This window comes from Drosophila miranda (assembly GCF_003369915.1).
Source record: "Drosophila miranda strain MSH22 chromosome Y unlocalized genomic scaffold, D.miranda_PacBio2.1 Contig_Y1_pilon, whole genome shotgun sequence".
Taxonomy (NCBI): Eukaryota; Metazoa; Arthropoda; class Insecta; order Diptera; family Drosophilidae; genus Drosophila; species Drosophila miranda.
The window spans coordinates 17,129,667-17,201,755 of record NW_022881603.1 but is presented as its reverse complement, the minus strand read 5'-3'; the positions used below and the strand labels follow the sequence as shown (position 1 = coordinate 17,201,755).

Genomic DNA, 72,089 nt, shown 5'->3' with positions numbered 1-72,089 from the left:
CTGAAAAAGCCGAAATGGAAACGAGTAGAAAAAAGATGTTTCTTTTTTTTGAACACCAAACGCTGGCACGGCCCTGTTCGATGCGATTCGGCTCTGATTGGTTCCGCTTCAGCTTGAGATCGGTCTGATTTGGCCAACTGATTAGGGGAAGCAGTAAAGCGCTCCCGATTTGCAATAACAACTAGTAATACACGCATATATACGGCATGATATATATGTAGGCAATGGTAAACGAAAGACAACTAGTATTCCCTGGGGGTTGGTGGTGTGGTTGTGTTGCGCCCATGTCGAGCAATCGGAACCCAGATAGGACTGGGCTGAGTTGCTTCGCTGAGGTATGTGTGTGTGATGTGGTGTGGTGCTGGTTTTTGTACGAACATATTTGCTTTCTAACTTATGTCCCAAATTTATTTTGATATTCCTAAATTCCGGGATCCTAACTGAATCCCTCTCTCCACGTCAAGGTCCCTCAAGTGTGCTGCTGTAGGTGTCTATGTATGTGTTCCAGGTGAAATGTGTTGACATGTGTGAGTGTGTGCGTGTGGGATGGGCTACCACTGCGCCGTTTCTATGTCCGGACTACGAACGCCGCGCAGTAGACAATGAGCAGGTTGTTCTCATTGAAGCCGGCGGAGTGTCCGGCGTTGCGTACAATGAAACAGGATCCATCGAAGTGCATGCGCTTCTCATTGCGACTACAAAGGACAGAACAAAACGGAAGTTAGCAGAGCAGGATGACGGTCGAGGGGGAGGGGGAGGGGGAGGTTGAGAGCATCGGTTTGACACTCACCGAACAAACAGATGCGAGGTCTTGCCCAGAGAGGCAGTGCAATGGATGCCAGGTGTGGTCAAAGTGGCCGATCCATTGCCGGGACTGGTGCGAATCAAGCACTTGTTGTCCACACGAGTGACCTTCACCAGGCCATCGGCTGCCTGGGTGATGCGAAATCCGTTTATGTCATAGATCTCAGTGCCATCCTCGGTACAGGTGTAAGCTGAATTGGCAATCACGTCATGGGCTTCAGCCATATAAGAGGGACCATGGCGCGAGTCGCTGCGAGAAGTTCGGGAATTAAATCGAAATTATCCAAATAAGAAGCGATGCAATTGGCCGGGGGGACTCACTCATAGAACACTGCCAGGGTGTAGTCCTTGGTCAGATCGGTGAAAGTGTCGGTTGTGGTGCGCGTCCCGGCTGTGTCCACCAGGTAGATGAGAGCGCACGCTTCGCTGGTGAAGCTCACACCCTTGTACCACATCATTGTACATTCAAAGGATTCAAAAGATGCCACGTTGGGGTAAGGGCCATTCCCACTCACACAAAGTTATTGCCCTTCATGCCGTCGTAGGTGACTATTTCGACTTTAGCGCCGCTCTGCAAGATGCGTCCATTGGGGTGGATCAAAGCCGAGTTGCTGCAGTTGCGTGATATAGCAACTGCCACCATGCTGCGCTGATTGAGCACGCGCACCGCCTTGTCCAGAGTCATGTCAATGCTGCCCCATGCAAAGAAAGGTATTAACATTAGGGGTCGGTCTTAAAGAAGAGCCAAGGGGCTGGGGGCGTCCACACTCACCGCACGCCATCGCGGAGGCGCAACTGGATGGTTCCGTTCGTCATGGCAATGGGTCCAGAGCCGGGACATGCCGGCGGTGTGTGGTTCTCGAGCTCGAAGTTGCGTGTGCTGCTTACGCGTGCCAAGGCGTATGGTGGAGGGGCATTGGAGACGGCAACTGTTGGGAATTCTGAGATTGAGCATAGAATCGGCTAGATTTACAGATATGCAGGAGCCCCTTACCAGGCAGTAGTTCTGCTCGTTGTCGAAGCCATAGGTGGGCGTGGCATGGTAGCGCCCTGTGAGTGCCTTGCCGTTGTGCGCCATTTTGCCAGCGTCTATTTCCTGCATATTCCCTGGCCCGTACTGGGGAGGGTTGGAAATGTGTATGCCCGGCAGTTGGACGTATGGACGGGCCGACTGACTGCCGACGGGGTAATTGGCGCACTCCTTGGAAATGCCGCTGGTGATGGTGTTGGTGCCAACGGTAGCGCTGCTAGCGAGACTGGAGCTGCTGCCGCGATCCATGTGGCCCACGGAGTCCGTGCCGGAGGACAGCGAGATGTTGCTCATGCGTTGGGACAGCTGCCCCCCAGTCATGCCGACACGCAAGCTTTCTTGCTAAGGGAGGGGGATGAGAAGGCGAGAGGTAGTAGCGGAAGTTAGATCCGGAAGGAAATGAAGAGGTGAGGAAGTGAAAGTGCCAGAAAATAATTGAATACCGGCAGGAGAGAAAACGACAGATACGAGAGAAAGTGTCAGCAGCGCAGAAATCGAATGACTTTGCAACTGTTGCTAACATTCTGTCGACATTCTGTTAACGCATGCAAGTTAACGTACCCAATTCTATTGAGCTCTTATACGAGTTGTAAACAATCTTTGGCTTTCCAAAACGAAAACAATTTCAATCTTGGGCCTCCGCCTAATTGATTTCTAAGATGTACAATCTCAAGGGCTCCCGCCGCAATCCCAATCTTTTACACTCGCCTAAATGGAAAACCAATGTTTGCCCACACCCGGCTTCTCATAAACAATCTCACTCCCGGCTTTGTGCAGATCCTGCACTTTAGGCATTTTACAGTTCTCTCTTTGGATGACGAAATCCAATACTCGGGATGGCGAAATCAATTGAAATGTTTATAGAAAAACTATTCCCGAAAGGGATCAACGATGCAAAGATCAGAAAGTTCAAGTCAGTCTTGATCCAGAAGCGACACCGCAAAGTCGAGCTAAAAATTAAGATCGCGCAAACCCTTTGTCCGGAATCCTTTGTGACCCTCTACTTAAATCTATATCAGTGAAGTTAGAAGTAAAATAAAAACTTTTTAAAAACAAAATCCTCTACCGCAGTTATTTAATTGGCGCCCAACGTGGGGCGACGTTGTATAAAAAGCACCGAATAATAAAAGTGTTGCGTCGTGCCGAAACCCGAAGGACAATTAATTAATGGAATAAATCCTTCAGATATAAAAACGCGGAGTGACTGTGAGATATAAGATAAGAAAAAGTGAGATAAAAAGGAAACAAACCGGAGCTTAGGGTGTGCAAAAATAAATACAATATACAATACAAATACAAATACAAATACAAGACAATTCAAAAATACAAAAAAACCAAAAAAACCAAAGTTTTTAAACAAAACCAAAGAAGGAAGACCCCCAGAAGACCCAGTTAAACAAAGAAATTTAAGAAGGAAGACCCGTTCGAAGACCTGTCAGCCAAATCAAGAAGGAAGACCCGTTCGAAGATCTGTCAGCCAAACTAAGAAGGACGACCCCTACCGGATAGTTCGTGAGCAAAAGTTGTATTAATAAATATATATGTTCAATTAGGTTATATTAGATTATAAAAACAAACATATAAGAAAAATTTAAGGTGGATCAACTAACTTTAGATTTTGAAAAACTAAAAATGATTAACTCACAAACAAGGACCGATCTCACTGCAGGTCTGGTCAAACAATTGATAGCACTTCAAATTTCACAAGTACAGGAGCAAATTGTAAATTCAAAACAACAAATAGAAACTAAATCCGATCAGGTATCAGATTATCAGGCAGAAACAATAGACGAGACAATAAAAGATGACACCACATTAAAGGTAATAGAATCCCTACCAATTTTCAATGGTGGATTAAACCAATACGTAGGATGGAGGGAAGCTGCAGAAACTGCAGTGAAGTTATATAAGAAAGGAAGTAAGCAATATTATATTGCCTTAACAATTTTGAGAAACAAAATAACAGGACCAGCACATGACGCACTGACCAACCACGGGACAGTTTTAAATTTTGATGCCATACTTTCACGACTTGACTTTGTTTACAGTGACAAGAGACCAATTTACATAATAGAACAGGAGTTAAGCGTTCTCCGACAAGGGAACCTCTCAATAATAGATTTCTATAACAAGGTTAACAATAAAATGACCTTGTTAATAAATAAGACAATAATGACTTACGGAAAGGACAGTGAAATCACGAAAGAATCAAATAAGAAAATTAGAGACAATGCCTTACGCATTTTTGTCACTGGCCTAAACGGCGGCATTGCAGAAATCCTATTTTCATTGAATCCCCCAGATTTACCGAATGCCTTGGCAAAGGTACAGGAATTGCAATCAAATAACATTCGGGCCCAATTTGCCTACCAATTCAGTGGCCCCAGAAATTCAGGGAATAATAACTACAATACATTAAGATTCAACCAACGACAACCAAGGACTAATAGTTCACCATTCGACCAAAAAAGGGATCTTCAGAGGAATAACATGTCATGGGGACAACCCTATTTCTTGGGTAATAGACAACAAAATCAGGCCTCAGAACCAATGGATGTAGACGAATCGATACAAATCAAGAACCGACAGAACAGCAATCAATTCAGGGGAAATAATAATAAAAGAAATTATCGGGAGAATACTAACGGTTATTATAGGAGAAATAATAACAATTATAACCAAGCTCAGCATTTTAGGGCAAACGTAGTACCGAATAATCAGTCTAACGAAAATCAGGCGCAGAAACGAAAGCCAAACGAAATGTCGGAACAACCGGCTAATAAAGCAATGCGGATAAATAACATTGAGGAGGACCATTTTTTAGATCAGCCCCCGAAGTAGGTCTGCCCTACTTAAAAAGAGTAGATAAAAAAATAAACAGAGAATTAAAAGTTTTGATAGATACGGGAGCAACTTCCTGTTATATAAAAAAGGGAATTTACGAAAATAAAAAAGAATTATCAATTTATAAGAAAGTTGCTACAGTGAATGGGTTTTCAATAATTAAATATTTCCATAATATAACTATTTTCAACACAAAACAAGTGTTTTATGAAATAGATGGAATGGAGGCAGATTTACTAATAGGATTTATCCTATTAAGGAAAATCGGAGCTGTTATTGATACAGGAAAGGGGACTTTAAGTTATAAAGACAATGAGGAGAAACTAATATATGACGAGGTCCTTTCTTTAAACAAATTAACCTTTATAGAAGGAAAAACCATCCTTCCGTTGAAGGAATATATGTAGTAGTTTAAGTTGCTTGATGGCAACGAGTAACATTTATTTGATAAGTATGTTGGACTTAAAATTATAACAGCTCCAAGTTTTACAAGTATGTTTGTGAATAATTATATGCGTGTACGTCTGATGCGTGGCTGAACTGACAACTGACTGATCTCTCTCTCTTGCTATCGGCTCTCTCAGAGCCGATTACTGCTCTATCCCGACGACACGACGAAAACACGACCGCTTCGTGTCTCTCTCTTTCCTTCGTTTCCTACATTCGGCTGTCCTGACGGACCATTCGCCTCGGATGGGTCTAGCCAAGGTTTCATATATTCTGAAACTGTAGAGGTCTTATAGGGACCCTCAGTATCCCCAATCTTCTCGACTTCGTACCTTCCATGATTCTTTACCCTAACCACCTTATAAGGCCCTAGATACTTTCCTTTTAGCTTTAATCCAGTACCATACTGAGTACGCTTGATAGCTACTAGCTCATTAACCTCATACTGTCTATCTAGTTTCCTTTTTAAGTCAAAACTCTTCTTGTTTTCCTGCTGTAACCGTGCAATGTTTTCAACTACTTCCTTTCTAATTTTTTCGCGGTCCTTGTTCAACTCTTCGATAAGTGATTCTTCCAATATTTCTTTTATTTTTGGATCCATTCCTATCCGCATGTCTACCCCAGTCAATATCTTGAAAGGTGTTACCTTGGTACTTCGCGGCTCAACACTGTTGATCATTTGCTGTACTTTTCCTAGATGCTTATACCAACTACCGGAATTACCCTGACACAATTTCGACAACATAGGCACCACTATCTTGTGCATCCTTTCGACTTGACCATTCCCACGTGGAACGCCTGTGGCAATCATTAAATGCTGTATTTTCTCTCTCTCACAATATTCACGAAACAAATTGGACATAAACGCTGCACCCCTATCCGTCACTATTCTGTTCGGATTACCAAAACTAGTCCCCTGAATTTCCAAACACTTAACGACCTCTTCAACACCTGTACTACGTGTAGAATATAACCAAACAAACTTAGAAAATCCATCAACGACAACCAGTATATAATTGTACTGTTTTTTAGTCATTTCCATTGGTCCAACGTGATCAATGTGATACGTTTGTAACGGCCTATCACCCTTGTCTATTGGTTGCAAATAACCCTCACGTTTTCCTGTCTTTTCATTGACAATGATACACTCGACACAACTATTTATTACGCGCCATACTTTGTCTTTTAACTTCGGAATATAATACGACTTTTCAATGATATCTTGTGTCTTTTTAACTGAAAAATGTCCTTGCTTATGTGCTATTGATATAATCTCATTTTCCAACTGAGCTGGTACTACGATGAGCTCCTTATCCGGATCCTTAAACAAAATCTGATTCTGAATATAATAATCCTCATATTCCTTGTCCTCCACAATACTTTTAACGGCCTTAACCCAATTGTCGGTTAGCTGAGCTTCTTTCAAACGATGAGCTATACTTTCGGTCACCATAAAACAAGATACACGACTCAACGCGTCAACGTGCCTCATCTTCGTTCCTGAGCGATGTTCTATAACATAATTAAAATCTTGTAGGTACATGGCCCAACGTGCTACTCTCAAAGGAACGTCTTTCTTTTTGATCGTCATTGTAAATGCATTACAATCTGTGACAATTTTGAACTTTATACCCAAAACGTATACACGCCATTTCGCTAAAGCTTCGATAATTGCCAGAACCTCAAGGTCATAAGCAGGATATTTCTCTTCACATGGCTTAGTCCTACGGCTCATATATTGAACTGGATGGAATTGGCTGTCTTCCAAACTCTTTTGCAGTAACACGGCTCCATACCCCCATTTTGATGCATCAGTATGGATTTCTGTCTCCAACTTCGGGTTGTACATTTCTAAAACAGGTCTACTAATCAATGCTACCTTTAGTTGTTCAAACGCAACCTGATGTATCTCCTTAAATTCAAATTTAACATCCTTCCGCAGCAGATCTGTCAATGGTTTTGCAATAACAGCATAACCCTCAATAAACTTTCGGAAATAAGAAGTCAATCCTATGAAACGCTGCACTGTTTTTTTATCAACTGGCACTGGGAACTTTTCGACTGCCCTCGTCTTCTCATCACTTGGTCTTATCGTGTTCTTTTCTATTATATACCCCAGAAAATTAACCTTTTGTCGTAACAGCTGACACTTTCTCCAATTTATACGTAGCCCATTCATTTCCGCTATCTTCAGTACTTTTCTCAACTTTAACAAACCCTCTTCTATATCTTGACTACAAATAATAACGTCATCCATATAGACTGCTGCTTCATTATTCTTTACCAAATCTCTCAACACAGCCATTATAAATCTGGTAAACACCGCTGGAGAATTTGAAATTCCAAATGGTACATATAAAAATTCGAACTGACCATTCTGAGTCACAAAAGACGTATATTTTTGAGACTCGACTTCTACAGGCACATGGAAAAAACCATTCGTTAAATCCAACGTGGTGAAATACTTTGCACCCTGCAGTTTCTCCAACACTGTATCCATATGTGACATTGGAAAGTTATCGCGAACTATTTTCTCATTCAGCTTTCGGTAATCACAGCATAGTCTCTTGCTACCGTTCTTTTTCGGTACCAACACTACTGGTGATGCATACTCCGATGTACTTGGCTTTATAATCTTCTGAGCCAGCCACTCTTCCACTTGCTTGTCCACGATTTCCTGTTCACACAACGGTAATCGTCTCGGATGCTGGAAAACTGGTATCTCATCCACTAACACAATTTTCATTTTTATCGGCGCATCTACATTTCTCTGAGGTTGGTACTTTCCTACCATACCCCTAACCTCTCTAGCATGTACTTCACTGAGATGACCAACATCAATTGAAAACTCCTTCTCAACTTCGTCAATACTTGACATGCAAATGCCTTTATATTCATTAAACAATTCCACGCATGAGGACGATGCTACCTGATCAAGTTTCTTATCTTTATCCTCGCCACAAACTCTACGAACAAATCTTGTTCCTGTCTTAGAAACTTGCATGTCCACATGATCCAGAATAGTCCTTCCTAAAATGGCTTCAAAACCAATATCTTCGTCTGGAATGACATGAAATTCTACCTCCATTCCAATCTCATCGATTTTCACTGGTATCGAAAAGCTACCAAAAGTTACAACTTGACTATCTCCAATACCTGTTAAACATTTCTCCTGGCCGATCAGTTCAAGATTTCCAAATTTCAAAAATACCCTCCTGCGAATTAAACACAAATCTGCTCCAGTATCAATCAAACCTTGGAATACCAAATTCGCGTACTTAATATCCTTTAATTCCAAACCTGATGGAGTGAAAATACCTGACGGCTTATTGACGACTTCCTTATCTCGAATAATGTTCGTATTCGATCTCTTTTCTTGTCTGGTTTCGACCTTGACATTACAGCTTGCAGCACGGTGTCCTGGTTGGCCACATTTGAAACAACAAAAATCATTTTTGGGACAATCTTTCCTCAAATGCGATTTGTCTCCACACTTAAAACATTTCCTAAAATTCTCTGCCATCGACCCTTTCACCGAACTCTCACTTTTATTACTCAGCGGCCAATTCTTACTCATCGACTTGGATCCGCCTCTAGCTTTCTGGTAAACATCGATCTGAAATTTAAGCTCCTTTAAGTTTCTAGCTTGGTACAGCATTGCCTTACTTGCCCTAGCGTCTGGTATACCATCCACAAAATATTCGATTAAACTCTCATCATCTAGTTTAATTGGCTTGGCTATCTCCATTAACGCATTCAAAAACTCATGCAACGACTCTCCTTTTTTCTGCTGGCGCTTTTGCAACATTCTATGTACTTCTACGGACGACAGTTTAACACTAAACTCATCCAACAGAGCTGCCTTCAACGAATTCCAGTTACGAATATCACGCAAACTACGAACGAAAGATTTTGCTGCACCAACTAACAACTGCTTGGCATAAATGAATAATTGTAATTGACTCCATTGAACAGTAGCTGCGCATTCTTCTAATTCCTCTATCCATTGATTGATGTCGGGGTTATTAGAACCAGAAAATTGTGACACACTACCTTCCACGTCTTTTAGCGTAAACCAAGATTTATACTCTGCCTGTCGCGTACCTGGTTGAACTGCTACGGTATCATCCTCTGCTGTTACTACGGACTCATCCTCTGACTCTTCTTCATCCTCAACTGGAAAGCCGTGATGTATTAATAGTCTATCTTGCAAATCGCGCTTTCGTCCCGTCGTCTGCAACGCAAGCTCTCTTAACTTCTCTCGCAAATCTGCGACTCTCAGTGTCATTATCTCTTCAACTTGCATCGTGACGATTTAAATACAAAATAATTGATATTAGCTTATATCTAAGAAAATGTAATTAAATCAACTTAAACAACCTTATTACTGCTGGCCTGTTAACAATTTTCCAGTTAACATCGATTTCGAAAACGCCTTTAAAGTCGTCACTGTTAACGATCGCTTCTCTGTTAACGCTCACCTTACTATGGGTTTACCCTTGTTAACTCTCGCTTCTGCGCAGAACTTTCCAGACTCCAAATTTGACGCACACACACCACCACATCCAGGTCTCGCTTGCCTGTCGATGTCGCTGTTGCCGTCCTCTCTTTGTTGCCTTGCCTTGCTCTCGCCGTTCGCCGATAACTCGTTGTCGCTTCCCGAATCGTCGCTGCTTCTGCTGTTACAAAATGAACTGCTGCTTGTCTTTTCTTGTAGTTGTAGTCTCCGTCCGACGCAGTGCAACACAACAACAATCAATGTTCTTTGATTCTTGCTGTTTGCTGCCGTCGTTTTGTCGCTTCTGCTTCCTTTGGAACGAACGCACTCAGATTGTCGTCTCTGTGCCGCTTGTCTCCTTGTAGCTCTAGCCTCTCAGACGCAATGCACAACAACAACAACGAAGGTTTTGATTCTTGCTGTGTTTGCTGCCGTCTGCCGTCGTTTTGTCGCTTCTGCTCTCTTTGGAACGAACGCGCTCAGATTGTCGTCTCTGTGCCGCTTGGCTCCTTGGAGCTCTAGCCTCTCAGACGCAAGGACCAACAACAACAACGAAGGTTTTGATTCTTGCTGTGTTTGCTGCCGTCTGCCGTAGTTTTGTCGCTTCTGCTCTCTTTGGAACGAACGCGCTCAGATTGTCGTCTCTGTGCCGCTTGTCTCCTTGTAGCTCTAGCCTCTCAGACGCAATGCACAACAACAACAACGAAGGTTTTGATTCTTGCTGTGTTTGCTGCCGTCTGCCGTCGTTTTGTCGCTTCTGCTCTCTTTGGAACGAACGCGCTCAGATTGTCGTCTCTGTGCCGCTTGTCTCCTTGTAGCTCTAGCCTCGTGTTCGCCAAAATTTCCAAATACACGCACAAATCTCACTTGCAAATGTTGTTGTCTTGGGCTTATTTTCGGACGAGCCCCCAATTTGTAGTAGTTTAAGTTGCTTGATGGCAACGAGTAACATTTATTTGATAAGTATGTTGGACTTAAAATTATAACAGCTCCAAGTTTTACAAGTATGTTTGTGAATAATTATATGCGTGTACGTCTGATGCGTGGCTGAACTGACAACTGACTGATCTCTCTCTCTTGCTATCGGCTCTCTCAGAGCCGATTACTGCTCTATCCCGACGACACGACGAAAACACGACCGCTTCGTGTCTCTCTCTTTCCTTCGTTTCCTACATATATAATAAAAAAATATTTTGAAGAAGAAAAAGAAATGAAATGTGATTCAGTAAAGGTAGAAGGAAGTTTATATAGCTTGGGATCAAAAAATCCTGAGCACGCCGACGAAGAATTATCCGTCAATAGTTTGGGATTCAAATATCCTGAACCCGCCGTCGTTGAATTATCCGACATCCAAAGTTTTAATAGTTTGGGATTAAAATATCCTGAGCACGCCGTCGTAGAATTATCCGACACTAAAAGTTCGAATAGTTTGGGATTAAAGAATCCTGAACACGCCGTCGTTGAATTATCCGACAATGAACAATTTAAAAGTTTGGGATGCATAAATCCTGAACGCGCCGTCGTAGAAATATCCGACATTCAAAATTATGCAAATTCTGAATTGAAAAAAATGAAATTGTATAACACAATAACCTACAAAGAGGACAATTTAGAAAATCTCAGAGAGAAAATGGTATCTATCATAGAAGAAGACCATGCCAATATAAATTTACAGTTACCGTTCAGAACGGATATAAAAGGAGAGATTAACACTGAACATGATAGACCGGTATATGGCAAGCAGTATCCATACGCTTATTCGGTTAACGATTTCGTTAATAACGAAAAAAGTAAAATGTTAGATGAAGGTATAATCAGACCTAGTAAAGCCCATATAATTCACCGGTAATAGTAGTACCAAAGAAGGGAGTAAATGAGGACGGAACTCCTAAACATAGATTAGTAATAGACTTTAAGAAACTTAATGAAAACACCAGACCGGATAGATACCCTATGCAAGATCCTTCAGTAATCCTTGCCAATTTAGGTAAGGCAAAGTATTTCTCGGCCATTGATTTAGAGTCAGGTTTCTATCAGATTTTAATGAGGGAATCAGATATTGAAAAAACATCTTTTTCCATAAATAACGGCAAATATGAATTTCTAAGAATGCCTATGGGATTGACGAACGCTCCCAGAATTTTCCAAAGGGCAATGGACGATATACTTAGAGAACAAGTTGGGAAAACTTGTCACGTCTATGTGGACGATATAATAATATTTTCAAAAACTATAGAACAACATTATAAAGATCTAATTCATATAATACAGATATTGCAAAACGCTAACATGAAAATTTCCCTAGAAAAGTCTAAATTCTTTCAATTGGAAACCAAATTTCTGGGATACATTGTTTCCCAAAATATCATTAAAACAGATCCAGACAAAATCTCCACAATACAAAACTATCCAATTCCTAAAAATATCAGAGAGCTACGTAGCTTCTTAGGACTAACAGGGTATTACAGAAAATTTGTCCGAAATTATGCTACAATTGCCAAACCATTAACAAAATATCTGAGTGGAGTAAATGGGAAAGTTTCACGAAGGGCATCCAAGAAAACATTAATACAGCTGGATGAACCAGCAATGGGAGCATTTAATAATTTAAAGGACAGTTTAATAGCACATATTGAATTAGTACAACCAGATTACAATAAAAAATTCACATTAACCACAGATGTATCGGACATAGCAATAGGTGCAGTTTTGTCGCAAGATGGGAATCCCATAACATTTATTTCTAAAACTTTAAGTAAAACCGAGCAGTTATATGCTACTAATAAAAAGGAATTACAAGCTATTGTATGGGCATTAAAAAATTTGCGAAATTATTTATACGGAGTGAGTGGAATTGAAATACATACAGATCACCAACCTTTGTCCTTTGCAATGTCGCAAAAAAATCCAAATGTTGAAATGAAACGTTGATATTACTTCATAGAAAGTTTCACACCAAAAATCATTTATAAGCCAGGCTCAACTAACGTAGTAGCGGACGCTTTATCTCGGATTAAAATAAATCATATGACAGATAGTGATGTCGCAGAGAGTAGTTTTGAAAACGTCATTCAAGAGACTAGCAAGCCTCTAAACCAATTTAAACAGCAGCTACTATTAGCGCAAGGGAGATTCACAGTTCATGAGTTAGTAAGAGTTTATGAAAATACCCGACATATTATTGAATTTGATACGGTAGACAATCTGCTAATCATTTTAAAAGAATTTATTCAGCCTCACTTAACCACAGGAATACACTGCACTTTAGAAGATTTATACCTTATCCAAAATAAGCTAAAGGAAAACTTCATATATAAATTTCTCTTCTCACGAGAAAGTTCCTCCAAGATGTAGTAAATTCAGAAGATAAAGCTATAATTATAGAAGAAACACATTGCAGAGCCCATAGAGGACTAGACGAAAATTACAAGCAAATAACTAAGCTGTATTATTGGCCAAACCTGCACAAAAAATTAAAAGAATATATAAAAAATTGTGAGATCTGTAACAAAAACAAATATCACAGACACCCTGTAAAAATTCCAATTGGGGAAGCTCCCATTCCAGCAAAAGAAGGAGATCAATTACACTTAGACATATACTATGCCCAAAACCTAACATTCATAACTTGTATAGATTCTTATTCCAAATACTTGGTGGTCAAGGAAATTCAAAGTAAATTAAACATTGAAAATAAGGTAATGGAAATTTTGCAACACTTTCCGTTAGCAACATCTTTAATGACTGACAACGAACCAAGCTTTACTTCAGCACAATTTAGATCATTCATACAAAGAAGTAACTTAACTATTTATTATGCTGATCCCAGACACAGCACATCAAATGGTCAGGTAGAAAGGGTACATTCCACACTAACAGAAATAGCGCGGTGCATCAATGATGAACTAAATCTAACAGATTATTCAGAAATAATAATAAGGGCGGCACTGAAATATAACCTGACGATACATTCAACGACCAATCAAATGCCATATGACATATTGTATAACAAAATAGAACACAAGCATAATCCAATATTACTTAAGGAAGCTCAGACCAAAATGCTTAAGCTACATAACAAAGATAGAAGAGAAAAAGATTATAAAATAGGAGAAGTAGTGTAGTGGCCAGTGAAGCAAACCCAGATTAAATTCCCTAATAATTTCCCAGATATAAAGCAGATTCAAATCACGCGCCAACTTGATTAGTTCGAACACCAAGGCTTTAAAAACAGCTACTTCGAATAATTGCTTTAATTGCTCGAATGTTCTTTTTCGTCTTCCATTTTTCTCCCAAAACACTTCGGTTGTGCCTGTGCCAATAGTGCCAAACTCTAGTGGAAGTTCACGTGTCCCTGTATTACATAATACATACCAAATTACATAACTGCAAGTCGGCGGAGAATCGACTAAAAAGCAAGATCAAGCTATATTGTGTGGTGAAAGTGCAAAGTGCTACGTAGAGAAAAAGACGGTGATTATAGAGGAAAGCAGGTTTGGTACATTCACTGAATTCCGAATCTATTACAGAATCTCTTGGTCACAGGAGGTCTGCCGTGCTTTGGCGCTCTCACGCCTAACCCCCCCACGCAACCTCCAGTGTCTTATTTTGGCCGCTTCGAATTACCAGCGTTTCCGTTGTACGGACGATCTGTATCGACTTTTGAATGCCCTCTAAGCGTATCTTGCGAGATGCAACTCAACATCCTTGATGCGGAATCGACAACGCCTAGGAATTAAAGTGGAAATTTATGTCAGCTAAAATTTTGCAGAAGATGTGAATATAAGATCAGGAATCGGAATCTAGGGTGACCTGTGTCGTGGACAACATGTGATCATCGATTCGTGAGTACGAACATACCCGCGAAATGGCAGGGTATAGCAGCGGTGCAGCGTAATGAAAGGGAGAGCGTGATAGCTCACACGCCAAGAGCGAGCTTTCGTTCGAAGATAATTCGGACATATGCGTGCGTATGCACACACATATAAACGTGCATTAATTTGATCATCGACATTCTCTTTGCTTTGTCTTGTTCTTTTCTTTTGCTTGCATTCTTGTGTTTGCACTTCAATTAAATTTGACTTTAAATGTAAAATCATATAAACATATACAGTTATATTAAGGAATATCTTTCCTATAGAATTAATTTCTTTATCATATGTCTTAAGTCCTTTCCTAATCAACTCAATGTTAAGCCTTGATTCACTCTGGCAATGTCTGCCAAAATATCATTCTTTAATTCTTTACTCTTTTTATATAATTAATATTGTTCCACAGCTACCGAAGCAGTTCATTGGGCCCAACGAGCTCGTCAAGGAAAGTGTTTGAATTTGGTAATGATCATTAGTTTCGTATTGAATGGAAATGTTGACCTTCGTGAGTAAAAAGGCGCAGTTTTGCTTCTTTTATATTCTTAAGTTAATGAACCTTTTGTTATATGTGAATCTTTTGAATCTTGATTAATATAACTAATTTGAATTAACATGAATTTGGAATAAATAACAACCATTCTGTCTAAGTACATAATGCCAATGATGCATCGAGTGTAATAATGCAGCGGTAGTTACGTTAGGGGCCATGCCAACATCGTTCCACGCATTGCCGAAGGTAGGGAGGGTATAGAGGAACTAGTGATCTCCTACACCTAGGATCACTAAATTAAATACGCGACTACCGGATTCCTTCTTGCCATCTATGCCGACCGGGCATTGATTACAATTGTTTTTTTGTTTTGATCAAAGTAGATTCTGTGTCAGTGCACTTAAATTTTTATAATATGGCGAGAACAAGGAAGTATAGGGATAGGAAAGACCCCGACCCCATCCGGCGAGCTGAGCCCAGAGCGCAGTATAGTGCACTGACCCCGATTCCCTTTCCTGCTGAGGCTGCATTGCCAACAAGATTTAACCAGCCCGTAGCCGTAACATTATAAAATGGCGCCCAACGTGGGGCCGAAGCCGTAACATTATAAAATGGCGCCCAACGTGGGGCCGAAGACGAAACGACGTGTTATAATCGGAAAAGTGTAGAAAAGATACGATTATTTCCAGATGAGGATAATTCCGAACGGTTGGAGTGACCTTCGTGCTTCACGGTTAAGCTCTGTTAATACATCCATTAGCCTGTTAATTAGAAAATTCGGTATATCGTGTAGACGTGTAGTCAGCTTTTGGAATGGAGATTTCAATTCGACTGAGTAGGGATTGGTCTACCAAGAAATGACGGCGTGAACTGTATAGATGTCTGAAGAAAATATTTTAGTAGAATAAAGATGTTAGTGCCGTGTATCTGAGCTGTGGAATTTGCGATTGCAATTCAGGGTTTTGTATTGATCGACCCAACCAGACGCACGACCACTTCCAACTTTATAGGAACATGACTTGTTCGGTACTTGGAATGGCGGGTCTTAGAGAAACTTTGAGTTCCCGACGAGTATCAAACATAGTCTAATAGTAACCTTTAATATCCATTTAATTCAATAATCATAGAGGCAGAAGAGAGGAGTTACACATCGATGTAGAATTGGCATTTGTGGAAAAGACAGAAAATATTTTGCTGATTGGGAAAAAAAAAAAAATTAAGAGGAAATATGGCCAGTAAAGATAATATCTTTGAAACTGCATTAAATCAGCATGGCTATTGTCGCATTTGCCACGATAAACTTGAGAAAGATCAATTGTTTGCCACGACACCGTGTCAACATCAATTTCACCATTCCTGTTGACCGAGATGCTTAAGAAACAGAATACTTCCTTAATATGGAATGAAACCGCAACCAATGCTTTTGAAGAATTGAAACGAAGATTAACATCAGCTCCAATCCTCAGAACTCCTGATTTTTCTAAGAAATTCATCTTATTGTGTGATGCTAGTTCTTTTGGTCTCGGGTGCGTCCTAGCTCAAGAGAATGAAGAAGGCTTCGAAATGCCAATTGGATACATGTCGGTTAAGTTATCCAAAGCTCAACGGAATTATTCCGTTACAGAACTAGAATGTCTAGCAGTTATTAAGGGAATTAAGAAATTTCGAGCTTACATAGAAGGCCAGGAATTCTTAGTTATAACCGACCATCCAGCATTGCAGTGGTTGATGCGACAAAAGGATTTGTCTGGAAGGCTCGCGCGATGGGCTATACAGTTACAGGGTTTTGATTTTCGCATTGAACACCGGAAGGGTTCACAAAATGTTATTGCTGACACTCTGTCAAGGCAAAATGAATCGTCAGTAGATGAGTTTATAGATCTAGGGCCGATCATCGATTTAGAGTCCGAGCATTTCACTTCGTTGGAATATCTTGATTTAATTGAACGCATTCAGCAGAACCAAGAGAAACTTCCAGATTTAAAAATAACAGATGGCTATGTATACAAACGCACCGAAGCTTCGATTGGAGATTCTGAATCTGACCACCTGTCGTGGAAATTATGGGTAGCCTCTGGCCTAGTCAGTAGTGTTATCAAACAAGCCCATGATTCTCCTAGCGCATCACATGGCGGGATGGGTAAAACCGTTGAAAAACTTAAGAGATACCTGTTCTGGCCCAAGATGTTGGTTCAAATCCGAGAGTATGTGAATAATTGTGTCATTTGTAAACAGACCAAAAGTCCCAATATAGTATTACGACCACCATTGGGAAAGCCAATGCAATCCGAGAGACCGTTTCAACGACTCTACATGGATCTGTTAGGTCCATACCCTCGTTCAAAGGCAGGGAATATCGGATTATTAATAATCGTGGATCATTGTACAAAATTCCATTTCCTCTGTCCATTGAAACGATTCACTTCCGGAAAGATTTGCGAGTACTTAGAAAATTCCATTTTCTTTACGTTTGGAGTGCCGGAATCCATCTTAACGGACAATGGTTCTCAATTTCGATCAGGATTCTTTGAGGCTTTTCTAACTCGATTTTCAATTAAACATATGTGTACCGCTTTTTATTCGCCTCAAGCGAATGCAAGCGAGCGCTTAAACCGATCGGTTTTGGCGGCGATCCGTGCGTACGTGGGGAAAGATCACACTACCTGGGATCAACGACTGAATGAGATTAACGGTGCTATTCGATCCAGTCTACATACAACCACCGGATATTCTCCTTACTTCCTTACGTTTGGGCAAAACATGATTTTGAATGGCAAGGATTACGAATTGCTCAGGAAACTTAACTTGCTATCAGATGATTCTAGAGTTAATTACCCCGATGCTCTGCAGTTGGCAAGGTATGCGGCAAAGGTTAACAATGCAAAGGCTCATGCAACCAACGCGAGGGTATACAATTTGAGGAGTAGAAACATACAATTCAACGTCGGAGATCAGGTTTACGTTCGCAATTTCTCCCAAAGCAACGCGTCTAAGCAATTCAGCCATAAATTAGCGCAGGTGTTTGTGACAGCAACAGTAACGAAAAAGCTAAGTCCTGTTTATTACGAATTATCGAACGAGAAAGGAAAGAAAATGGGAGTATACCACGTAAAGGATATTCAAACCCGCTAATTCACTGTCCTTCTTTTCTTTTCGATTACGATCCCTGTCGATCACTCCGGGACATAATCTGGTGGTGGAGAGTGTAGTGGCCAGTGAAGCAAACCCAGATTAAATTCCCTAATAATTTCCCAGATATAAAGCAGATTCAAATCACGCGCCAACTTGATTAGTTCGAACACCAAGGCTTTAAAAACAGCTACTTCGAATATGGAGCTTTAATTGCTCGAATGTTCTTTTTCGTCTCTCGAGACCGAATTCCATGGAAGGGTCCCGTTAAAGCTCGTCTATGCCGCTTAAGCCGTCAGCGACGGTGAACACGCGGATCAATTCCATTTTTCTCCCAAAACACTTCGGTTGTGCCTGTGCCAATAGTGCCAAACTCTAGTGGAAGTTCACGTGTCCCTGTATTACATAATACATACCAAATTACATAACTGCAAGTCGGCGGAGAATCGACTAAAAAGCAAGATCAAGCTATATTGTGTGGTGAAAGTGCAAAGTGCTACGTAGAGAAAAAGACGGTGATTATAGAGGAAAGCAGGTTTGGTACATTCACTGAATTCCGAATCTATTACAGAATCTCTTGGTCACTGGAGGTCTGCCGTGCTTTGGCGCTCTCACGCCTAACCCCCCCACGCAACCTCCAGTGTCTTATTTTGGCCGCTTCGAATTACCAGCGTTTCCGTTGTACGGACGATCTGTATCGACTTTTGAATGCCCTCTAAGCGTATCTTGCGAGATGCAACTCAACATCCTTGATGCGGAATCGACAACGCCTAGGAATTAAAGTGGAAATTTATGTCAGCTAAAATTTTGCAGAAGATGTGAATATAAGATCAGGAATCGGAATCTAGGGTGACCTGTGTCGTGGACAACATGTGATCATCGATTCGTGAGTACGAACATACCCGCGAAATGGCAGGGTATAGCAGCGGTGCAGCGTAATGAAAGGGAGAGCGTGATAGCTCACACGCCAAGAGCGAGCTTTCGTTCGAAGAGAATTCGGACATATGCGTGCGTATGCACACACATATAAACGTGCATTAATTTGATCATCGACATTCTCTTTGCTTTGTCTTGTTCTTTTCTTTTACTTGCATTCTTGTGTTTGCACTTCAATTAAATTTGACTTTAAATGTAGAATCATATAAACATATACAGTTATATTAAGGAATATCTTTCCTATAGAATTAATTTCTTTATCATATGTCTTAAGTCCTTTCCTAATTAACTCAATGTTAAGCCTTGATTCACTCTGGCAATGTCGGCCAAAATATCATTCTTTAATTCTTTACTATTTTTATATAATTAATATTGTTCCACAGCTACCGAAGCAGTTCATTGGGCCCAACGAGCTCGTCAAGGAAAGTGTTTGAATTTGGTAATGATCATTAATTTCGTATTGAATGGAAATGTTGACCTTCGTGAGTAAAAAGGCTCAGTTTTGGCTATGAATTGTATTTTATATTCTTAAGTTAATGAACCTTTTGTTATATATGAATCTTTTGAATCTTGATTAATAGAACTATTTTGAATTGACATGAATTTGGAATAAATAACAACCATTCTGTCTAAGTACATAATGCCAATGATGCATCGAGTGTAATAATGCAGCGGTAGTTACGTTAGGGGCCATGCCAACATCGTTCCACGCATTGCCGAAGGTAGGGAGGGTATAGAGGAACTAGTGATCTCCTACACCTAGGATCACTAAATTAAATACGCGACTACCGGATTCCTTCTTGCCATCTATGCCGACCGGGGATTGATTACATTTGTTTTTTTGTTTTGATCAAAGTAGATTCTGTGTCAGTGCACTTAAATTTTTATAATATGGCGAGAACAAGGAAGTATAGGGATAGGAAAGACCCCGACCCCATCCGGCGAGCTGAGCCCAGAGCGCAGTATAGTGCACTAACCCCGATTCCCTTTCCTGCTGAGGCTGCATTGCCAACAAGATTTAACCAGCCCGTAGCCGTAACATTATAGTAGTTTATGAAAAGAAATTCGGGGAAAGAAATAAACTTCAATCCCGATACAAAAAGCAGGTAGTCAAGGAAAATCGACCGAATAAAATTATAATCAACAATAGAAATAGAATTATACATAAAGATAACATCAAATATTAAATTTTTTTTTTTCCAGAAAATGTATGCGAATATACTAATACTGACTTTTGTTATATTGACGACTTCGGAAGTAATTGACTATACGCATAGTGACTATCTATTGCTCAAAGACGACAGAGACGTTTACACTTATGAAACATACGCTGAACTTTTCCATATTACTAATTTGAGTTTTTATAGAGAGATAATTGATAAAGAATCCAAATATGTCAACAAAGCAATTAATTCAGACGATGAGTGGGAAATATCAATGGACTTAAGTCTATTAAAATTAATGATTTCAGAGTTAGTTCCAAAACGGAATGAAAGGGGAATAAATGAATAAGGTACCATTTGGAACTGGATAGCAGGCAGCCCTGATCATGACGACTTTTTGAAAATACAAAATAAAGTAAATGAATTAACTGAAAATAATAATGAACAATTTGTAATAAATTCCAAATTTTTCAAAGAAATTGAATTGCTATCAAATTCATTAAAAAATGTCATCTTCAATGAAGAAACGATACTGAGAAAGCATCGTTTAAAATTAATAACTTTTGACCTACTAAATTTAGTTGATACCATAACCCTCTTAAAAGCAAACATTTTCAATACAAAAATTTTAAATAAAAACGAAATAGAGGACATTTATAAGCATGAAAAACATCCTGTTGAACTGTCTGATCTGCTGGACATTGCAACGGTTAAAATAATTCGAAATGCTGATTTAATAATCATTTACATAAAATATCCTCAAATTAAAGATATTTGCAAGTTTTACCATGCAAGAGCCATCTCACAAAATGATGGAATGTTAGTTATAAGTGAAAAAGTTTGTGAATGTAAGGAGAAATACTATTTAATGAATAATTTTAAAAGTGAAACTTTTAACAATTACGCACAAATAAATTTAAAGAAGACCTGTTTCACCAATTTACTTAATGGCTTTAAAGCCAACTGCACTAAAAAAAAAGGAAAAAAACAAAGAAATAGACATCATTCAGGATGGTGCCATATTAGTTTCAGGCAAAAATATCGTAGACAATACTACTTTGTTAGGATCGTATCTCCTTATATTCAACAACACAATTGTAATAAATAATATAACCCACATAAATGATAAGGGTAAAATTCTAAGATATATATCGCATCATAGATATAGCGATTTTGAATTAGTTGATTATATACAATCGAATGATAAGCAATTTTCTTTTGATAATGTTAATATTTTAAATCCCCTTATAACATTAGGTAATACGGCCTTACCATTAACAACATTATTCTTAATCATTTTGATATTGATAATGTTATTTTACTTCGGCTATAAATTAACCAAATTTGTACTTATTAAATCAATAAGAATACCGTCAGAAGAAATAGTGGAAAGCAACATTCAAATACTGTCAGAAGAAATTAGAGCTCTATCAGAACTTCAAAATGTATCGGGACGAAATATTTAAGAATGGGGTGAGTTAAGGTACCCAATTCTATTGAGCTCTTATACGAGTTGTAAACAATCTTTGGCTTTCCAAAACGAAAACAATTTCAATCTTGGGTCCCGCCGGACTCCCAATCTTTTACACTCGCCTAAATGGAAAAGCAATGTTTGCCCACACCCGGCTTCTCATAAACAATCTCACTCCCGGCTTTCTGCAGATCCTGCACTTTAGGCATTTTACAGTTCTCTTTGGATGACGAAATCCAATACTCGGGATGGCGAAATCAATTGAAATGTTTATAGAAAAACTATTCCCGAAAGGGATCAACGATGCAAAGATCAGAAAGTTCATGTCAGTCTTGATCCAGAAGCGACACCGCAAAGTCGAGCTAAAAATTAAGATCGCGCAAACCCTTTGTCCGGAATCCTTTGTGACCCTCTACTTAAATCTATATCAGTGAAGTTAGAAGTAAAATAAAAACTTTTTAAAAACACAATCCGCTACCGCAGTTATTTAATTTGCATATACATACATACATACATACATATATGTATTTACATACGTGTGTGCGTTTTTCCCAATTTGCATTTGATTTTTATAGAAATTAACCAAACTATTTTGAATAGTATTAAAAGAGAAGAGAAGAGGGAGAAGGAAAATTCGAATATTAAAGTCGGAAAGTAAGAGAGCAATGGTGGAAAAGAGCGAGACGGAAAATAAGGTCTGAAATAACAGGAGAGGGCAATGAGGTGATGTGTTCGTTCATCTGAGCACGCGACAAGAAGTCCTCGGCATTGAAGATCCCCACACGGGCGCCCTTCGGGCTGCTTACTTGCGAGACCGGCTCCTGCTGGGAAGTCTCGCAGTCCGATGACTGGCACTGCGCCTCCTTGGTGCTGACCTTGGGCTCAACGGACTTCGGCTCGGTGACCATTTTGATATGGCAACGTTTTTCTTCTCGCTCTTTCTTTTCGTCAAGTGAGTTCACAAAACCGGCGTTTGTGTGTGCGTGCGTGTGTTCGTGTGTGCGGCAAATGCGAAATTTTTCCCTTTAAATATGTGTGAACTTACTTGAGAACACGCGCGTGCTAAATACAGTTTTAGAATATTTTGTTCGACACTTCTCACTACGACTCTGAGAGGAATTTTAATTTTTATATTTAATTTTCCACTTTACATGAGCTCCGCTCGCTGCCACAATTTTCGAAAGGATGACTGTTCGGATTTTCACACTGAAAGTCGTCGCCTGCTCAAACCGGAATTCAAAGTGAAAAGCAGAGCTGTCTCCCGATTATAATCGGAGCGATATTCAGGGCTGCATTTCAATGTTGTATGGATGTAGATCAGATACTAATTACTGTACATTCCTAAAATGTTTGAGAAGGTTTTAACTCCGCACTTGCAACATCTCTGCAAGTCACTTATATCTCCAACTCAGCATGGATTTATAAGGCGGCGATCAACCACCACGAACTTGTTAGAGATTACCTCTTTCATTATTAAAGGCTTTCAATGGAACTTACAGTCGGATGTTATTTACACCGACTTTAGTAAAGCATTCGACTCTGTAAACCATTCCCTTTTAGCGCATAAACTTGACCTTTTAGGGTTTCCGCCCAACCTCCTGAGATGGATTTCTAGCTATCTTTGTTCTAGGTCTCAAAGAGTCCTCTTCAAAAACTCCCTCTCTTTACTCTTTACTCTCTCTCTTCGGGAGTACCACAAGGCAGCCATCTAGGCCCCTTGCTCTTCACACTCTTTATTAATGACTTACCTTCAGTATTAACATACTCTCGAGTACTTATGTATGCGGATGATGTTAAACTCTGTGTCCAGTACAAGGACATTTCATTTCATTCTCGCTTGCAATCCGATCTCAATAACTTTCAGTCATGGTGTTGTGCAAACTTGTTACACCTTAATGCCTCGAAATGCAAAGTTATGACATTTCATCGTTCTAGCCCTTTGTTGGCTCCCTACACCCTATTTGGTGGTTCTCTTGAGAGAATTACCCTGGTGGATGATCTTGGTGTTATGTTAGACCCCAAGTTAAAGTTTTCCGAACACATTTCTACCATGGTAAATAAGGCCATGGGCGTGCTTGGGTTTATAAAGAGGTGGTCAAAGGAATTTGACGACCCCTATATAACAAAGACTCTCTATACCTCGCTTGTTCGTCCGATCTTAGAATACGGCTCCTGTGTATGGTGCCCTCAGTACAAAGTACACCAGGACCGTATAGAATCAGTACTCTTTGCTCTGCGGGGCCTTAACTGGGATGCGGGTGTAAGACTCCCATCTTACTCTAGAAGACTACTAATAGTAAACCTCCCATCCTTAGTTAACCGTAGAAAAATGCTTGGTGTGATATTTATGCACAACTTTATCAAGGGTGACATAGACAGCCCTGATCTGTTGAGCCGCATAAACTTCACGATTCCTATTAGACTGACTAGAAATTTTATACCGTTGTTCCTTCCACTTTGTAGATCGAATTATTCCTTGCATGAACCGTTTAGGGTCTTATGCTCGGATTATAATTCCCTCTACCATATTATATCCACCACTAATTCTCTTCCTCTTATTAAATTATTAATCCTTACACACCTTTCTATTAATTAGTAACTGTAGTGGTATTTGTATTTTGATTGCATGCTTAGTTTCTTATTAAGTTCAGTACTAATTTTCCTCGAATGTTAGTCTAATAGCTATCTTTTTTGCATGTTCGCGCGTAACAGCCTTCTGCTGGTGTCACACGGGCCACTTGACGGTGCAGTAACTGCATCGCCTCTTGAAAGATGCAGTCATTGCATGTCAACGTCCAAAGAAATTAATGGTACTCCGTGGCTTGAGTCTTGAGCTTCACAAAAAAATGGTTTACCAAATTACCAAATGGTTAAATGGTAAAATGTTTAATTCGTACACTGCTCATTTTCACCTTGTTCGATCCTTTCGGATTCCTGTAAAGAAAATTTACCAAATACAATTCGTTCACAGACTTGCATTAAGGCGCCGCACTGACGCTGATCTATCCACAAGCCTGGAAAAAAGTATTGACCCGTCATCGTTTTGGCCCAAAGTAACTTCATTCTGGTCATGGCTATTTGTGGAATACTTCTGGCAGTCTTAATTTAATTTGGATCTCTTCCATAAACTGCGTGCACTGCAACTCTCTCTTCCCTAGGTTAGGTTAGGTTAAGGCGGTAGCCGGGAGGGGGGGGGATAAGAGCCTCCCGCCCCCAAGCTCACTTGGACCTATAAAAGGTCCGTTGTGTTGCCGCATGTGAGAGCATACTACTGCAGGTTAAGGGCAGTCCCATCCGGTGGCTTGGATGTATTTGGACAAGGTCCCTGGTTTGATTACGGACAGGTCCGAAATGGCCGTGAGGAAAGCGGCCCCGAGAATACGAAGACGACGATTTCAAGGGCTGGGCAGTGGCAGAAGAAGTGGGGGACCGATTCCTCCTCCTCCTCGTCGCGACAACTCCTGCAGAAGTCGTTATGAGGGATTGACAGTCTAGACGCGTGAGTGCCGATCTGCCAGTGTCCCGTAATGGCTCTAGTAACTGCAGAGCACTGTGCTCTGCTGAGTTTATACAGCTCTGCTGAGCGCTTCTTCGATCGATATGGCCATATCAATCTTGAGACTTTACAGGAAACGGTTTGCTGCCATCTCCTATTGGCATTTTGCTCGAACAATTCGTGCGTTAGGAGCCTGCAGGTAGCCAAGGGCATCGCTACTTGCTCCCTCTCCGGTAGGAGAGGAATCGTAGTACCCTGCAGGGCTAGCTCGTCGGCGGCGTCATTCCCCTCGATGTCCCTGTGGCCGGGGACCCATATAAGGAAGAGATCTAACTGCTCTGCGATCTCGTGCAGAGACCTGCGGCAGTCATTTACAGTCGCTGAGTTCGACGATATTGAGCCTAGAGCTTTGATAGCTGCTTGGCTGTCCGAGAAGACGCACACTAAGTGCGTATCTAGAAGTAATTTGGAGACAATCGAAATGGCCTCCTTGATGGCTTCAACCTCCGCTTGGAACACACTACAGTGATCCGGGAGCCTGAAGCAATGACTGATGTTCAGCTCGCTGCAGTAGACTCCGCCTCCCACGCGGCCGTCTAGCTTTGAGCCATCAGTGTAGAAGTGGACCGCATTTGCAGGTCCTGGTTCGCCCATCTCCCAGTCCTCCCTAGATGGGATTGATACCTGGAAGGGCGTCGAGAGGTGATCACTGGGGATACAGTAATCTGTCCTCTCTGGTAATTGCGGGAGTCTCATCAGGATTCCCGAGTGCCCAACCGCGGATGCTTTCCACAGTCTGGCTTCTCTCATTCTGAGGGCGGAAAGTGTTGCCACCTTCTTTCCCATGAGATCCACAGGGAGGAGGTCCAGCACAGTATCCAGGGCTTCCCCTGGAGTAGTGCGTAGCCCGCCAGTTATGCATAGCTCTGCCATGCGTTGAACTCTGCTGAGTTTATTGAGGCATGTCCTTCTGTCCAAGGCTGGCCACCATACCACCACTCCATAGAGCATGATTGGTCGTATGATGGCGGTGTAGAGCCACCGAACTATATAGGGGGTCATTCCCCATTTTAGTCCGATGGCTTTCCTGCAGGTATAGAGGGCCACTGTGGCCTTCTTTACTCTATCCTCTATGCTCAATTTCCAATCGAGCTTTCTATCGAGGATTAGGTCAAGATACTTGGCGTTGTTGCTGAAGACTAGCGTTTCCCCACATAGTCTTGGGGAATCAGTACCGGAACTTTGTACTTCCTAGTGAAAAGCACCAGTTCCGTTTTAGACGGGTTGACGCCTAACCCGCATTTGTCTGCCCATTTCGACATTTTCGTGAGAGTACTTGTCATGCACTCACACAATGTTTGCGGAAATTTTCCGGAGAATGCTATGGCAACATCGTCCGCGTACGCCACCACACGGCAGCCACCCCCCTCTATCTCCCGCAGCAGTGTGTTCACTGCCACGTTCCATAGGAGGGGCGAGAGGACTCCGCCCTGCGGTGTGCCTCTGCTGACAAATCTGGTACACGTTGACGTCCCCAGTGATGCCTCACCGTCCTGCATTGTAGCATCTGATCGATCAGGCTCACCGTCCTGGAGTCAACGCCCAGATCCGTCAGTGCGCCCGTGATGGCGGTCGGAAGGATGTTGTTAAAGGCGCCTTCTATGTCGAGGAAGGCTACTAGGGTGTACTCCTTAAAATTAAGGGATGCTTCGATGATCGATGTGATCGAGTGTAGGGCCGTTTCGGTGGATCTTCCCTTCCGATAGGCATGCTGGGAGTCTGAGATCAGACTGGACGGAATGCACGCCGTTAGATGCAGCCCCAGGAGCCGCTCCATCGCCTTTAGAAGAAAAGACGATAGACTTATGGGTCTGAAATCTTTTGGGGCAGTGTGCGAGGGCTTGCCTGCCTTGGGTATGAATACGACTTTGGTCTGAAGCCAGGTGTCAGGAATGCACCCGTGGGAGAAGATTCCCTCGTAAATTATTTTGAGCCAGTTATTGGCTTTATGTCCCGCGTGAATCAGTTGGGCAGGGAAAATGCCGTCTGGCCCCGCGGACTTGTAGGGTTTAAAGCTTCTGATCGCCCAGGAAATGTTTTCCTGGCTTAGCAGTCCCAAGATGGCATTTGAGGCGACAGAAGGAGGCGCGAGGTAGTTGGGTCTGTTTTCATCGCAGCCAGGGAAGTGGGTATTTAGGAGAAGATTTAGCGACTCCTCGCTGGACGTAGTCCACGACTGGTCGGTGTTCTTCAAGTAGCCCAGGGTGGGTGTTGTCTTCGAGAGAACTCTGCGCAAGCGTGAGGCTTCTGAGTTACTCTCGATTTCGCTGCAGAACTTACGCCAGGAGGCGCGTTTGGCTTTTCTAAGTTCTTTGTTGTAGGTTGACAGACTGGCCTTGTATTCGGCCCAGTTTTGCTCAACGTTTTCAGCCTTAGCTTTATTGAAGAGTCTCCGGGAGGCTTTCCGGAGTTCACCCAGTTTCGGATTCCACCATTCAGGTTTCTTCCGGCCTCTGTTCTTGCCAGAGGGGCATGCTTTGTCGAGCGCCTTATTGCAGGCGTCGGTAAAGATCTTAAGAAGACGAGTCGTGGCCTCCGTGGAGAACTCCTCCTCAGATGGGGGCTCAGGGAGAACACGACAGAGGTAATCAGAGTACCGAGTCCAGTTTGTCCGCCTGATGTTTCGGAATCGGACTGGCTTCGGTACTGAGACGGAGAAGACAGTTTCCACGTACCTGTGGTCCGAGAAGGAGTGCTCTTCCAGGACCCTCCAGGATACAATGTTACGCTGTATCTCATGAGAGGCAAGCGTGAGGTCCAGGACCTCCTTGCGGTTTTTAATGATAAAGGTGGGATCACTACCCCGGTTTAGTAAGACCATCTGAGTGGTCAGTAAGTAACTGAAAAGGTACTCACCCCTTTCGTTTGTGTCAGTGCTTCCCCACTGACAGTGATGTGCATTGGCATCGCACCCCACAATTAGGCCGATGTCCTTGGCCGAGCAGTCTGCGATTAGAGCCCGGAGAGGCGTGTGTGGAGGGGGGTCTGGTTGTTCATGCCCCATGTATGCGGAGCAGATCCTCAGTGAGCGCTCCTGGCCTTCGAGGCTCACTGCGGTGTGGTCTTCCCTAACCCTAACTTCCCTCTCTTCCCTAACTCCTCTCAAATCTGATTTCCTATAAATTATTAATTGGTACTTTGTATCGTTGCCCAACTAGAAATGGATTTAAGTCAGCCTAATCCTATTTCACGCTTTTAGAGTCGGACAAATGAAGTTTGCCAGCATCAAAGTCAAGCAAAATCGAATTAAGCAATAGGCGCCGCTCCCAACAGCATCAAGCAGAAGCTTTAAAGCATATTAGAAAATTGAAAAGTCAGCCAAAAGAGTTGCACTTGGTCATGTAAAAGTACTGTGCTGTGTGCTCGATGGTGGCATAAAACTGAAAGTTTCAATTTTCTGAAGTGCTCGCCTTGGCTCGAGAAGGTTGCGAAATGCCAAGTGTCAGTGCCAAAGGAGGCGGCTAAGCACGGAGGAGCCTCATCTTGGTGGGTTACTGCTGATGCAGTGTATCGCATATCTGCTTCGTCAGTTGGAATTTCTGGCATCATCTTTACGTGAGGGTACACACTTGTGTCCTGGAATTTGCATGTAAAATATAATAGTACTAGGTGCCCATTTATATATGTACAAGCTAAGCTCTCTATAGCGGACACATGGTTCCAGTAATTCAATCCGTACTATCCATATAGTGAAAGTAGCGAATGTGTACAGCTTTTGTTAGATGTTTGGTTCTACCCAAATTGTCGGATATGTGCGGATAATGCTGGGGGGCTGTTGACAAATTAGCCAAAATTTAGAATTTGGCAGGCCCTGAAGGACGCCCGTCCGCGCTTGTGGCAATGAAAATTAGCTGAGACATCGCACGTGTGGTGTGTGGGGGAGTGTTATTGTTTTGCCACCTTGTAGTCTGGATCGTAGAGAACTATTGTCGAACGGTTCAGTTCAGTAGGCAACCCTGAACTTCTTGCGAATCGATTGACAACTATATCCCCTCGCCTGCTCACATGATTGATGCTGGCTTTCACTTTTTCGGCTAGAGCGCATTGACTTCCCCTGCATTTGGCCATCGCTGCCCACGCAGCATGGCACAGCGAATATTCGCCTAAAAATTCTAGCTCATTTTGCTTGTGAAATATTTGAAATTTATTTTCGGCGCTGATGCTGCCACCCCGATGCTGTTGCTGTTGATGTTGCAGCTGCATCTGCACCTCCGCCCACGCACTGCATTGACTCAGTTTGAGAGTGAAAATAAAAAAGAACAGTTGGCAAATACTGTATTTATAGAAAATGCAATATGCATGGAATCCGAATGAAATACGGAAACTCATTTGTAAAAAGCTACAATGCCTTGACCGGCTCCACCACCTCTTTTGTTGTCCCTTACAGCAGCCGCAAGCCAACAAATTGGTTAACCTCCTTTTATTTTTTTCCTTTCCTTTTTTTTGGTAGTACGATTCCATATTTATGGTTCGTAAATATGAATGTGGGATTTTTGTCGAGCCATTACCAATTGGACGGCCATTTACGGCAGGCAAAGGCAGAGAGGAAGCAGAATTGTGGTCTTTTTATACCCGATACTCAAAATGAGTATTGGGGGATATTAGATTTGTGGTAAAAGTGGATGTGTGTAACGTCCAGAAGGAATCGTTTCCGACCCCATAAAGTATATATATTCTTGATCAGCATCAATAGCCGAGTCGATTGAGCCCTGTCTGTCTGTCCGTCTGTCCGTCTGTCCGTCCGTCCGTCTGTCCGTCCCCATCAGCGCCTAGTGCTTAAAGACTATAAGAGCTAGAGCAACGATGTTTTGGACGCAGACTTCTGTGATATTTCACTGCTACAAAAATATTTCAAAACTTCGCCCCGCCCACTTCCGCCCCCACAAAGGACGAAAATCTGTGGCATCCACAATTTTAAAGATATGAGAAAACCAAAAACGTAGAATTGTAGAGAATGACCATATCTTTAAGACTGCGGAATCTGAATTGGATCGTATTATTATTATAGCCAGCATCAAGAAAACAATTTCATTTTTTCTCGCCCTGTCTTTCTCTAACACACACGTAGCATAGGCGGCTTTGCTTAGAGTAAAACATTAGCGCCTAGATCTCAGAGACTACAAAAGCTAGAGCAACCAAATTTGGTATCCACACTCCTAATATATCGGACCGAGACGAGTTTGTTTCAAAATTTCGCCACACCCCCTTCCGCCCCCGCAAAGGTCGAAAATCTGGGGATATTCAAAAATCTCAGAGACTATTAAGGCTAGAGTAACCGAATTTGGTATTCGCACTCCTGTTAGATCTTACTATAAAACGTGTATAAATAAAATTTCACCCCATCCCCTTCCGCCCACACAAAGGACGAAAATCTGTTGCATCCACAATATTGCACATTCGAGAAAACTAAAAACGCAGAATCATAGATAATGACCATATCTATCAGATTGCTGAATCTGGATCAGATCAGATCAACACAGTCACTCAAATTTCACGAGCCCTGCGCGATGATTCGATGAGGAATGAGGAAAATGCCAGGAATGCCAAAATATTGATGGAAGTCAAGCCGACACTTTTAGCCAGGCGACGCGTGCCAATCCGCAAGATCTTCTCCCATGTACACTTGTACGTGTGTGTGTGTACACGGATATGTGTGAATGTAATTTCATAGCTGACAGACGACGATGCATTATCTACTCTATATGCGAGTGTGTGGCAACAAATATCGCCTGCTGAATGACCAGACACATTTATTTGTTGCCGCTGCCTCATCTTGACAATCAATTAATTTTCCCCCTCCAAAACCGGAGGCAAGGCTCCCCCGCTCCCCCGCTCCCTCTCCCGCTGTCGACAAAGGAAAGTGGCGTCGCGGGCGCTAATTGTTTTTAATACAAATGGCAAAGGATTTAATAGCGAAGGCGAAACACATTAAGAATGGATTTTTAAAACCGTTTCAATTATGCCACAAGTTCCCCATCAATCTGGCTGCGTGCCTCTTCTACTTCTGCCGCCTGATGACGCCTCTGTTCCAACTGCTATGACGTCAACGATTGCAACACTCTTCAGCTGTGCAGCCAGTGCATCCCGTCTCGGCCGGATTTGTCTGCGCCAAAGTTCACTGACACTTTCATGAGTTTTCTTGGGTCGACGAAAATAGTTTTTCCACATTTCGCATTCGACCGAGTGGAAATGAAATTCCTTTGGAGCATAGATAGAATATTTCAGAGCAGTGCTCGCTGCCAAAAGCTTACTGTTACACATTCGTTCTGCGAAACGAAATCCAGTTAATTAAAATGTGGCAAGCAAATAATCAACAAGCAATTCAACGAGGGGGAACGTTGTGAGTTGCTGCGGACACCGCAACTCTACAGTTATACCCGATACTAAGTCAGTATGGCTCTCCTCCGGCAGACGCCGCTTATATTAAACGACACGACAAAGAGTGCGTGCGAGAGAGACAGAAAATCAGTCTGAGCGTGACGTCGGGCGCTGCGTAGCCACTGCAAATTGATTTGTTCCTATTGGCTATAAAAATGATCTGATCTGATCCAGATTCAGCAATCTGATAGATGTGATCATTCTCTACAATTCTACGTTTTTGGTTTTCTCATATCTTTAAAATTGTGGATGCCACAGATTTTCGTCCTTTGTGGGGGCGGAAGTGGGCGGGGCGAAGTTTTGAAATATTTTTGTAGCAGTGACATATCACAGAAGTCTGGATCCAAAACATCGTTGCTCTAGCTCTTATAGTCTTTGAGCACTAGGCGATGAAGGGGACGGACAGACGGACAGACGGACGGACGGACAGACAGACATGGCTCAATCGACTCGGCTATTGATGCTGATCAAGAATATATATACTTTATGGGGTCGGAAACGATTCCTTCTGGACGTTACACACATCCATTTCCACCACAAATCTAATATACCCCAATACTCATTTTGAGTATCGGGTATAATAATTTGTGGGTAGAAACGTATGTACATATGTATATGTATTTACATCGGATGTACGAATGTATGAAGTACATGTATCCATATCGAACTCTATTCGTGGCTATCTTTTCGAAGAATTTCCCTGAATTTAATTACTTTCCTTATTTAATTCAATGCTTCAATTATTTAATTACCATTTCCTCCGTCGAATTGAGACCAGGAATTTGATTTCATATTTTAACCCAAAAAACCAAAAAGATATGCAAACAAATGGAAAAATGGTATGTTAATATTATGCAAAGAGGGAAGGAGACATGGACGTGCCTCTTGGCAGCTTGCACGCCCACTTGCCGGAACGTGCTCCACATTTCCAGGTCGCCGCTGCAGCAGCCGCTTTTTGCGTTCCTTTCCACATTCCCCGCGCTCTGATTTCCATTCCGCTGCCCTGCCAGGAGAGGGCATAAATCAAGCGACTTTCACTCTGCCCGGTTCCGCCTTCGGCTGCTTTATCTTATTTTTCGATTATTCATGTTGTTCTTGGTTGAATTTTAATTTTATTTTGTATTTTGTGTTATTGTTATGGGGAATTTTTTGTCAAAATGATTTTTATAACACATACTCAGGCACTTACATTTGATGGGGGCCCATAACTGAGTATTTCTCTGTCCGTGTGTGATTGTTCATAGGTAGGGTAGGTGTTTTCGCTTTCCTCCTTTTGGCATAATAAATTGCCTGCTCTTTTTTATAGGAGAGTCCCCCAGTCCCAGTCCCAGGCAGACACACACAACTGCATTGCGACTGTAATTGTGACAGTGACTGTGACTGTGTGCAGTGCCATAATAATGGGAAGATGTTGCAGACAAGGGTTCCGTTCTATAGTTTCCGGCACGCATTTCACTCGCTTTGTGCCATTATTTTGAATTCCCAGAAAGGGAGACGGAACGAGCAGAACGAGACCAAGACCCAGCGGACAGACTGCTGTCCAGACCGAGGGGTTCAACGCACTGATGGAATGCCCGGAGTTGGCTCGCATCGGGGATGGGCTAAAGACAGCCATTCTCGAATGGCAATTGGCAATAACCAGACCAAGGGATCACAATCGGACTCCACTATTGCCAATCCCCCCACCATCTGTGGGCGAGGAGCAGTGGGAGACCACAGAGCAGAAAAGACAGCCCGCTGAGTCAGAAATGTGGACACCCCTCCATCCCACCATCCAGAATAGTCAGCGTTTATCTGACGGCGCGTCCTTATTTCAAGTCGAGTAAATTTACAATGTCTGCAAGTGCACACCTTCTTTATACCCTGCCAGAGGGTATGCAGCATTCCGTTTTATGCCAGTCTGCGAAATAAGTATTTTCCTATAAGCTTGTCTATTCGTAATGAGCATCAAGGGCAGAGTCTGCTTCATTAAATGTCGCCTTTTGCTGGATACAAATCCACACCGCAAATATCTTGTATGGTAATCCAAGAAAACTCTTTTCACACACCATATGAATGTCAAAGGGTGTTCAGGAGGTAGTCTTTCTTTCTGGTTTTCTTTGAAGAAATTCCCTGAGCGCGCAAAGGGAGCTGGCTGGCGGTATATAAGAACAAAGTGAACCACAGCCGTGGCCACCCATTTCTGGGGGCCTGCGTTGTTTATGGCCCGCTGTGGTGGCCAACTGTCAAGTGAGCATCGCCTGCACCTACACGCCCCACCCCACCCACATCGTGGCACCTCAGCGGGACCGCCGACTGGAGGAATGCTTTCAACATTTCTTTGGGTGACTCGCAATTGGGATCAAGTCAATATTTGCAGAGTAAAAATAAAAATTACTTCCGCCCGAAACTCGTGCGTTTCTTAAGTATGTCACATCCACCACTCTCCAGCTGGATGGATGTTTGCATTCATTTGACGAGGTGTATGGAAGTGGTCGCATCCCTGGCTGTGGAGATAATGTTTTTTATCCCCAATCGGCCGACTAATTATTTCGAATTAAATAAAACTCGGCGCAGAAATAAAATTACGATATGTTCTTTAATGCGTGACATCCAAATTGCAAGTGTGGCTTGCCTGCCCTTTACATTGCCGCTCAGATCGCTAAGCGCAGCTTCGCTCGGCCGACGTCGGTAGGCAGACGCAAAGCGGAGATAGCGAAGAGCGAGCTGGCAGAGAGCGTTTAGCAGGGCAAGCAAGCGCAAAGCTTTAACAAACAAATGAGTGACATAGACATAAGTAACAAACAAAATAAGCGGCTGAGGGCCAAGAATTAGGTGCTATTTGGCAAGCAGCTAATCGGCTGGGTTCTGCTCCGAACATTCACCCCCCGTTGGAAGGCAAAGGCTTTCAACAGATCCATCCTGAAGGGGCAGAACCGCTATTTTTCCAACGGCCCTCTTGAAGATGCTTGCTTGGGCGCAGCTGGCGGCTACGCTGGGATGATCGTCGAACGCAGCAATCGGCGCTTCTTTACGAAAGCGGCTTGTCGTGATTACGTCTTGATCATCGGGAACCTCTGTAATTGCATAGAATGGCAGGAAATTTGGCAATGTAGAAATTGTTGAAAGTTGAATTTCATTTAGCGTGGATATGTAGGTTTTTAATATATGGAAAAGTTCGCGCTGCAGTTCCTGATTCTCCGATCGCATTTTTTCCACTTGCACCTGGCACTCGAGCAGCTGCTTCCTGCATTGCTGCTCTAAGTTTTGGTACTCCAGCGTTGTGGGTCGAAAATCGTCAATAGAGATGCACGAAGAATTTTCAAAAGCGGCTAAAGCTGCACGCTTATTCTCCGAGCTATCAATGCTTCCTGATACTATCCAACCAAGTTTAGTCTCCTGCAATGTTGGCAATTGGGCTGATAGTCGAATCTGTCCGACGCACATTAAATCGAAGAACAAACCAGAACCTATCAACAGATCGATACGTTGGGGCTTGGAGAAATTAGGATCAGCTAGTTTTAGATTATTCGGCATTGGCCAATCCTTTGCGTCTACGCCGAAGTTAGGCTGCATTTCCGTAATTGAGTTGGTGACAATTGCAGCAAAGGAAGCTCGATAGCTTGCGTCCTGGGATTGTACAACTATATGTACAGACTTGCTCGAAGGTAGAATGGAATCTCCGATTCCAGAGATGTGAACATAAGACGAGCGATGATCCAACTGCAACTGATCAGCAAGTCTAGATGTTACAAAGTTTGCCTGTGATGCAGAATCCAAAATGGCACGACATGGGATAAGTGCTCCATAACGATCTGTTACATGGACGAGGGCAGTAGGTAGCAACACGTTCTGGCTAGGCTGAGATTTCTGGATCGAGGGGGGAGGGCTGGAACACCCGCTTGCTAGAAGCACAGTCGCGGCCTCTTGCTGGATCGATTCCTCGGCCGGTGAAGAGGAAGATGAAGCATCAGTTCCCGATGGAATGTGGAGTAGCGTGTGATGTTTGGCCTGGCAATGCCTGCAAAGTCCTGACCTGCACCTCTGCAATTCATGGCCTTTGTTGAGGCAGTTCAAACACAAGCGGCTCTTCTTTGCTTCTTTGTATCGTTCAAACGCAGAGAGATTCAGGAATGCCTGACATCTAGATATGTAATGCTCGGAGGAATTGCAATGGTTACATATGGGGTTAGGATGGTCGTTACTGGATGTGATAAGGGTGACAGGTTTGTCTTCTGCCACCTGTTGACTAGGACTTGTTGCCATGGCTGATCCCAAATTCTCCAGCATCCGACATCTCGCTTCCAGAAATGAGGCCATGCTTGACCACCGAGGCAATCCTGACGTCGGCAAGTTCTCTTCCCATTTCTCCTTTGTTTTGTGGTCCAGTTTCGTGCCTATGATGAAGATCAGCAACCCATCGGATATCTCCTGCGGGGTCGCCAAGGTCTGAAGTGCACGCAAGTGCGAATTGATTTTGTCGCTGAGCGCGCGCAAGCCGATAGCCGAGCCCTTCTCCACCCCTTGCAGCCCGAAAATAGCCTTTACGTGTGCCTGAAAATGTAACAGTTTATTATCGAATCGCAGCATTAGTAAATTCAACGCCTTGTCGTAATTCTCCTCAGAAAGTTCCAAGGAACGAATCGTATCCAGCGCAGCACCATCTAGACATCCACGAAGATATTGGAATTTTTCGATGATTGGTATACGATGGTCTTTGTGCACCATTGTCGAGAACATCGAGTGGAATTCTGGCCAATCCATGTAGTTCCCCCGAATCGCGGAAGCTGCAACTCGGGCATTCGAGAACGGCCTATACTATTATAGGCGAACAACGAAGAATTCCCCTCGAGAGTATGCCGAGCCGTTGAATTGGCAACATTTACCGTGCGAGCAGCCATCAACTCCCGCGACAGCCTGGACCTAACCTTGACATAAACATTCGAAAAGTCCAGCCGGGCATCATGGGCTAACTGCAGGAAATCCAGCCTTTCAAGGCTCGTTTGAGCGGCATCGAAATCCGCATTCATTCGCTCGATTTGCTCTAAGCGAGCTTGAAGTTCTGCCTCATCTAACTCGGCAAGCTCTTCCTTGGTGAGAAAGCGATCCATGGCCTTTAGTTGGCGCGCGATGGACTCGGCCTTGTGCTTGTAGAAATCTACATCACTCGGCATTGCTGCGTTCGCGACATTGGTAGGCTCAGGTGCTGCCATGTTGAGGTTTTAAAAGAGTCACTCAGCACGACCGAAAAAGACACCCTGTAGACGTATAAACGTGGGAACCGAAAGCAAAGGGATTACAGCTAATGCCTTTAGCTGTGCGAGCTGTCCGATTCCGCTTTGTACTCCGCTTGTGTGTATTAGTGAGTTCGCTGCACTGCACTGACCGAATTGTCGCGACAGAGAAATTAATAGCCAGCAATGCGTGTATGTATGTAGGTGTATGTAAGTATGTTTTAGCACCGAATTGTGCTTAACCGCCGAAAATTTGCTAGGGCTAACGAATGTCGATCGCGAATGATTATTAATTGACACTGCAACTCAGAGATCACGTCGGGGTCACCAAATTTTATGTGGAGATAATGTTTTTTATCCCCAATCGGCCGACTAATTATTTCGAATTAAATAAAACTCGGCGCAGAAATAAAATTACGATATGTTCTTTAATGCGTGACATCCAAATTGCAAGTGTGGCTTGCCTGCCCTTTACATTGCCGCTCAGATCGCTAAGCGCAGCTTCGCTCGGCCGACGTCGGTAGGCAGACGCAAAGCGGAGATAGCGAAGAGCGAGCTGGCAGAGAGCGTTTAGCAGGGCAAGCAAGCGCAAAGCTTTAACAAACAAATGAGTGACATAGACATAAGTAACAAACAAAATAAGCGGCTGAGGGCCAAGAATTAGGTGCTATTTGGCAAGCAGCTAATCGGCTGGGTTCTGCTCCGAACACCTGGCAACTTCATATATTTCGGTGAGTGCAATTTGGCGCAATAAAATGGATATATATATACATATATATTTAATATTTAAAACTTGTTCATAAGCTGCCTATTTCCATCTGCCCCTCTGGCCTCATGCCTCCTGACCTGTTCGCGTTTAAAGAGCTTATCCATCTAAAAAGTTGAACAGAACACATGTCGGGCGGATCGGTTGAACCGTTTTGCCTCCGCGTAGACGAGTTTAAATTTTTGTTGATGTACTAGCAGGAGGCGGCATGGGGCGTGCCAGGTCACTTTTCCTGTTCAAGTTGTTGCTGTTGTTGATTGTTTGCTTTTTGTCGTCGCGCTCTGCAAAAGCGCCAAAAGCGTGTCAAGGGAGTAGCACAGCACCCCCAAAAACGAGAACTGAAACTGTCGCTGCCTCGAGTGTACATACGCGACACACATGGCAACTCTGATGCGTGAGAAGCCATGTACTAGACAAACACAAGTACAGTGTCTCTGAAAACATATTCGTTTATTTACAGTTTCAATTGACTGACTGACCATTAGCTTGGTGATTTGCTTTGACCTGGTTTAAACGACATACGTACCTCATGGTATGTAGTGTCAAAATACTTGCCTGTCACATTGTACTGTGGTGCACTGTACCTACTCTAATATGGACAAGGACTCGACAAATTCTCTGATTTATTGGGACGGAATCCAAATAAGGCAAGGCTAACAAATCTCGCTCACTCTGGAAGTTGAATCGAGTTGAAGTTGAAATGGTTGTTTGCAAAAATTTCCACTAGATCTCGAAAGAGAGAAATAAGCACACATATAGCTAATGGGATATATCTTCAACTGGGTACAGCCTTCTGGGAATGGTTTTAAATAATTTTCATAGTCATTTGTGTAAAATTTGCACTTGATTTTTCGTGTTTCAATGCGTAAAGATGTCAGCGGGACCATTAGACAAACACAATTAGTGACCATTAGACAAACACAATTTATAAAATTCGATTCTGATGAGGGACATCGTCGGCACGGATATGCCGGAAGTGAGACCAGACAGACAGAGAGAGCGACATCCAATGCTGAGAGCCTAAAAGCATAACGGTCAATGCAATTACCGATGTGTGGTGCGGTTTGGCCTTTTGCTTTCAAACTCCAGCATCCAGGCTCCAGCACTCGGCTCCAAGCTCCCATGTCAATAATCCGCGAAACCACGAAAAAGTTTGTAATACGATTTCGGTGGCTATAAAAGGATATTACAACCCTCCGGCCGCACTAATTAGTCCTATACCTGTGTGTGTGTGTCCTCGAGGCCTAAAAGCAGTTTTAATTGCCTGCAGGGACACAGCGAGAGATAAAACGCCAGCACAGATAGAGCTCGAACTTTTTATTCCAGACTTTTTCTGCTGCGTTTCCCCTTGGCTTGGACAAGTGGCCCATGCCACTTGCAGCTGGGGCAAGCAGAATCGGAGGTGAATGGGTAACAGAATGAATAGGCCGAGCCCGAATGCCCCGAATCCATGGAGGTTGCCATGGCTGCTGCGGCCCGCATTCTTGCCCGGCACAATGGCATTGTGGATGCCCCTGCTGCTGGCCGAGCCACCCGTGGAGTTCTTGAGGCGTCCGTTGTGACCGTTGCAGATGTTCTGCTGGCAGGAGCTGTAGTTGGGGCGGAAGGATCCGTCCGGCGTGTTTCCATTCGGCATCTGTCAAATGTCCGTATATAAGGTCCAGGAGAAAGGGATAGTTTGGGCAGTCACGTAAAAAGGATATCACTGATATCACACGCATTGCGCTGAAAGAAAAGCAGAATGGTAGACGGCAATATGGGTTGTGGAATCATCCACATGGGCTAACTTTTCGAGTGCCTGATAAATGATATTGCCCGGCATTCATCACAATTAGGCCTTCACTTGAATTTCGTTTATTGCCGTTCTCTGAATGGAATTTAAATTAAGATTTTTCTACTTGGGGCAAGGGGCACAGTAGCTGATTGCCTGCACAGCGGTACTACAGTTGCTCCCCCCATCTGATGCATCAGAGACATCTAGCAGAGACCAGAAGAGACCAGGGGGACGAGTCGCACAAACTTTTTATTGCCATTAAGCAGTAAACAAACTGCATGGAATATGGACTCCTATATGCCTATATACTGTACCCTGAACTTTAAAGAATCGCAGCTTAATCCCAGCTAGACCAACGTCTTTGATGCCTCCCAAATTGAATCAGCAATTTTGGGGTATCTAATGAGGCACCTGAAAATTGTAAAACTCATCTGGTTATGCAAACAGAACGGATGGGGGAGGACTCGAGCAGCGACAACGTTGGCTTTGTGGGGCATGTAAGCCAGTTTAAGCCAGCGCCAGCCTCAGACACTCCTCTGGATGTCGCTGGCTGTGTGTGTGGGGGAGAGTGTCGCTGTGCCTGTGCCTCTGCCTGGCCTCTATGTGGGGGCTGCTTTTTATACGCCTTTCTTGCTTTCCATTAAATTATGGTAATGGATTTTTTATGCAGTCTGTTTTTAGCTGCCTCCCTTTTTTTTGGGCTGGTTATTTTACTGTCGCTCTTTGTTTTTGATTTGAGCTGCTTAGAGTGTGAAATTAAAGCGGGAAATGCTTTCAATAGCACGAAAACAATCTAGGACTCGGACAGGATCCGAGGATGAACTCTCAACAGTCAAGTGCTTGACTTTGCATTTGATTGCAGCCAGGCCACAAAAACAAAAGCACACACACACACACACAGCTGACACTCCTGGCCAGCCACAGACAGATGTCAGACATTGCTCATACGCCGCGTGGCCACGCGTGGGCCAGGCCAGGTCTGAATTCAATTAGTTGGAGTATCATGGCTCTGCCACTGGCAGGAGCTAGTTAATGGTCGCTTTCTTTTGCACTGAGCTTGCTGGGGCTGCTCTGCTCTACGTAAGAGTCGCTAATTTCAGCAGGAACAAAACTTTCGCAATGGCAACATTTTTCAACAAAGTTGTAGCGGTGCATAAAAATCAGGCATTCCATGTACTACTTTGTTGCCGTGCCCCAACAGCTGCGATGCGGCAACAACTACAACTGTATGCGCGGGAGGGTGCTGTGCTGCCCGCATACGTGAAGAGTTAAACGCCAGTCAATGGCCGTGGCGGCCATGTCTGGAAACCTTTGCGGCACGTTCCGCACCGACTTTTTACGATCATTTCGAAAAGGACTCACGCTCAGGGAAAACCGGCGTCTGCCAGCACGTTTCCGAAACAAGATCTGCGAATCTAGCTAGATCTATTGATACGATACCAAAAAGCGGAAATGGTATTAAATGAACGAAAGTCTAAAGTCTTACAATCGACTCCTGCATCGTGAGGCAGTACTTCTTGTGACAGTTGAGAACCTTGACGGCACTGGCGTTCCTTACACAGGAGTCATCACTGTAGCCGTCCTAATAGGTGCAAACATAGCATTCGAGTGCTGCAAGAGAGGGCGAGAGAGAGAGAGACATAGAGAATATTGAACGAGGTCATGACGCTGCTATGCCTTTCGCTTTCGTTTCGTTGTTTTTCAATATGATATATATTTAGTATATTCGAATGTGTTTTTGCTGATCATCATCACGATCATCATTTGTGCATGTTGTCGCTGTGCTTTTCTTAGAATTTATTAATAGCCCCAGCGGCCGCAACAACAACAAACATGAGCATCTATAAAAACACAATAATTAATTGAATTAAAGTGAGAATTTTGTCAGCAGACTTTCTGTCTCTTTGCCAAGTGGCACGACAACGTCCTCGACATGTATCGCCCGTACCCACCCCCTCCCCCCCCCCCACAAACTCGCATGCAAAGATCTATTCTAAATTCGAATCCGCCTTTTTGTGTAATAACAATGACGTCAATGGGCCCCCACCCCACTACACCCCAGAGATGTGTAAACGGACCAATGACACGAGACTCTTGGCATCACTCTCTGGCCCAAAAGTCTTTGGGCGCCCTCGGGGACCAAATCAAATCCTCCACAATTACCAAGAATTGCGTTGGCTACTCTCGCTATTTCTTTAGAGATTTTGAGTTCTGCATAATAGTTTCGGATTCGGATAAATAATGTACAGCGAAAATATGCAAATGGATGTGGCCATATCATTTCCGGCTCCTGTCAAACTTTCTGCGATTTTTGGGCCAAGTCGTCGCCAGAATCGACCTCTTTTCTGGCACTCGGGTTTCTTGACCTTTGACTGCCGCCGCTTGGTATTTGGGTTACCGGGTCGTTATGGAAACCAAGGGGGCTCTCAAAGGTTGCCCTTCCATCTTAAATTCGGTTTTCTCGTGACTAATTTCTATATTTGAAATTTGCAATTTCTTCTACTTGAAAGAGTGCAAATCGTTATAAATATATCAGAGGTGGGAAATACTTGCTTATTATTATCTCAATGCTGTTTTATTGTTGGCTGTGTTTCCACGAAAATGTTGCTTTGTTTACGTGCAAAAATCCACCATGCCACTCTCTCTCTCTCTCTCTCTTGGAATCGGGAAAGTCGCCAGCGGATATTGCAACCCCGGCCCCAGCCCCAACCCTCCACATGGAATATAATCGAGCAACCCCTACTGCGACTGAGTCACTTAATGGAGCAACATGTGAACGACAAATGGGTGGCTGGGGCTGGTAGGGAGGCGCCTCTGTCACGCCATAGTTTATCGATTATATTTGTTGATTTAGGACCCCCAAGTATTGGAGGGACAATCGGCTGGCTGTTCTTGTGGCCAATTCAGACGAATGGTGGCCTTTTGATGGGCTCTACTGATAGGCAGCGGAGAGGTCAGCCGTGTTTGCTTGTGCGATTACTAGACCAAGAGCATTGCTGCCAGACGGAAGCAATCTGGGAGCCAACTTGGAATCACAGACCGCAACTTGACTTGAAGTTAGTCTCTATCTCTTTCTCGCTCTATCTCTCCCCCTAGCCATGACGGCGGCCGTAACGAATGCAGCACAGGGCAGAGGAACCAACAGCAATTCCAACGCCATTAAATCCAGGCCGCCCGCCTGCTACATGAGCACCCGATCGGCTGCCATGATGGCCCTGACTCTGGGCCAGACATCGGGGGGCAGCTCCAACGCAAAATCCTCGTCCGCCCAACAAACTTCCACTCCCGTTCTGCCCCAGACCGTGTCCAGTCCGAGCTCATCGCCGCGTCCCACCAACAGGAACATCCCGAATGTGGCTTCACCCACCAGCAGCGCGTCCAGGTCGAAGCCATCCACCCCAACGGCAACGCGGGCAGCAGTGGCCGCAGCTCTGAACGGCGGGGGAATCTTCTCCGGCGGCAGCAACTCCAGCGGGTCGGGCAACGATGGCTTCAGTACTTCCGGCTCGTCGACGGCCACGGCTCTCCGGCGGCTATACTTTAAGAGCGGTCGCAGCATCAAGAACAAGATAAATGCCTCGACATCCTCGTCGTCAGCGACGCCACTGAACGGTCTGCCCCTGAATCCCGTGTCCAGTGCCTACCACAATTCCGTGAGTGGATGCGGACTGGCGATGCATAGCGTGGGCGTGGGAGGTGGAGTGCCCAAGGTGAGTGCTGAAAATCCCTTTGAGGACCTCATGTGACGTGGGTCTCCTTGCATGCCTTGCAGCTGGTGGTGATGGGCACATCGTCGGCCTCTATTCCGGACACCAACATCAATACGTCCGCGGACTCGGCCAGCACTCTCATCACGAACGTAACCCACACGGACACCTCGGAGACGTGCGATTCCCTGGACTTGGGTATGTATTGATTGGTTGATGGATGTCCTGGCCACAGCCACAGCCAGAGCTCGTTTAATTAATTAATTAATTAATTAACTAATTAATCTGCTCCCCGTCTCCAACTCAACCCTGCTTTGCATCTTTTGTTATACGCTCTCCTTCGACTATGGTCCCAGTGAGCCGCTATTCAGTTCACAGGAGGAGCCCCTGCTCACCGCCATTCAAATCGATTCCGAGCACGAGATGGGCGGCTGTGGTTCTGCTAATGGACGCAGAGGCGGCGGCACTGAGCTGGAACTAACGAGCTGCTCGCGCTATCCGCCGAGGCCCGACATGAATCTGCAGGACAACACAGAGGTGAGGACAGGGATTCATTAGAGAGCAGACTGATTTGATGGTCGTGTGCCATTTTTCATGGATTATTTGAAGAGTACTCCCGTTCCCGTACTTTGTTTAAACAGGCTTTCTTTAATTGCGATTTTGAAGAACAGAATATTTTCCAATTATTGCGATTTACAACACTCTTTTTCCAAACCTTTTGCAGCACTTAACAAATCAGCTTAACAAATGTCTCTGTTTTGGCACTTTCCTTTTGTTTCCAGAGCCAAGAATCCTGTTTATCCATCCTGACTGGCCACCAATCGTCCACCACTCCACTGCTCTCGTCACAGCGGCGCCAAGCGGCGGGTGGCCACTCACCCGGCAGCCGGAGGGAGGAGCGACAGCCCAGCACGGCGCCTCCGCCGACACGGGCCCGGGACCACTTCACCTTCGATCCCCCGCTGTCGCCCAAGTCGGCGCGCAGCAGCGAGAAGGCCCGCAGTCACTTCCCATTTAAGGACGAGCCCCGGGCACAGGTGCAGGCACAAGCACAAGCACATCAGACACGGCGCGGCTACAACTCGCCCAACTCGCACAACGCGGGATTCACCAACGGAGCAGCGCGAAAAGGAGTTGGAGCCGGAACGGAGGGAGGAATTGGTCCCGGAGGTGGTGGGGGTCGCACTGTGGCGGCTAGCGAGGGCGATGAGGAGGATGACGAGCGGAGCTGGGCAAGCGCCGCCAATCGCAACAAGAAGCTTCGGCCCAGGGAGCGCGAACCAAATGCTAATGATAGCTCTCGAACATACATATCCCCCGGAGTTTCGACATCGAACAGCCGGCGCAGCAGCCCCAAGCGGGAAAAGAAGCGTACCACACCCTCCGCCGCCACGGGCGCCATCGCCAAGGTCAGCTCAGCGCCGCCCACGACGAAGGATGGGCACCTTTTCAGCGCATCCGGCAAGCAACAGCACCAGCACCAGAACCAGCGGCAGACCCCCCAGCAGCTGTCGCCCTCGTCCTCGATGAGTGCCCAGCAGAGGAAGTACTCCTCGAGCTCCTCCAGCGGCAGCAGCGAGCGCTGTCTGCGCAAGCTGGCGGCGGCGCCTGGCACCATGTTTCCCTTCGACCGGGAGGCCCTGGACCACGAGAGAATCCAGAGGGAGTGCTTTGCCCGCAGCTCGTCGACGGCCAGCGCCAGCAGCGACTCGGACGAGGCGGAGAACCGTTCGGTGTACGAGCGGAAGCTGGGGGCAGACATTTTCCAGCAGTACTCGCGGCTCACCCAACAAGAGCAGCTGCAGCAGCAGCAACAGCAACGGGAGTGGGAGAGGGACCGACCACCGTCCCGGAAGAACTCGAAGCGTATCCGGCCGGACTCGGTGATCCACACGACCATCCGGGAGAACCAGCACAACCGACCACTCCTACGCGGAGCTGAACAAGTTCGACGACATAGCCAACAAGTTTGAGCGGATCCCGCCCAAGCACGGTTCCAGCTCCACCCTCAACCTGCACATGCCCAGTCCGGGCAGCGACTCCGGCCAGCAGGCCCTCAGTTCAACGGCGGACGCCACCCGAAAGCGCTCCTTCAAGAGCAAGTCGAAGAACAGACCCAAGGAGGATTACGGTTTCCAGTTGGAGGAGCGTGGCGCCGGACCCATCAATGTGACCGCCAATCCCATGGAGGCGGCTGCTGTCTGCAAGCAGCCACGCGCCACCATCGTTGTCCAACAAGTACGTATAGTCCCTTATACCCATACCCGTAATTCCCTTATGAGTAAATATCATAGCCCGCAAATAGCTGTTGACACTTTTGGCGTGTCTGAAAAAAACCTCTCATTGACGGACACATTGAGAAAATGGACTGAAAAGACCCGATCAAATCTGTTTTTGCTCAACTCGCTCTTCGCTCAAGCAAAGACCGATTTTTTCACTTCTCTTTTGTTCCTGTTTTTCACTGAGCATCTTGTCGCGAGTGAACGAACAAAGTATCTTTTGCGTATGTATGCGTGCTTGTACGTGTGATGCTTATGGCAACTATCAATTTTTGTGAATTCTATACGGTTTGACTATTGGAGCTTAAAATGAATCGTGAAAAGCAAAACGAAAATGTTCGTTTGCCAATTTTGCAAATAAATATACATATTACAATACAATAGCCCAAAAGATGCGGAAAACATGAATAAATAAACATATACACGAAAAAAAAAACTAAAAACACTTTACTCAGACACTTTTTTGGTTCTGCTCATCTAAAGACACTTTTGCTGTGAGCGCTTGACCAAAGTGTCTTTCTAAGTTGTTATTGTGAGACACGATCGTGTGTCGGGCTCACCCGAAAAGCCGAAACACATAACACAAGCGAAGAGACAAAAAGTGTTCTGCTCAGTAAGAGACCGTGTCTTCGTGGTCTTTTTCGGTTTTGTCAGTGACGAGACAGCAAAGGGAAAAAGTGTTGACCGTCGTTTGCGAGCTATGGTAAATATATGAGTGGAAAGCGGAAAACTCTCTTATGTTCTCCAGCTCCGTTCTGTCTTCGTTCGCCGCTCGCTGTTTATCGGTACGGTCTGCTTTTTGCTTTTTGCGGTTTGCTCTCACTCTCTCCCAATTTCCCTGGTCGCTCTATCTTTCTCTCTCTCTCAGTGTATCTTTGTATCTACGTATCTGTTCTCTCTGGCCGATGTTGTCAGCTCATAAAAACGACGCGTAGGCGGCGATCGATTCAGTAAAGCAAAGCAACGGTAAAGCAACGCATCGTCTGGCATCGTAACGGAAGAAGCATTTAATCGCTGCGTAGTATCGATTACATATCGTGTTTTTAATCGGTTTATTGTTATTCAGTGAAGTATCTATCAAATCTCCTGCTCATAAGTTATCTTGTCGAAATCTGTTCGCTATGTAAACGCTGTGCCTTCAAAGAGACAATATCAGAACGCAGATAATTTATCCACTTACACAAGCAGTCGACACCATCAAGCCGGTTACCGTTCTACATAGAATCCCAACAAAGTGTTCGCGTGAATCATGGCGCCCTTCTACAAGCGCATCTGCCGCAGCCTGTCCAAACGGTGCATGGAGGTAACTACTAGTAAACCATATAGACAGCTTTTGGTGCCCTGATCCTGGCAAACAACACCCCCGATATGCGCAGATTTATCGACAGCCTACCCCACGCGGCTCTGACGTCAATTTGACAATCAGTTTGTGCGCTGCTCTCTGCTTGGGCCTCTGATACGAGTAGTAGAGTTTGTCATTGGCTCCACACGGCCCACATGAAATTGGTTAACCTAGAGATACCCGGTACATGTTGCACATAAGGGGGAGCCTTCCGCCTTCCACCCACCGTCCCACAATTATTATTTCATAATTTCCACTTCGAGTGAAATTCATTCAGTCCGAGCTTCTGGCCCACAATCGGTTCGTCATAAATAATTTAAATGTTGCAAGTGACAGGCAAAATATTTGCATGGGTACTACACGTATATTCACTGTATTATATTGTCCATCTCGTGCGCGCCGCCAGATGACAGCTGTCAAAATAAACTACGGCAACGGAACGCGGGAGGCACAGTTGCCCAGTTCTCTATAGAGTCCGATATCGGCCGGGCACACAGGTTGTTTTCGCTTTATTTATTTACTTGTTTAAATCAGATAATAAAACCATAAAAGCAAAGGCCGCCAGCTGGAAAGGCCGAAGGGGGGCCGGAGAACTTGTCATAGACATAGACCCAGACACAGATGCTCGTACGAGATGCTGTGCATACATGTAGATATAGGTTAAACGATTTCATTGTAATTCGCAGTGAGTTAGCATATTGTTCCGAGAACTTTTGTCCATGTTTTGTTGTACTATGTGCAGTACGAGTGTATCGCAAATGATGCATAAAGAGGGAATCATCATCTGGGCCATGTATCTACAGGATATATGTAGCCACGGAAAGATTATAGATGTTCGGCTCGAAAACATTTCCTGGTGCACAAACAGACAACAACAACATCATCTATATACATATATATATATTAAGTATATAAAACAGAGGAAAGGAAATGAGTATTCCTCCAAAGCGAGGAATCTATCTCTCGGATCGATAGCCCCAGAGAACTTATATATGTATATATCTACATAAATTGCTGGGGTCCCATTCGATTTTTATGCCATCTATCTTGTGTGCCCCGTGCCCGTGCCCCGTGCCCCGCTACCCGCAACGAATCTGTTGTAGTCTTTGTCGAATTATTAGCAGGCACGCACCTCTATAGAGTGCAGCCTTGTTCCATGGGTGAACCGCCTCCTACTCCGCACCCTCCTGGCTCCTCACGTTGGAAATGCCACCTTCAGCGTAAACATCGGGCGGCAGGCGAAAACATGCTTTCAGTTCAGTTTTCCCATTGTCGGATTTGTTGTTTCCTATTGGTTTTACATTGAGTGGTCAGAGGCTTCCTTTGAGTGCAGCAGGCAGATGTGGAAATGGAAATAGAAGTGCCAGTGCGCCAGTGGCTGTGCATTTATGTGGGCCTTGGCTGCCACACGACTGTTGCAAAACATGTTTACCTTGTTTTGTGTCCTTGCTGCGAACTAAGTTCCCACCTGCCACCTCCACAAATTTCAATCAGAAACGCAAACGGAAATCCAAAGCCTTTTCCACCATTTCCATATCGACCATTAATTGCCCATAATTTGTATCATCGATTTTCCTGCGATTTCCCTTTGATATTGCCACCCTATCAGCTAATTATAACGCAGAAATATGCCAAAAAAAAATATTAGAAAGCTCAGCAACTTAGACCAAGTGGTGGGCTCACCTCAACCTTAGCGCAGGGGTACTTTGAACTCGCTAATTGCTCCCCGTTGAATGCTGCGTATACTTGATAATGATTTGATTCCCCTGGTGGGTCAGCGCCAGCCCCCGGGGGGGATGGGGTTAATCGTCTGCTTTTGAGGGCAGTGTGTCTCTGTCTCTGGGCGGCTTCATTGCAGCCATTATCATTAACCCGGAGGCCAATTGGCTTGCAAGTGTCATTTATTGGCTGATTTATGGATCTGCCCCGGCACCAGCGCCTTCACCTGCCTCTCAGCCACAGCTTCTTTGACGGTGGATTCGGATTCATTGACCACATTCGAGATGGCGAAGGCTGCTGCATTTGCTGCAGTTGCGTTTCTCTTCAGTTGCAGCCATAAATAAACCTTTGCTATAAATAAACACCAAAGCATATACGAGTATATATAAATAGAGAGAGGGAAAATGCAGCTATACGCGTATCTTTAAAAATATATTCTAGCTGTAAATTGAATTGCACTGCATTGCGGTTCTTGTTTTTGTTCTGTTCTTGTTATTGTCCATCTACCGGGCATGCCAAAAATAATCATCCCCACACACGGAAAGCGTTCCAAGATGTGCGAATAGTTTTCTCCAGGAAGGTTGTTTACCTGAGGCACGCCAGAGATGTTGCATCTTGCAAGCACCTCCGGCCATGCGGCAGCCACGTGAACGATTTGTGGGGGGGCAATATTTCACTTTGATTCAGGGAAGAGTCCATCAATCCACTGTATACAACAATGTTTGCGTTTTTTTTGCGGGGAATTCTTCTGTTTGGGATTATGGAAATTAAACCGATGCGAGTCGGCCACACAAACTTTTTACAAATCACTGGGCCGGCCCCAACAGGCTTTTTTTCGAAACAGTTTTTTTTTTTATTAAACCTGCCCCCACACTCGTTCCTTTAGCCGGATTTCACAGGCGATTGAACACAGAACGGCGTTAAATGGACGAAAAAAAAAACATAACCTGAGAAGTGATTTGCATGCATGGCGCTCTTGGGCTGGGGCTGTGTGCGAGATTATTTTTAATACATATTTAGCAAACTAAATGTATTTTTAAACGATGCAAACAATGGCCACACTGCCACCCGGGGGGGCGGGATCGATCGGGTGTGAAATAAGTGCTGGCAGCAGCTCCGCACCGTTCCGCACCGTCCTGCTCCTACAAAATCTATTCTAATTTATGCAAACGATTCGCATAGCTAAGGCTGGAGGCTAAGGCTGCTGCCGGTGCATCTGGCTGGAAGGCTATTCCATTCGATTTAATATGATTTGATTTGCAATGTGCAATTTGTATTCCGCATAAACAGAGATAAACACTCGAGAACCAATTGCATTCCGATCTGGCTACTCCACGAATTGTTAAAATGTTTAAATGTACGCCATTCCTGCCACTCTGCATGTAGGCCAGGCCTTTGACAATCAAAATCCGTTTCTCCAAAAATACACAGAACCAGAATATTCGATAACTTTCCTGGGATTCCTTCACTGAATTGCTCCGCTTAACATTTTATTTGTCTGATTTTTGGGCAAATGCTGAACATTTTACTAACACCTCGCCTCGGTTTGCTTTTTAATGGCCAATTCGAAAGCGTTCACACTGCGTAGTTTTCTTACGACGAGGGGAGGGGAGCTGGTCTGATAATCCCGCTCCCGAAAAAGCTAAAGAAAAGGGAATGCTACTGACTAGTGGATACCCCCCATTCAAGGGCCACACTGTGAAATTGTTCAGGTGATCATTTGGTTACTTTTTCAGAGCTCCTTCAATGTAGTGCACTCCCAGAAAATCGCAAATTAGTTATGAACGAGAACTGTGTACAGCCAAGAGCTACCCTAGAACTTGTGCCCTTTATTTGTACTGTACATGCTTCTTCGTGGTTTGATTGCTGTTTCTGTTTGTGGCAACTCTTTTCAACTTATTTTCTTCCACCCGTTGCAATCTGCTGCTAACACCCAGAAATATCAAGAAGAAATAAAGAGCAGAAACGATACGAACGCACTCGGCGATGCACGAAAAACTATTTTCGGTGCTTGTGTAATGGGGATAATGGGAAATGGCAGCCGCAGGAAAGAGCTCAAAGAAAAAGCGCAACGTCATCAGCAGCAGCAGCAGCAGCAGCATGACCGAAACAATATTACTCATACGACGCGTGTAACGGGTCGTCGCGAGGGGAAATCGAATACAGGGGCACGGCAACGGGAACGAAGCACACTCTTGGCTGATGTCGTCATCAGTGAAAGTGTCGCCCCCCTCTCAGCATCTGTAGTGGCCAGTGAAGCAAACCCAGATTAAATTCCCTAATAATTTCCCAGATATAAAGCAGATTCAAATCACGCGCCAACTTGATTAGTTCGAACACCAAGGCTTTAAAAACAGCTACTTCGAATATGGAGCTTTAATTGCTCGAATGTTCTTTTTCGTCTCTCGAGACCGAATTCCATGGAAGGGTCCCGTTAAAGCTCGTCTATGCCGCTTAAGCCGACAGCGACGGTGAACACGCGGATCAATTCCATTTTTCTCCCAAAACACTTCGGTTGTGCCTGTGCCAATAGTGTCAAACTCTAGTGGAAGTTCACGTGTCCCTGTATTACATAATACATACCAAATAACATAACTGCAAGTCGGCGGAGAATCGACTAAAAAGCAAGATCAAGCTATATTGTGTGGTGAAAGTGCAAAGTGCTACGTAGAGAAAAAGAAGGTGATTATAGAGGAAAGCAGGTTTGGTACATTCACTGAATTCCGAATCTATTACAGAATCTCTTGGTCACTGGAGGTCTGCAGTGCTTTGCCGCTCTCACGCCTAACCCCCCCCCCCCACGCAACCTCCAGTGTCTTATTTTTGGCCGCTTCGAATTACCAGCGTTTCCGTTGTACGGACGGTCTGTATCGACTTTTGAATGCCCTCTAAGCGTATCTTGCGAGATGCAACTCAACATCCTTGATGCGGAATCGACAACGCCTAGGAATTAAGGTGGAAATTTATGTCAGCTAAAATTGTGCAGAAGATGTGAATACAAGATCAGGAATCGGAATCTAGGGTGACCTGTGTCGTGGACAACATGGGATCATCGATTCGTGAGTACGAACATACCCGCGAAATAGCAGGGTATAGCAGCGGTGCCGCGTAATGAAAGTGAGAGCGTGATAGCTCACACGCCAAGAGCGAGCTTGGCGTGCCTTAATTTGATCATCGACATTCTCTTTGCTTTGTCTTGTTCTTTTCTTTTGCTTGCATTCTTGTGTTTGCACTTCAATTAAATTTGACTTTAAATGTAAAATCATATAAACATATACAGTTATATTAAGGAATATCTTTCCTATAGAATTAATTTCTTTATCATATGTCTTAAGTCCTTTCCTAATCAACTCAATGTTAAGCCTTGATTCACTCTGGCAATGTCTGCCAAAATATCATTCTTTAATTCTTTACTATTTTATATAATTAATATTGTTCCACAGCTACCGAAGCAGTTCATTGGGCCCAACGAGCTCGTCAAGGAAAGTGTTTGAATTTGGTAATGATCATTAGTTTTGTATTGAATGGAAATGTTGACCTTCGTGAGTAAAAAGGCGCAGTTTTGCTTCTTTTATATTCTTAAGTTAATGAACCTTTTGTTATATATGAATCTTTTGAATCTTGATTAATAGAACTATTTTGAATTAACATGAATTTGGAATAAATAACAACCATTCTGTCTAAGTACATAATGCCAATGATGCATCAAGTGTAATAATGCAGCGGTAGTTACGTTAGGGGCCATGTGGAACTAGTGATCTCCTACACCTAGGATCACTAATTTAAATACGCGACTACCGGATTCCTTCTTGCCATCTATGCCGACCGGAGATTGATTACATTTGTTTTTTTTTTTTTTTTTGATCAAAGTAGATTCTGTGTAAATGCACTTAAATTTTTATAATATGGCGAGAACAAGGAAGTATAGGGATAGGAAAGACCCCGACCCCAGCCGGCGAGCTGAGCCCAGAGCGCAGTATAGTGCACTAACCCCGATTCCCTTTCCTGCTGAGGCTGCATTGCCAACAAGATTTAACCAGCCCGTAGCCGTAACATTATATATCGCCAAATAGCTCCCTCGGGCAGATTTAGCCGAAAAGTTTCTCTTGAGGCCACTTAAAATATTTATTTCGTTTTGGGTTCTCCCGAATGCTGGGGGCACAATCGAAAGGTGTAGGCAAGCGGAATCATTACGACCACACACACGCATATATATATAGTGACATATCTATAGTCCATGCTCCGCATACCCTTGTCTATGTCTATTACCCTGCACCCACAATACTATAAACAATACGACACCCTCAGCTTCGAACCCTCATAAACAATCTCACGCTCGAAATGGACCACGCGCAGCCGATTGCAGGCAATGTAAACAAACACCCTAAACTGGAAGTTGAACATAAAACAATAGATGCCGCCCTAGAATCCAGCCGCACTAGAATCCAGCCGCACCAGAATCACGCCACTCTTCAGAGATCAATTACGAATCGATTCTCAAGAATCACACCATCCTAGCTGACCAATCAGAGGCCCTATTCTCAGCCACCCCCAAGTAATGCAACACCGATCATACGCAGCGGAAGCCTTTCATCAAAAGCCGCCTTTCCCACATATCGATCGAGTCACGTACTCCATCTCCGAAGCCGAAGTCGAAGCCAACACCTCCGAATCCAAATCCAAATCCCAAACCGAGCATCATAATATAAATAGTCTGCATCTAAGAAGCCAACTCAGTTCTGTTCAAGACAAACGTCAATCGCGACACTGTCGGAGAATTCAACCAAAGTTAATTCCGTTCAAGACTTCAGACCTCAGTCATCGTCGGGGAAATAACTAATCAATGTACGCTAAAGTTTAAGTGAAGAATAAAACCTTTTTTAAAACGTAAACTGAAGTGTCGCATATTTAATTGGCGCAGCCGGTAGGATCTCAGTTAAAAGTGAATCCTTTTTTTTAAGACGATCAATTGGCGTAGTGACAGTTACAGTGCGTAATAACCTACAGTGATCAGAGAAAAAAGTAACGCTAATACTAAAGAGATCCGCCAAAGAATCTACACACGAAACTCAATTAATATTAGAAAAAATAAATAAATAAAAAGAAATCAACATGTTGCTAACAGAAATACACCTGAACCAAGCCTTGAAGTCAATCAGGCAAATTCCACCATACGACGGATGCCAAGAACGCCTAAGCTCGTTCATAAGTAGGATCGAGTACATCTCCGAATTGTACTCAACAGAAGACATCCGGCAACAAAGCATCATGTACGGAGCCACTGAGGGTCAACTGTGCGGACGAGCACAACTTTTATCACAAAGCCTTCAACCCAACACCTGGACCAATCTAAAAGCAGCCCTAATCAGCAAATTCAACAACCACACTCCATACGAGACGCTGCTACAACAATTACACGACACCAAATTCAATGGGAATATTCTTCGTAAGTTCGTAGAAGAACTAGAAATTAAGTCAAATGTTATAGTAAGTAAACTAAATCTGGAGACTAGCCCAGAAAATAAGATAATCTTTAAGAACGCTCTGGCAAATGCCACCAGACATACCATAGAAGATGCTCTACCCAATAAACTATTCATCATTTTAGCAAAAAAAGACATTTCTACTATGGCTAATCTAGAAAAATCAGCTCAAGAGTTAGGAATCTACGAAAATTTCGTAACTGATAACAAGAATCACGAACATTCAAGAAACGGAAATAACAATCGTAGGAATGTTGGAACTTATTACCCTCGCTATAGTAGTAACGATTGAAACAATCAAAACCCAAGTGCTTCCAGAAATAATTATGGATCGAATCGAAATAATTCAGGAAATAATGCCGTAAATAATTGTAGTGTATTGACACTCAGACTTAAGCACGCGTTGTCTTCAAGATTCTCTTTTATTCTATATCCCTTGGATGGTGTGACCGTATATAGATATTAATATAATACCTAACACGCCTCTCCTTAGATGTTTAATATACATGTCATTTACAAATCTATTTTCTTATAACAATTTGATTTGTGTACTTAATCTAATTAGCGTATATAAAATTTATGTGATTTCGTATTTTTCTTTCTTCTTAATCTGTTTAGTATTTGTTTCAGTGTTTAATTTGTACATAATTTGATTTCATAATTCCTTTCTTTATATTATTTTATTGTTAAATACGCTTTACTACCTTCCCTGCCTCACGTGGTCTCAACTCTCTCCTGGTGGGTGTTGGTTGAGAAACTATTTGTTCATTGTTGGTTTTGGAATTGTCATCTACTGAACAATTGCTTTCGACATCAGGTGTTTTCGCATTAGGCGATGTATGATTGTTAGTGCTTTGGTTTCTAATTTGATCCAGGTGACGTTTTATTTCTCTGTGATTGTTCGCCAAAATACAACAATACGAACGCGGGCCCAGTTGTTGTTTTACAGTTGCCTGAGTCCAGCTTGCTTTGTTAGGATTTTTGTAGTCCCTAACCATAACTTTTTGACCCTTTAAAAATTCTGTGCTTCGTCTACCTTTGTGATTTACAACACACTCAGTCTGTTTTTTATTTATTATGCTTTCGACCGTAGGTGGTTTTAACAACGAAAATCTTGTTTTTAGTGTACGACCAAAAAATAATTTAGCAGGAGATTCGCCCGTAGTACAATGAATCGTATTTCGGTAATCGATCAAAAATCTATTTAAAATTGTATTAAAATCTTGTCTTTCATTAGCCTTTATGTTTGCATATAGTGATTTCTTAACAGTCTTTACAAAATTTTCTGCTTGACCATTAGTCGCTGGATGTCCTGGAGCAGTAAAAATGTGATTAACACCATTGTTTTTCATAAACGTTTTAAAATCATCAGAAGTAAACTGTCGTCCATTGTCACTAACTAACACGTCTGGTAAACCATATCGACAAAATACTTCTCTAAGCTTGTTGATAGTAAACAATGAAGTTATTTCCTTCGTTTTGAATACTTCTGCCCATTTTGTATAAGAATCTATAATAACCAATAAATGAAAACCTCTAATTGGTCCTGCAAAGTCTATGTGTACTCGACTCCAAGCCTTTCCTGTGGATTTCCACGGTATTAACAGACTCTTTTCTGGACTTGATTGTAGTTCCTGACAAGGAATACAATCTCGAATTAATTTCTCAGTTTCAGAATCCATGCAAGGCCACCACACATAAGAACGTGCTAACATTTTGGTTTTTACTATTCCCAAATGCGATGCATGAAATTCTGCTAAAATAGCTTGTCTCAGTTTGGTTGGAATTACTACTCTGTGTCCCCATAAGATACAATCATATTCCACTGAAAGTTCATTTGTTTTAGAGATGTAGGCAGAAAACTCGCTGCCTTTTAATCTTGTCTTCGAACCAGTGTTAATTGCCTCACAAACTTTTGATAATATTGGGTCACGTCGTGTTTCACGAGCTATTTCTTTGAAGCTAATTTTGAACACCTTTTCGGACTGTATAAAATGTATGTAATTATAGTCTTCGTTTGGTACAGCCGTTTCCCATTGAGGCATTCTTGAGAGTCCATCTGCTATATTTAAGGTCCCCTTTATGTGTTCAACTGTATATTGAAAACCTGACAAAGTCAGTGCCCATCTTTGCATTCGTGCAGAGGCCATCAATGGAAGTCCTTTCAGGTCTCCAAATATGCTTAGTAATGGTTTGTGATCTGTTCGAAGGATGAACTTGTTTCCTAAAAGATACTGTCTTAATTTACTCACACAGAACACTATAGCCAGGGCCTCTTTCTCGATTGTACTGTAATTATGCTCGCTTTTGGATAATGCTCTTGATACAAATGCTATTGGTTTGATATCTTCATTGCATTTATGTGATAAAACACCTGAAACTGCATGACTGCTAGCATCAGTCGTTAATACTAACGGTTGATCTGGGTTGTAGTGAACTAAAACTTGTTCAGAAGTTACTTCTTTCTTTACCTCTTCATATGCACTCTGACATTCGCGTGTCCAATTAAATTTTGTATTTTTCTTTAATAATGCATATAAAGGACTCATTATCTGAGCGAAATTATTGATAAACTTTGAATAATAATTTACCATGCCTATGAAAGCTCTAAGCTGTGATACGTTTTCCGGAGCCGGTGCAAACAATACACTCGCAACTCTATCATTGTTTTTGCTCAGTCCTATCCTGTCAATTGAAAATCCTAGGTAACAAATTTTGGATTTAAAGAACTCACATTTCTTGTCATTTAATTTAAGTCCAACTGATTTCAGTTTTCTAAGTACAGCTTTTAGGTTTGAAATATGTTCTTGAAGATCTCGTCCTGTAACTGTTATGTCATCTTGATAAACCACAACTCCTCGCATACCCTGAAACAACCCTTCCATTGTTTTTTGAAAAATAGCTGCTGCAGTTTTTATACCAAATGGTAAGCGTTTAACTTTCAATAGTCCAATATGTGTGCTCCAAGTACACAAATTTTGAGATTGCTCATCTAAATTTAGCTGATTGTAAGCATTTGACAGGTCAAGTTTTGAATACAGTGTACCCCCTTCAAGCGCTGCAAAAATGTCGTCTATTCGAGGTAGTGGATACTTTACGTCGATCAAAGACCGGTTTAATGTAACCTTATAGTCACCACAAATTCGTATGTCACCGTTTGGTTTTAAAATCGGTACCAAAGGTGTTGCCCATTCAGAACTAACAACTTGCTCTAAAATTCCATCATCTATGAATTTTCGTAACTGCACTTCAATCTTTTCTTTCCATGCTAATGGTACTGACCTAGGCTTGAAAAATATTGGTTTTGCATCTTCTTTTAATAGTAACGATATCGTATTCGTAGTATATGAACCTAAACGAGGCTCAAAAACTTCAGCAAACTCCGATTTAATCTGTTCTGTAATTACAGAATTTGGTTCATTTACGTACACATTGTTCACCTGCATTAACTCAAAATTAAAAGCTCTCAAAAATGTTCTACCTAGCAAAGGTGGACTCACTGCATTGGTTACAACAACAACAATTTGTTTTTTTAGACCTCGATATTCGATCGTTGCATCGTACTCACCAATAACTTTGATTGAATCTCCATTGTAATCTACATATGGAACTAGACATTTTCTAAGTGGTCTGCTGGTATTTAAGCTTTCGTAAAATGTTTTTGGAACCAATGTGCACGGTGCACCAGTGTCGCAAGCAATTTTCGTTATGTTTCCATCAATTTTTACAGGTAAATAATATACTCCGTTAATTGAGGTTGTATCAACGCTATAGATAGAAAAGTTATAATTATCATTATCAAAATTATTATCAGAATAGGTGTCATGTTTTGTTTGAGATACATAATTTACGGATTTTTTTGATTTATTTTTACAAATGCTCGCCAAGTGACCTATTTTTCCACAGCTGTGACATTTGCATGCCTTATACTTGCAATTGTTTGAGTTATGATTTCGCCAGCCACAGTGTGTGCATGGCTGCTGCTTCTTTTCTCTGCCAGCGTCGCAGTCGTTTTCGCCGTCGCCGTCACCGTCGCTTCTGCCGCCTCTGTAACTCACGTTTCGGTTGCCCTTGAAATGACTTCTGCCGTTGCTCTTTGCTTGATCTCTGTTCTCGCCTCTTTGCCTCTGCCATTGACTAGTCCCGTTCTTTTGATGCATGTAGTTGACGTTGTGTTCTGTCTTCCTTGTGCTGATCTTCGTCTCCATGATCATCGCCTTCTTGAGTGCATCAGCCAGAGTTAGATTTTCGTCTTCTTCACATATTCTTTCATATATAGGGTTGGGAAGGCTCATCACAAATTGGTTTAATACAAACGCTTCCAGATTTGAGCCAAATTTGCATTCCAATGCCAATTGTTTAACTCGAGCATACCACTCCGCTACAGTCTCATCTTCACTTTTTGTGGACATGTGAAATTTTTTTCTTTCTCTGAATATGAGTGTAGGTGGTGTGTAGTGTGTTTTTAAAATTTCACATAATTCTTTGTATGCTTTTGATACGGGTGATACCGGATTGCACAAACTATGTAGTACAGTGTAAGCCGCTGTACCGATCGACTTCAACAAAACTGCCTTTTTTGTGTTTTCCTCTTTCACATTCAATTCGCACAAATGTATGTCGAATTTTTCCTTCCAAATGCAGAACGTTTCTTGGTGTGCCGAAAACTCAGCAATTGTTGCCATTTGATAGAATGTTGGTGCTTCATTTTTCGTCATGTTGCTATTCATATATTATATGCACTTTTAACATGTGTATGTATATTAATACGTTTTATTTTATGCTCGTCGCCAATTATGTAGTGTATTGACACTCAGACTTAAGCACGCGTTGTCTTCAAGATTCTCTTTTATTCTATATCCCTTGGTTGGTGTGACCGTATATAGGTATTAATATAATACCTAACAATAATAAAGGATTATTTAACGAATTTAGAAATTCCTTAAACCAGGGCAGAGTACAGAATCCCACAAACTATCAAATCAATCAGACACAGGCAGGTAGCAGTGCACCAATTCAGCCAGTCAAACGATCTAGGGAAAGCCAAAGCGGACAAATGAAAATGGATGTAAATTTTCAGCAGAGTGCCTCGGAAGAAATCGAGGAAGACCATATATAGAAATAATCGTTAATAATAAAAAATTAAGAGGTATCGCGGACTCGGGATCGTCAATAAATATAATAAAAGAAAACTATACAGATTCCAAAGTCGATAGCGACAACCTCACCGTCCATACCATCAATGGACCCGTCCGTCTGACTCAGAGCATTACACGTAATGCAACCAAAAACTGTCCGACAAAACAAAAATTTTATATTCATAATTTTTCTGAAAATTATGACATACTCTTAGGCAGAGAATATTTGATGGCCAGCAAAGCCGTCATCGATTACCGAAATGAAACGGTAACGTTAGGAGAAAGGTCATACCCAATCATCCAAAGTGGAGAAGCAATTGCCGTCGGCAAGACCGCACACAAAGGTGTTAAGCCATCTTCAAAGGAAGATATAACTACACCTAAGTGCCTTGACCCATCTCCTGAAGGAGAGCAATACTTCGCTTCCGCATTAGAGAATGAATTAAGGGAATGCAACCAGCTAAGGTTGGAACATTTAAATGACGAAGAAAAGGAGAAACTAAAGAAAGTTCTCTATGAATTTAAAGACGTGCAGTATAAAGAAGGTGACATTTTGACCTTCACTAGTACTATAAAGCACGAAATTAAAACCCATCACGAAGATCCTGTATATCGTCGACCATATAAATATGCTCAAATACACGATCAAGAAGTGACTCAACAAATCAAAGATATGATTAGACAGGGAATCATTCGTAAGTCGAACTCTCCCTATTGTGCACCCATCGCTATGATACCAAAGAAAATAGATGCTTCAGGAAAGCAGAAATATCGTATGGTAGTAGATTATAGAAGTCTAAGCGAGGTGACAATAAAGGATAAATTTCCTACACCCAGAATGGACGAAATACTAGATAAACTAGGTAGGTGCCAATATTTCACAATAATCGATTTAGCTAAGGGATTCCATCAAATTCCTATGGAACCTAGCTCAATCCCAAAAACAGCTTTCTCCACGAAGCATGGTCATTACGAGTTCACTCGTATGCCCTTTGGGCTAACCACTGCCCCCGCTACCTTCCAAAGATGTATGAACAATCTGCTAGAAGAGTTAATCTTCAAAGATTGCCTCGTATACTTAGACGACATCATTATATTTTCCACTTCATTGGAAAAACACCTGTTGTCACTAAGGAGAGTATTTGGAAAGTTGAGAGACGCCAACTTAAAGCTACAAATGGATAAGTGTAAATTCCTGAAGAAAGAAACGGAATTCCTAGGCCATGTAGTAACAACTAACGGCATAGTTCCTAATCCAAAGAAAATATCTGCCATAATAAACTTCCCAATACCCAATACAACCACAAAAATAAAATCATTCATAGGTTTATGTGGATTCTTTAGAAAATTCATTCCCAACTTCGCTAATATAGCAAAACCTATGACACTCAAATTAAAGAAACGAGCAGTCATAGACCCAACAGAGGAAAAATACGTCGAGGCCTTCGAAAAATTGAAAGTACTTATCACCTCAGACCCCATCCTCGCATTCCCAGATTTCAACAAAATGTTCACGGTAACAACCGATGCAAGTAACATTGCATTAGGAGCAGTGTTGTCGCAAGACCACAAACCAATCTGCTATGCAAGTAGAACCTTAAACGAACACGAAATCAATTATTCAGCAATAGAAAAGGAATTACTAGCTATAGTTTGGGCAACTAAGTATTTCAGATCATACCTGTTTGGTAGAACGTTTGAGATATTAAGTGATCACAAACCCTTGATTTGGTTGAATAACCTCAAGGAACCAAATATGAAGCTACAACGATGGAAGATCAAATTAAATGAATTTGACTTCAAAATCAAATATTTACCCGGAAAGGAGAACCATGTAGCCGATGCGCTATCAAGAGTAAAGATTAACGAAAACCTACTCGGGGAAACCATTAATAGTGATTGTGCAACGGTCCATAGCGCGCAAGAAGATAATACAAATTATATTCCACTTACAGAGAGACCAATTAATTACTATAATAGGCAAATAGAACTGATTAAAGGTAATGAGGATAAGGTAGAAACATCCCACTATTTCCACAAGATACTGATAAAAATCACATATACCGAAATGACAGAATCATTAGCAAAAGATATAATAAAGGAATATGTGTGTACCAAAAAGAGTGCACTATATTTCCATAACGAAGTAGACTTCCCACTGTTCCAAAGGGCATTCCTGGAGATAATCAGTCCAAATCACTTCACTAAACTGATTAAATCCAGTACCAAACTCATAAATATTCCCAACTACTCCGAATTCAAAGAACAAATATTGAAGAATCATAAAGAGCTACTTCACCCAGGTATCGAAAAGACCACTAATTGGTTTAAAGGAAAATTCTACTACCCCGATTATCAAAAGTTAATCCAAAATATTATCAATGAATGTCCTACGTGCAACGTTGCTAAAACTGAGCATCGTAACACCAATCTAACCTTCGAAATCACCCCGGAAATACAAAATATCAGAGAAAAGTATGTCATGGATTTCTATTTTGTAGGCAATCAACAATTCCTATCATGCATTGATGTATATTCTAAATTCGCTAGCCTTGTAGAAGTTAATAGTTGCGACTTGTTAGAAACCAAGAGAGCCATCATAAAAGTCTTTAACGAAATGGGCAAGCCACAGGGAATTAAAGCCGACAAAGATTCAGCCTTTATGTGCGCAGCATTGCAAGCATGGTTGAATGCGGAAAATGTGAAAATCGAAATCACCACCAGTAAAAACGGAGTTTCTGATGTAGAACGACTACATAAAACGATCAATGAAAAATTAAGAATCATTTCAAGTGAGGATAACATAGAAAACAAGCTCACAAAATTCGAGTTAATTCTATACACTTATAACCATAAAACGGTTCATAATACTACAAAAAGATCCCCAGCTGATATCTTCCTGTACGCCGGAGTACCAGATTATAACACTCAACTGAATAAAGTTAGGAAGATCAATCATTTGAATAACGATAGAATCGACTTTGAAGTAGACACACGCTTCAAGAATGCACCCCTAGTTAAAACAAAAACAACCAACCCGTTCAAAAGAACAGGGGAAATTTGGCAGGTAGACGAAAAGCACTTTGAAGAGAAAAATAGAGGGAGGAAAATCACCCACTATAAAACGAAATTCAAAAGAAAGAAAAAATCTAATAAAAGTAAATACGATAATTGCAGAGTACCCGAAGAGAGTACTGGGAATCCGGAGCTACAACATGATTAAGATTATAATCTTACTAATGTTCACCGTCCTACAGTCTTCCGGACAGAATATAGAGATAGATCCCATCAACTCAAGGAATGGATATCTCATATTCAAAACAAATACCATTAACATACCCATTAATTATGAATACCATTATCTAACAATTAATATAACAAGAACAGATGAAACATATCCAAGTTTACTAGAACAGGCAACCCAATTTAATAACGAAATCCAAGTTCAATATTTAGTCGAGAAATTGCAACGTGAATTCAACGGCATCAAAATAGCCAAAAGAAACAAAAGAGGCCTTATAAATGCAGTAGGCACAGTATATAAATATCTATTTGGAACATTAGATCAAGATGATAAAGTCGAATTAGAAGGGAAAATAAACAATCTGGCTAGCCACAGTGTTCAAGCTAACGAATTAACGAATTCAAGCAGTAAATTCTGGCATAGAAGTTGTCAATAAATTAAACAAGGATAATGATAGAAATAAGCAACTAGAGATATTAATATTTAACCTCCAACATTTTACAGAGTACATAGAGGATATTGAATTAGGCATGCAGCTAACAAGATTAGGGATCGTTAATCCAAAATTATTGAGGCAGGATTACCTGAAACACATCGATTCAGAGAAATTATTAAATATCAAAACATCTACCTGGTTGAAAACAGACACTAACGAAATACTAATAATTTCCAACATCCCACGAGAGATCAGAAATATTCCTATACTTAAAATTGTCCCATATCCAGATGAAGATAATAACATCCTCACTGACCTAACGCAAAACAATTATTACGTTTTAGAAAACGAGGTATATGAAAAAGAATCAAAACGAAAAATAAATGACGAATGTATTTCAGGAATAGTCAAACAAGTAGAAACAAAATGTCCATACACCAAAGCACACCAAAACTTTCAAATAAGTTTCATAGAACCCAACATATTGTTAACTTGGAAATTACCAAAAACCATATTAAACCAAGATTGCCCAAGCCAAGAAATAAAAGTAGAAGGTAACGCATTAATAAAAATACATAATTGCAGTGTACAGTTAAACGAATTCTTAATATCCAACTCCATACCAGAATTTGCACAACGCATCTACATCAACAATAACGTAACAAAAATTAAACCATTGTCTTATTTGCAAACCAAAGAAATCGTAATAGAAAATACGCGATTAAATAATGTATTACATGTAAGCTTAATACTACTATTTGTCATAATCATAATAGGATTAAGCTACAAATTGTTTAATCTAAGTAAAAGCAATAAGCCTAAAACCGACCCGCACATAGAAACACCTTCAGACGAAGACGAGGAATCCCCAGCAGGCACAGTTTTAGACGCACCCGAACTATATCCAAGGATAATCGCCTGAGGACAGGCTTAAATCTAACAATGGGGGAGGGACATATCTATAGTCCATGCTCCGCATACCCTTGTCTATGTCTATTACCCTGCACCCACAATACTATAAACAATACGACACCCTCAGCTTCGAACCCTCATAAACAATCTCACGCTCGAAATGGTCCACGCGCAGCCGATTGCAGGCAATGTAAACAAACACCCTAAACTGGAAGTTGAACATAAAACAATAGATGCCGCCCTAGAATCCAGCCGCACTAGAATCCAGCCGCACCAGAATCACGCCACTCTTCAGAGATCAATTACGAATCGATTCTCAAGAATCACACCATCCTAGCTGACCAATCAGAGGCCCTATCCTCAGCCCCCCCCAAGTAATGCAACACCGATCATACGCAGCGGAAGCCTTTCATCAAAAGCCGCCTTTCCCACATATCGATCGAGTCACGTACTCCATCTCCGAAGCCGAAGTCGAAGCCAACGCCTCCGAATCCAAATCCGAATCCCAAACCGAGCATCATAATATAAATAGTCTGCATCTAAGAAGCCAACTCAGTTCTGTTCAAGACAAACGTCAATCGCGACACCGTCGGAGAATTCAACCAAAGTTAATTCCGTTCAAGACTTCAGACCTCAGTCATCGTCGGGGAAATAACTAATCAATGTACGCTAAAGTTTAAGTGAATAATAAAACCTTTTTTAAAACGTAAACTGAAGTGTCGCATATTTAATTATATATATATTAATACATGTATATATATTTATACTGGCATTATTAATTAGCGGTTGTGGGAAATGCAGGCAAAGTTTTGCCTTTTCCCAGTCTCCCTTTGTGTCAGGCCTGCCAATAATATATACAAATTAATTTCGGCATTAGCCGAATAAATATACATATGTATGCATGTGTATGTCTGTGGGTGTACGAGTACGTAAGGCAGCCAGGTAGCATTTTCCTCCCAGTTTCGGTGTAATTTATGGTCAAAGTTTTTCTGCCCGCTCGAATTTCTTGATAATTTAACCTTGCCGAAATTTATTCGTTTGCGCCCATAAATGATTACCCTCCGACAGACAGACATATTTAAAGCGGCACTTGGAGGCAGATTTTGCAACAAACTGGAACATTCATTGGGACACGGGACACGGACAGGGCTGGCGGAGAAACATTAGCAGCGGTTCATTAGGAGTGCTATATTGGCCCTCATTAGACCTCGAGCGGTGAGACCTTGCCCAGCGGTTTATTGGGTCGTTGAAATGGGGGAAGTTGGCGGCAGTTTGCCTCGACACGAATGGCGAAAATATTTGAATTTGCAACTGCAGACACGCAATGCAGGTCCTATCCAGGGCCCATTCAAGGTGTGGATAAAGAAAAAACTTTGAAATCAGAAAGCAAGCAAGCCCTTGAGTGGCGCTAGAGGGAGTCCGTGGTCCGTCCGAGTGTTGCAAGTAGCGGAAATTCATAAGCTTATAAGAGACTACTCAATAGAATCACTCGGCCATAAGCACTTGAGGGAATGCTACTTGTGCTCAATTGGTGAAATCCGCTTAACAATATCTTCCCCACTTTCCCTCTCCCCCGCAGCCATCTCTGAGCCTGGACAGCACCGTGGAGACGCTGCTGATCAAGAACGAGGGCGATTTCATCAGCGTGGAGCAGGGCAAGGAGCTGAATGCCCGCAAACGCAACTCCCAGCAACTGGCCCATGCCTCCACCCACAGTCATCACCATCACAGCCATCACCAGCAGCAGGAGCAGCAGCAGCACCACCATCATCCGCAGCAGCACAAGCGGGACGAGAACATGAGGCAGCTGCTGGATGTGACAAATACGCTCACCATTGAGGAGCTGCGCGACTTTGAAATGCGGTAAGCCCATAAGGAGAACCCCTATTTTCCAGCAGATTACGTTTTATGGTCCGGCTCGAGATTTAATTTCCGATTGCCGTCGATTTTCAAGGGCTCTCTCGTTAAACGCTCGGACCAAAGCAATCAGAAAATCCGTACGAGCACCGCCAACAAAGAGAACTCTTTGGCTTTTATGGCCTTCACCTGGCAGCCATTTTGCAACATATACATTGAAGATCCCGTAACAAATCGAATAACGCATTCGACCTGTTGCCAGTTGACGCACGCTGCACTCGCATTCAGCTTTTACATGTGCATTCCTACATTCCAATTCTGATGAATTTTATTTGCGAATTTAGAATTTTGTTCAATTTCCATTGCCTTTCAAATGTCTCTGGATTAACAAACAAATACATTTCTAACGCCCGCGCGTGGCCACAGCACCGCTCCTGCAGTTGATTGTCATGTCGCGAAATATTCGAATATTCGAATATTTATATCCCCCCCTGGAAACGCTGGCGGTGAATGAACATATTTCCATTCTCGACAGCGGGCGTCGCCTTGTGGCTGTCGTGTGGTCAGCCCCAAAACCATACAAAGAGCCTTGCCAAGAACACTCCAGGTATATCCTTTCCGCAAGGACACGTCAGTTGCAGTGCAACCATTGGGTGTTGAGGGGATGAAAATATCTATTTTGATAGCATCAGGGACGTTTGCATTGTCTTGACGATGACAGTTCTAATGCATTTAAAAGCAGGAGCTTCGACTATAGTTTACAATCGCTTTTCCTTTATTTTATTATGATGTCCTTTTTCTCCGACTTTAGCTACGGCTCGCCCCAACACAGCCGCTCCCAGTCGGTGAAGATGCCCGGCAGTCGCGCCTCCGGCAGGCCCAATCAGCTATGTCTCCCCCAACAGAGATCCAGGTAAGATTCGGCGAGCCAGAGAGGTCTGCAAATGGAGCTATTAACCATTCCCCCGCCCCATGCAGAGTGGCTTCCATGCCCAACACTGGTGTCGAGGAGGAGTACTACCGCCAGCGCCACTTTTCCATCACAGGCAAGGGTGTGGTGAACCGCGGCGACTCGTTCAAGAGCCGTCGCAGCCGCTCCAACAACAGTGTGGCAAGCTCGAATTCCAGCACAGAGCACTTGACCGCCCAGCAGCAGCAGCTACAGCGACAGCTGCAGCAGCAGCAACAGCAACAGATACAGCAGCTGCCTGCCCCCACCTCCAGCTCTGCCAGAACGTCGCTGGACTCCAGCCGGGAGAGCAGCACCTCCAATCCGGGCAACGGGCCATACAGGTGAGTTACACTTGCCCGAAAAGGCATGGCATTCAATTTCGGGCGAGGTGTAAAGCTTTCCGTTTCTGGTTGCAGGGTACTCATGCTGGGGGGTCCGGCCGTGGGCAAGAGTTCGCTTGTCTCGCAGTTCATGACGTCGGAGTATCTGCACGCCTACGACACGAGCATCGGTGAGTGCCACCAGGTGGAAAAGGGCCGTCCAGATCATAGCCCTGCCCACACCACATAGCCCCGTCATCACGCTGTGCCTGGCCATCTATCAGTCTGTCTGTCTGTCTGTATCTGTGTCTGTGTCCCGTCTTCTCCCGTTATCCCAGACTTCAGTTCGTTCTGTAACTCATTCGCTGTCATGGCGCCTGCTCCTGCTGCTGTTCTTCTTCTGGTTGTCCCCATCCTGGATGTTGTCAATGTTGTGTTTGCTGCTTTTTCAGTTTCAATATCTGTTGATTTGGCATCTGTGTTGTCTCGTAGATATTTCGGGTTCTTCATTTGGAAATCTTCCCCCGTGTTTTCATCTATTCGTTTCCGTTCCGTTCTGTTTGGTTTCGTTGGGCTTTCTGGTCTTTTATGAACGCGCAGGGTCAACAGATATTGGCAAAGAGCTGCAATAAAAATAAATTCTCTTCATTTTCGAAAATTTTTCAAATCAAAAAGTGGGTGGAAATGTGTTCCATTCTCTAACAGAGAGTGTGGGAAAATTCCAATAAACATTTCCATTGGCAACCAAAAAAAATTAAAAATTTAACAATAAAGACAGAATCAATAAAAGCATATAACGACTGACAAACGAATGGAAAATTTAATAATTTCAAATCTGCAATTACCTTTGCCCCCTCCACGCCCCACCCCTCCTGCCTTGTCGTTTCCTAGAAAAAAAGAGAAAAAGAATGCAATAAATTGAAATGGAAACTCCTTTTGTTTTGGTTCGTTTTATTGCCTATTTTCTCGGTATAGAAACCGAATGCTTGATAGAAACACCGAAACCCAACACTGAACTATTTTCATATGCAATATGCAATGTATGTACGTATGGTTATAAAGAAATGATAATTTCTGCTCTGTTTCTCTTCATTCCGAATCAATTTATGTATGTATCATTCAAAATCGATTCTCTTTATCAAAACTCGAACAACAACAACAACTATACCAACAACAACAACAACAACTCTGTACATACAACAACTAAATCGAAATCGAAATCGAAATCGTGCTCGAAATAAGATCTAGGCAACTGTGATATACGCATTCATATTGATAAAGCCGCCGACGGTAAAAGCAAACTAACCAACTGATTAATAAACCATAATAATAGCAATAATAACTCTATTAATAATAGCGATAATCATGTTAATAGTACTCTTTAATATTCAACTTATTCAAATATTTCTATACTTACTATATATGTATGTACTCGAAATGCTTTACAACTCTCCAAAATACACATTTTTCTTACCAAAAAACTACCACTGCAATTCGGCCTTCTTAAGACTCCCCCCGCCAGCCAGCCAGACACACACACACAACACACACGCACAAACACACGTTTAGTTAGTTGGATGGTTTTCCGGCTTTTCCAATTTTTTATTAAATGATTGCGGCCTTTGGTTGACTTGTGATTTGTGTGCCTGGCCCGGCCTTGAGGATTGCCACCCACACCTCCCCGAAATAGGAATGATTTTGCATAAGCACTAATTAATGATTGGGTCAACTGTGGGGCTTAGTTGTGGCTTATCGATCGCCTAAATAAATAAAATTTGTATGCAATTCAGTTTCGAAAGCTGAACAACTTAATGGTATATTATTATTTTTTTAATGAATAATAATAGTGGGGAAAGCACTCACTGAACAGCATACGAGTACTCACATCCGCAGTGCACACAGACACACCTCTTCGGTCCTGCATCGCATTTGCATTTTGGGACCAATCGAACCACCACATAAAGTAGTATAATTTTTGGGGCACGGCACTGCGCTCGGGACGTGCAAAATAATATTACTTTTTGTTTGTTGGCATGCATACTCGTACTCGTACTCGTACTGTATATTCGAAACCAGCATATTCCTTTTGTTATTGCACTTTCACATTAGCTGTTGCATACCCGTATCATAATCATAGCTTGACATTTGAATAAAATCTATTTCCACCGCTATACGAACTTGACGAGGTTTGGCATTGCTTTGATATTAATTCAAATTTATTTATTTGCATACATGTAGATGATGAGTCTGGCGAGAAGGCCGTATCGGTATTGCTCAGTGGCGAGGAATCGGAATTGATATTCATCGACCATGGATACACCGAAACGACTGTGAGTATATCCACTCAACCTCCAAATCCACCTCAACCCTTTCAATCTAGTCCAGTCCAGTCCAGACCGGTCCCCTTCTCACTCCTCAGTCCTCAGTCCTCTATCCACCCATCCGTCCACTCTATTCGTGACATTCGTGACAACCGAAACCCGGAGATTTATCTCTTCATTAACACTTGAAAGCGCGCTCGATTGCGTTTGTTAAAAATAGATATCGATGTAGTCAGTGCGTGGGTCCATAGGTCCATGGGGTACGAGACTTAGCCAGAGGAGGTGGCGACAGTTGGACAGCGTAAAAGTTTGCCCACGCGGAAGTCAACAGGCAGCGGGTCCACCTACCCAAACACCCAGCAGCGATTTAAGTGGGGAAAGCCCCTCGTTTGAAGGTCGCTCCGCTCCACTCCGTTTCGTTCCGTTTTGTGTGTTGAAGCACTTGTGGCACTTGACTTTTATATCGGATTCCCTAAAGAGAATTCCCGGCAAGGTAACGCAGCTCGGGCTCTTTCATCTAAGTAATTCAATATTTTCTGTTAAATTACATTTGTTATTATGAAAATGGGTTGGAGTGCGTCCGGGTGTGTCCTGGAAGGGGTTCACGGCGGGCTAATGGCGGGGAAATTGTTTCAGCGCAAAATTGATTACATTCCGTCCCGTGTGGCATGTGTTGGTCTCAGGCTGGGGTTTAGGGTCTAGGGTCTGGGGTAACCGCTTGTTTAAGGCACATAAGCCTATTGTTGTAAATAAGGAGAGACCACCCAGGCCATCCCCAACCATTTGTCTCCCCGTCTCCCCCAAGTGGGTGGCCACCTAATACGGCGCCCTAATTTCATAAAGTATTTATAGAATTTTGTATGCCCCCAGCAATCCTCGCAATAAAACTTACGCTGTGGACATGAATGTCTGGATAAAAGATATTTTTATAACTCTATATATTGTCACAATGATTGGAAAAATGAGATCTGGCGGTGGGTTGAGGCGGTAGCCAACAGAAAGTCTGCAGTGAGTCATGTTTGATTGGCATTCCATGGCATTCAAATGTTTGAAATATGTATGCGTTTCAAGCGAATTCCATTTGCACCTTTTAGGCAGCTGGCATATTTAATGATGTCTGCCTCATTTTAGTGCCATTTCAATGATTCAATTTGAGTAAATATTGGACGCAATGTTGTGCCTTTTGTTGGCTTTTAATTAGAAAGCAACCCCAACCCCATTCGATGCCCCGAATTCGTTTTGTGTGCGTATTCGAGCTTAAATCTTTAAAGTGTTTTTGGTTTGACGAGGAAATCCCGCAGCGGAACGGAATACCATCCTATCAAAATCTAATAAAACCCACATATAACAATATACATATATATTCACATATATATTGGACAACTTTCGTCACATCGTTAATAAAAATGTGAGCTTGCCATAAAATTTGCAGCAGGAGGGTCGCACATGAACTTTGATGCTTCAGATTTTACGAGTTGTGTGCACAGAAGGTCCACAGACGTGACTGGGCAGGGAGCCCCGTCGGGCCCAGTCGGGCCCCGTCGAGCCCCTTCGCCATGTGTTTAGATATAAATCCGTGTCCAATTTCCGCTTTTATGACCACCAACTCAGAGTTAACTAAGCGAAGCCATTTGATTTGATTAACTGGGTAATGTTTAATGGATGATGGGTGATGCCGCCTGAGCTTGGCTGTGATTCCTTAACCTCTTACTCTCCTTCGACCACTTGCAGAGGGAAAGGCCATGGCCACCGCCTACGATTGTAAATTCATCGAGACTTCGGTGGGCATCAATCACAACGTGGACGAGCTGCTGGTGGGACTGCTCTCGCAGATACGCCTCAAGCTGGAGAACCCCGAGAAGTCCAGGTGGGTCATTCGTGGCTGTATACTCAATTTTCATAATACTAATGTTGCTGTCATTCCTCAGAGATCTGTTCCGAAAGCGTTCGATTAGAAAGTCGAAGCGTCGCTCCCGCTCACCGCTGAACGCTGGCTGCCTGAATGCCAACACCCCGCTGGGACCGCTGGGCGGGCCTCTGAGCGAGGCCCCCGGCACGCCACCAGGAAGCTCCCAAAGCAGGTGAGTCCACGGGATATTCAGAGCTTTGGAACCACACTAATCGGCTTGTCTCTTCTATTGCAGTCCCCGTAAATATCGCGGCTCCCGAACCTCCACCAGCCTGAAGGTCAAAGGACTGTTGGGACGTGTCTGGACCAGGGATTCCAAGTCCAAGAGCTGCGAGAATCTGCATGTGCTCTAAGCAATTGGAGGATGCCCCTCCATTGCATGACTAAACCGAATCCCGAGGATTTCCTATAGAGTATAAGAGGGCGCTGAGACCCCCAAAAAATTGCCTAAGTTACAGACTCGATGACTCATTTGTACATATTTTATAATTTTAGTTAAATCGTATTCTTTACTCTAGTCATTTCTACATTAAATCCTGTATATAGTTTGCTTAAATATAAAAACCCTATTTATAATTTCTTATGCGTTTCGTTTCTCTTTCCATTGAGCCTGAGTTGGGATCAATTTCTGAATTGATTTACTTTGATTAACGTGGCTTGATTTATTTTAATTCAGAGAATTTAAAAACGCAACCCAATAGAATCCAAATCAAAAGCAATAATTTTGTAATTTTTGAAAAGTTAAATTTTACTCCCAATAGGGGATTGAGGTAGAAGATACATAGTTTTATGACGAAATTGTACTGATTTTTTGAAGGTTTGGCACTTGCCGAATGCCGAATGGAATGCCGAATGGAATTTATTGTTAATTATATATGTATGTATGTGTAATGGTAATTTAATTGCATTTTAAAATTACAAAATATAAATATGAATATGATTGTTATTTGAAAACTCTAGATGTAATGTTCAACACATAACAAGAACAGAAAAACAAACAAAAAAATATCCAAACAAAACATGAATATTTACTACACATTGTGCAATTTTTGCTTACATAGAATTAGAAACATTTTGCCATAATTCTTATCCTTTTTGTT

At 42.9% G+C, this 72,089-nt stretch overlaps 2 protein-coding genes and 2 pseudogenes across 2 annotated transcripts; 1 reads left to right on the top strand and 3 right to left on the bottom strand.

The window, feature by feature from the left end:
• Nucleotides 1–469: 469 nt before the first annotated feature.
• On the bottom strand, nucleotides 470–1,277 carry LOC117191058. Its single transcript, XM_033396026.1, has 3 exons — nucleotides 1,126–1,277; nucleotides 791–1,054; nucleotides 470–695 (listed from the first exon to the last, which is right to left on the bottom strand). The coding sequence occupies exons 1-3, from the start codon at nucleotides 1,260–1,262 to the stop codon at nucleotides 569–571; spliced, it is 528 nt and encodes a 175-aa protein (XP_033251917.1). The 5' UTR covers nucleotides 1,263–1,277; the 3' UTR covers nucleotides 470–568.
• A 126-nt stretch (nucleotides 1,278–1,403) lies between these two features.
• LOC117191059 lies at nucleotides 1,404–2,132 on the bottom strand. Its single transcript, XM_033396027.1, has 3 exons — nucleotides 1,799–2,132; nucleotides 1,577–1,684; nucleotides 1,404–1,496 (listed from the first exon to the last, which is right to left on the bottom strand). The coding sequence occupies exons 1-3, from the start codon at nucleotides 2,126–2,128 to the stop codon at nucleotides 1,491–1,493; spliced, it is 444 nt and encodes a 147-aa protein (XP_033251918.1). The 5' UTR covers nucleotides 2,129–2,132; the 3' UTR covers nucleotides 1,404–1,490.
• Nucleotides 2,133–38,263: 36,131 nt separating this feature from the next.
• LOC117191463 lies at nucleotides 38,264–41,012 on the bottom strand (annotated as a pseudogene).
• Nucleotides 41,013–42,448: 1,436 nt separating this feature from the next.
• Nucleotides 42,449–71,561, top strand: LOC117191462 (annotated as a pseudogene).
• The last annotated feature ends 528 nt before the right edge of the window (nucleotides 71,562–72,089 follow it).

Excerpts from the sequence above, each read along its gene's own strand:
- LOC117191058 (XM_033396026.1), bottom strand. The coding sequence starts at position 1,262 with ATGATGTGGTACAAGGGTGTGAGCTTCACCAGCGAAGCGTGCGCTCTC. Across the intron at positions 1,055-1,125 it reads ACCCTGGCAGTGTTCTATGA|CGACTCGCGCCATGGTCCCT; the intron begins GTGAGTCCCCCC and ends AACTTCTCGCAG. Across the intron at positions 696-790 it reads ACCTCGCATCTGTTTGTTCG|TCGCAATGAGAAGCGCATGC; the intron begins GTGAGTGTCAAA and ends TGTCCTTTGTAG.
- LOC117191059 (XM_033396027.1), bottom strand. The coding sequence starts at position 2,128 with ATGAGCAACATCTCGCTGTCCTCCGGCACGGACTCCGTGGGCCACATG. Across the intron at positions 1,685-1,798 it reads ACGAGCAGAACTACTGCCTG|CACACGCAACTTCGAGCTCG; the intron begins GTAAGGGGCTCC and ends ACGCGTAAGCAG.